Here is a 69,629-nt window from a genome sequence, read left to right as displayed (position 1 = left end):
AACCTGTGACCCATCCCCACTCTGTCAACCAGACCAGAGCACTGAGCGCCAGTCATTTCTTGACCTCCAGGACAGTGACTCCACCACCTCCCGGCCAGGGCTGGCAACAGCGGGTGATGGCAGGAACTGGCCAAAACTTGGCTTAGGTGCATCTCTGCAAGTTGAGTTCTGGGTTTGCACCAGAGCCTGCAAAGGGAACTCAGGGATGGGCAAAACATCACTGGAGTTGTCACAGGGAATGTGCAGACACAAATCTGAAGACTTTGCAGAGAGGCAGCACTTGGTGGAGGAAAGCACAGGCAGGCCAGGCAGAGCCTGCCAGGTAACTCCTGTGCTTTGGGGTGTAGGAGCAGAGGAGTCCTGTAGCTGTCCACCGTGGATGAGGACATGGCTGGAGGAAATGCTGGCTGTGGGAGGAGTGCAGGAGTTGGTGCTGGGTCTGCCAGAATGCATCGGGAAACAGCAACTGCTGGCAGTGCTGCCCAGGCTGTAGAACAGCACTCTGTGAGTATCCTTACCTTGTCACGTATTTACAGGCAGAAACACAAATCATTTATATGTAATGATGCAGTGAAGTAAATCCTATAAAATACTGTTGTTTGAGAATATGGGTGCTGTGACAGAGTTATGTGTAAGTGCACTTGAACAAGCTGGAAGAAGGAAACCACCCCCTGCTGTCCTGCCCTTCGGGGGACAAGGCTCAAGCTTGGGACGTTTTTTCCATCAGAGCGTGGTCAATGGAACAATTGTACAACGTGCTGATCAGGAAAAGGATGTGGGAGCTTAAGTGGAAAACCTGATGCTATCGTGCTAATGGCACAGAGCAGCAGGAAGGATGGCAAACAGGATACTCACCACGCTCAGAGGAAAGAGCTCGGAGCGATGCTGGGGCTGCAGGGTTGGAGTCAGCCAGGGTCTGTTCTGTGAGCTGGGACAGGCTGGACCAGAAAGCAGAACATTCCTGATCTTACACTTCTCTGCTGGGAACAAGGGCTCCTTGCTGATTCTTTTGGGGAAAAGTTAGCAATTGTTAGGAAACATCCCAAAGTTGATGGAAAAACTAACTGGAGATAAAGCCTTTCTTGGAGGCTTGGAAATGAGAGCAGTGGGAAGCTGAAAAAAGGGGTGGGGGTATACTCTTGGCAGGACCTCCTTGTATCCAGAGCATAAATCCGAGAGCAAGAAAACGGCTTTTAGTTTTCTTCCTTTGGAGGAGTGTCTCACAGGGAAGGGATCCCATATGGAATAGGGAGCAGTTAGTGTATGTGGGATGGATACTGACCATGCAGCAGGAAACGGTGTGCGGGTGAGGAGCACTGGTTGTGTTTGCTTCTGAAATTGCCTGTGTTTGTAGTGTTTTGTAAACCCAGGTGTTTAAAAAGCAAATATCTCAGCTGGGCAGAATATGCTGGTCCAAAGGCAGGTGTGTCACCCTAGGTCGGCTCCTGGTCCCCTTCCCACATTGTGAAGGCTGGCAGGTGACGTGGCAACACTGAAGTGAAACTGGGTGGTGGAGTCAAGGTGAACTGAAACAGATTGTTGATGTAACTTGTCCTAAAATCAGCCCAGAGGTGTGACTTGGAATCAACTCCAGACCCCTCCAGTTCACCTTTGGAGCAGGATATTCCAAAGTGTGTTCTTTGGTGTGTTGCTGGTACTGCAGTAACATTTGTGTGCGTGTGTAGGCTCATTTACAAATGCTTTGCATCTGGGTTTGCCCACCCTCCTCATGTGCTGACAGTTTTATACTGATAAGACAGTGGCTATTAATTAGTTTATTTTAAAAGCAGCCATGTGCTTGTCATTCCTCGTTGGGTCAAAACGCTCTGAAGTCACCCATTCCTGATCTCGGTGTTTTAATTAAAAACACAGACCCTTAAAAGAGGGTGGTTCTGTCTCCAGCTATTGCAGTCATGGCAAGCCTTAGTGCAGCAGAGTGTGAATCACTCGCGAGAGCATCCTCCACCCTGGCCTCACATCTATTACCAACTGTAAATGAACGAACAAAGAGCTGGTGTTTGTCACAATATCCAGTGTAAGGGCTTTCCAAAACTGCTGTAGGCTGACTTGGAGAGATTACAAAAGGCTGCAGCCCCTGACCCCAATAAAGGCTCCAAAGGAAACTCCTGAAAAGTTTTTGCTGCCGAAAAAGGAAATTCTTCTGGTAATGTAGCACTTTAATAGCTAAAACTACACCAAAGCTTCAGCTAACTGGGTGAAACAACGTCTTTGTGTCGCATATAAATGCTGTTCTGTAATGTCTTTTTTTGTTCCATTTAAAATAAAGGACTTGAAGCTTACGAGATGAAGGTACCAGCTTAGGCAGCCACCTGCAGAGACCTGTCTGGGCAGAGTGTGAGGGCAGGGGCAGGGAGCAAGAGCCACACAGGCATCAGTCCCTGTGATGGGCTGGGATGCTGAAATCCCAGCTCCTAAAGAGAGGGAGGACAAGAGCATGTAATGACAGGACAAGGGGAGAATGGCTCCACGCTGAAAGTGAGTAAGTTGAGAGATATTAGAGGTAAATTCTTGGCTGTGAGGGTGTTGAAGTCTTGGCACAGGTTGTCCAGAGAAGTTGTGGGTGCCCCATCCCTGGAAGTGTTCAAGGCCAGACTGGATGGGACTGTGAGCAACCTGGTCTAGTGGAAAGTGGATTGGTTGGCAGAAGGGTTGGAATTAGATGATATTTAATGTCCCTTCCAACCCAAACCATTCCATGATCCTGTGATTCTATGAAGACCCTGTCTCAAAAAAACCAGTGGGAAAATCAGCAACTGCTCAGGCACCCACGTTTTCTGTGAGTCTGGCCCTGGAACAGGAGCAAAGAAACCTGTCCAAGGGCCCCGGGGGAGCTCGGGGAGGAGGTGACAATGCGCTCCAATCCACAGGACTGCTCCAGGGAAGAGGCTGCGGAGCTGACACAGTGGCTGTGCTGGAGCTCCGGCCGTTTCCCTCTCTAGCTCTGGGTGCTCTGGCTGGAGCTGCCGGTGCCCCTGTGGGTTGTGCTCCGTTGCACACCAGGTCATTCCCTTTGCCCCCAGCATTGTTTGCCTCTTGTCAGGCTGCGAGTGCTGTAGGCAGAGACAGACCCGCTCTCTGCCTGTGCGCTGGACCGTGCTCCGCTGGTCGTCATTCCCGAGACCGGGAACTGCTGCTGCAGAGATGTGGGATGCTGGTGAGAGGGGAGACTGGGGCAACGCATCCAGCTGGTGCAGTTTGTGTCTAATTAAGTTGGAAACTGTCATCCTGTCTCTCCTCCTGCCTGCAGACAGCCCGAGGCCTCGACCAGGGGCCATGGGCAGCTGACCCTCATCGCCTTGGCTGCCCCGTGGTGCGGGGCAGGAAGCTCCCAACATTTTTCCAACTCTTTTTTGTTTGCAGATATTTGAGGTTTCCCATGAGCTGCAAGCCCCAGCACAGGGAATGGAAGGTGATGAGCACCTGGTGTGGTTCTTCCACATCCCAAAGGCAATGTCCATGGGACAAAGCTCAGGTGCAACTGCTGGCAGTCAGCAACTCCCTTTGTCTGCCCAGTGCCAATATGGACCGGGAGTCCAGGGGAAGGAAAGTGGCACTGTGACAGTTGCGTGTATATGAGAGAAAGATGCAAAATGGCCCAGCACCAGGTAGGGAAATATATGCACAAAAAAACCACTTGGAGGCCAGTTCAGGAAGCCCAAGGTTGGAGCAGACACTTCCTCATCTCCTTTACACACCTTAGGGGGACTTGGGAGGATGTGCTCTCCTGTCCCGAAGATGGAAGAACAAAGGGCAAACAGAGGCAGGTAGAGAGACAACTGAAAGAACCAAATTTCCTGACTTTTAAGAATTTAACCCTTAGTGTTCTTCAATACTGGATTTTGTTTGCAAATCAAAAATGGGGAAAGATTTTGGTAACCTTATAGTATCACCAACAGTTTGTTAAAAGACTAATTGCCAAGTAGCTTATGCATGTGGGACCATTAGTAATTCTGTAGCTATGCAAATTAAAACAGTGATGTATGATTTATAGCTTTAATAATGTTCTGAAGGCTCTTAAATTTTAATCACTTGCAACATCCTTTTTAATATTCAATTACTTTATTAACTAATTAGGTCACTTGCTGAAAAAGCACATAAGGCTGGTGCTATTTTAGTATCAGCTGAACATCACAAAATACCTTTGAAATGGTGTAAATGGTTTATTTATTTTAAATAGATCATTAAGATGCTGTAATTAATAAATCAATTACAGAAAAAAAAGACAAGAAATTGATAGATGCCAAATCACAATAGTAGTGGCTTCTCTGCTTACTTTATAAATGTTCACAGAGATGCTGAACTTGGTGAACATGGCCATTGAAGCACCTTCCTGGATAATTCGTATTCAGCTGAAGGGATAAGGTTCAAGATACGCTCAGTTCATTATAGATGCTTTTTGTATGGATTTAGCTTTCTGATTGATAAAAGCTCCACAAATGACCTTGAAAAGGGAAAGTACTTAAAAGGACAGCCCTCCTTTGCCTCGTGCTCTTTTGTCTGCCTCAGAAAAGATAAAACTCTGGCATCTGAGAGTGCTGCTGATGCTGGGCTGGAAGGGAGAGCTCCAGGGAGGGCAGGTGGGCGGCTCTCACTGACCAACCTGCTCCCCTCACCGTGGGCAGCACTTGCTGCTGCCCAGGGGCTGTGGCAGGGCAGCAGCAAAGCAAGGAGACAAAATTCCAGCCCTGCAGAAGCCAGGAAGATGCTCAGCTGTAGCACAGAGGTTTACACCTCCCCTTTACACCAAGCCTTGAAGTAAAACTTCAAGTCTCAGAAGTTAAATTTGTCACCAGTGTGGCTGCAACTCTGAAAGAGACTTTGAATAATCTTCTGTCTTAAAACTAAGGGCAAGACAACCACTATTCTAGAAATTAAGTCGATCTTATTAGCAGATTTTGGTTTAAATTATATTGATGTGATGATACAAAGTGGAAGTTTTCTTGCTTGAGAAGCTGTTAGAGAAGATCTGCAGTAATTGCAGAGAACTCATCTTCCCATTTTAACTTCTCTTGCTTCCATTCTCTTGTAATGACAAACTGTAAATCCAGGGGCAAAAAGCTTAATGTTACAATTTCTGCTAAATGCAAGACAGCCCTTTACAACTGAGCTGCAAAAAAAACTACTCAAAATCTCAGTTTGTAGAGTTTCCTGGGAACTGAAGCATACGTGGTGTAAGTCTGGCTCTAAAGCAGAGTCGGGGTGAGGTACCAGACTGTTGCTCCAGGTGCCCAAAACCAAAAATAAAAGCTGCCCCCGCCCACATCCCACGGGCTCCTGCAGCCCACCTCCACTGCAGCTGACAGTGCCCTGTTCCAGTACAGGGGCTTGAGCTGAAATAATGGATTTTCTCTTAGGAAAATACCACCTAGGTGACATTCCTCACTGCTGCGAGAGGCCACTGTGTGGGGCAACCATCCCGTGAAAGGAAGGGCACACTGGACTATCCCAGGCTGTGCAGAAGGGATAGGGAACCCTAAAATAAATCCATTTCACATTTTACGGGAGCTGCCACAGGAAACAGCTGCACAACAACTCTAAGGTACCAAACACTTGGGACAACATATGATGCTTCCCACCTTGGAACAAGCACAGATACAACTCTTAAGGGGTCAGAGATATCTGTAGTCACATGAGGTCACTGTCACTGTTTTAGGGGGATTTATTTCACCCTACAACAATCCTGTTGTACAACACGGCTCAGGGGCTGTTCTGAGCCTCCTTACGAAGCCTGAGGTCTCAGTCAAATAGGTGCATTTTTATCACATTCCTGTAACTTCTCCCCAGTCGTTTATTCACTTGAGCAATTCTCATGTCGCTCAAATCGTTTGTGTGGGAAACCCCACATCCTCCTCTGTCAGACCCAAAAAGACACAACTGCTGGAGTGGCAAATAAAAAGTCACCAGTGCCTCAAACCCAACTGGTAGCCGGAGGAACGAGGGGACGAAAGGCAGCAGCAGCAGCCGCCCGCAGAGCTCGGCGGGCGCAGCTCCGTCCCTGCAGCAGCGCTGGAGCCGCCGCTCCGCCTTTTCTGCCGCGGAGCCGCCGGCAGCGAAGAGCCGCCGTTAACCTCCGCGGCTGGATTCAATGTGACAGTGACACTTCACAGCACATTGCATCCAATCTCATTTGAAGCTGACAAAGATTGTTTCTGTTTTATATCTATTGGTTTATTAATGGCCTACAGCCTCTTAAGCAGATGCATATTCATTAGATAGCCAGCTGTTAGGAGGTTCCCAGATGTCGAAAGTAGCTCTGTCTTGGTATACATTCTTTTTTTTCCCTTCTCATGAAACAAAGTAATTGTAGCTCGATTAAAGAACCAGTTAATTACTAAGCCAGTACCTTATGGCATGATTTAAAAAAAAAAAAAACCAAACCTGCAAATTTGTGAGGAGCAAAGACATTTTTAAAGAGATGAGCTGAGCCTTCACTGTGCTGTACACACACAGAATTTATGTAGAGATTGGATTACTCCATGTAAAGAACCCCCAGCTGCAGAATCCAGGGAATACACTGAGTTCTTTAAAGGCACCTTTCTTCATTTTCCCCATTCTGGCAGATTTTCTCTTACCTCTTATCATTCCTTAGGTGAATAGTGGATGCAGAAACACATAAAAAATGAAAATGAGACACATCTCAGTTTTTAAAGGTCATTTCACAGAGTAGAAAAATTCCACAGCATTCCAGCTAGATAAAACTGTGACCAGATCATTGAACAAGCTGTACAGACTGACTTACAAATTCCAGGGGCCATCCTTCTCAGTCTCACATTAACCCAAGCTCACCAAGATGTCTTTGCCACTTATTTCCTCAAAGCTCTAAAAGCAGCTCCCAGAAGCAGGGCTACCACCTCCATCCTCCCACCACCACCTCCAGGAAGCCCTCTGCCCATGGAAATGTTTAAAACATTAAAGTCAGCTCCAAGTCCATGTGATCCAGGCAAAAAAAGTTCCTGGGGATTGTGGTTTCTGGCTAATGGGAAGGAACTGCGCGGCCACTTGGTCCTTCACACCCCACAGCAACAGCCCTGCTCTGTCCCAAGGAGCTGCACTTCCATCACCAGGAGAGGAAGAAGAGGTTGAAACCCTGAAAACAATTGAAATCCTGAAACAATTCTAAATTTAAGTCAGTGACATCTTGGAATAAAACCTGGGAGGAAGAAAGAAAATTAAAATCAAAAATGTCCTCAGCATTAAAAGCCTTCATCAGAAGGCAGCGATGGCACTATAAAATGTCATCTGCTATGAGAGTGTTTACAGTCGAGCACAGAGGAACATGGAGGCAATTTTGTAGAGTGACTCCTGGAGCAGAGGCCTCTGAGAATAAAAGTGTCTTTAGATATTTGTTATCCTGTTATAGCTGGTATCACCTTGAGTATACAATGCCTGCCTGCATTATGTAAACACTTCATTGATAAATCCCTTCCCCACCTCCCCTAAGCTGTGTCAGACTGTTCTTAGCTGACAGATAGAGCTGAAACAGATGCTGCTATAAATACCCTTGTTTAGCTGTTTTGAAAATAATTTCTTTAGAACATGGTGGTTGCTCTAGTTATCACTGAACTTGCACCTGTGCTGGAATTTACTACTCCTTTGTACACATCAAGATGCATTTTTTTTAATGATTCAATAAAACCCCCAAACACAGAGCTGGATTCTGCTGCCCTTTTCTTCCCTTCTGAAGTAGAGACAACCTTTACAAAAGATTTCAGTCATTTTAATTGAACTCTTTTAAAGTTTAGAAGCTACAGACTCCAGAGGTGGTAAAAGTTTGACTCTTAGGACCAGACAAGCAGTTAATTTATAGAATCATGTAATTCTCTGAAATTCTATGTTTCTCTATACACACATACAACACCCAGCCAGCCAAACTCTTCTGGAGAGATCACAGGTACAAGCTGGACTTCAAAAATGAAGAAAGGAGTTGTACTAACACAGCAGCATGATTTTGGTTATATTCAAATTCTATAATGCAGTAGCTGATAAAGGGTACATCTGTTCCCATTCACACAGTAGCTCATTAGTATTTTCACCTGGAAATGTAATTTTTAGTTAAAGATACTATTTTGTTCATACCTGAAATATCAGAGATGGAAACATTTTATGGTATTTATCTTAAACAAGTTCAATATTGCTTTAATCGAATACCCATTTTATATTTGGTCTTTAAATAAAGATGCAAACCACATTCTGCTAAGCACTGCTACCTGTGATCCATGTGCTTGAACTGAGGGAGACAATGGGGAAAAAACTTCCAGGCTCTCATCACTGCAGAAAAGATACACAGGGATGCACCTGGCCCACGTTCTGAAGGAATCTTTCCAGGGTTTCTTTTCTGATGTTTATTTTGGTTCAAAGGATTTTGTTCTCATCCACCTGCAGAGGACCTGGCTGGCTGACAAAGCTGCTTCTCACACTCCACACACCCGGCTTCATAAGGAGGCTATTGATCCATGGGATGAACTGGGATCAGTTCAGCACTACAGCTGCTCCCTGAGCCAGGTGTAATTGGCACAACCACAAAGACCCACCCCAAAGTGACCACGTTTTCCACTGGAGTTACTCCAACCCCTGACAAATCTGCTTCCTTAGAACTACTGTCAATTAGAAGCGAAACCAAGGGTTCCTCTGAAGAGATGTGAACAACCTGAACAGGGACATGATCCTTCAGCTCAAAGCTGACTGTTTCACTGGCACAACCCACCTTGAAGGACAGCATGAGACTCATCCCAAAACCTTCCAAGGAGGATTGAGAAGCACTGCAGCCTCCAGCACGACAGCATAACAACACTGACTACAGGTTTAGCTTTCCTCGGCCCCCATCTCCCACTCCTGGAAGGAGCTTCCTTCCCACCACAATTCCGCATACATTGAACCAGTCTGAGGCTTCCCATCTGTTCCAAAGAGAGGGGTTGAAGATGATTATTCCAAATAAGTGTAAAGGTTTCAGAACAGGAACCAGAGCCATCTCTCCTACTCCACTGTTGAAGCCTGCCTTGATTACTTTGATGTAACAACACTTGAAAGCTCCTATTCTTTGAAACTAATTTAAACACATTGAATTGTTGAAAGATTAAAAACCGCAGTCAGCTAATTACACTCACTCTCATCTCTTATTCAGCAAATGAATCACTTTTCATTACCACTTAGCTGAAGTACATGAATTTCTGCCTAATTAGAAATGTTGTAGATGGAGCATTAGCAAGGCTGGAGCGGGTCAGGATATCTTGCGTGCTTCATTTTTAATTCCTAACAGTAGAGCCAGATAGGAAAGGCTTCAGATAAGAAGTCATTAAACAATTTTAAATTATTTATAAAAATTACTTTGCCCAAATTATAATTATTTTTTTTTCCCAAATGCTCTCATAAACGTCAAATGGAATGAAAGGAAAAGCAGCCCAACATTGATTTTAATGAACATTTTAATGTTATGTATAACAGAACATTATGAATACAATGGAAACAAAGTTTTATCAATTTAATAATAAAAAAGAAATCCAACATAAGGAAAGGGAGGCAATAAATTTCATACCTATAGTATAGTGCTTATTCTTAACAATATTCCCAGCTTGTGAATATAACAATGACTTTGTGTTCCAGATTCTAAAATCTTGATTCATGTGAACTTAAATGCAGAATTACAGAAGGAGAAACAAGACCCCCCCAAAACCTTAATTCGTTCTTTTGCTTTCAGTAAATCAGTAAAATCTTTGACTGCTACAGGTCTCCTTTATTAATATATATATTTTTTTTACTCCTCTATTGGATTCCACAGATGCTAATGCCATATTTACACAAAAGAATCACCAAGTGTCGTATAAAAGTCAGGATCCAATGCCATGGGATTAAGTTAGGTTCTAGATTTCCATCACTGAAGTGTGATTCACCTGCTGCTGATGCCCTAAACCAGTGGCTCCTTAGGGACATTGGTGCTGCAAAGGATGCCAAGTGCCACTGGAAAAGAACTCCAAGAAAGTGCGTTTTCTGGAGTTTTCTGAAAGGAAACCTTCCAGCAGTCTTGGATAAAGCTGCTCCCAAGACTTGCACACGATATTGGTTGTAACATTAGAAGCAGTTTAAGACCCCAAAAATCTGTTGATCACCAAATTGCTGAGAGAGGATTTTTACAATAAAAATTTGGGTAATACAGCAGTGTGGCTGGAACATTAGCAAAAGTATATATACATTCCAGGTCCCTTTGAATTAGCCATAGTCACATATGTAAGCCATTTTTGGACAAAAATATATATTCTTATAAAAAACTGATCATAGTACTTGAGTGACTTCACAATTGTGGACTCAGTGGTAGTAAAAGGAATGATCCAATTATGACAAAGCGATCAGGGAGAGGGGGAAAAGAAAGTCAAAGCTCTTCAAGAAAAAAGAAAAGTATAAAATTAGAGTCAAACATTTTTACCCAGTCCCCAATCCAGTCTTCCATCAAGTCTCAAAGTTAAAATTGGTTCTTCTACGTAGGAAAGGTTTTTTGATGGTCTTAATACAAATTATTTTGCAAAATCATCCAACACATTCCTTAGAAGAATCTCTCACCTCTCCAGAATTTGAACACTAGTTATTTCAACACTTAGAAAATAGCATTTGGTTCTTTATGTAGACACTTTAACTGATAAAGAAAAAAAAAGTATTGATCAGTGTTTCCCATCCCTTCCCCAGCTATATTTGTGCAGCTAAAAATCCTTCATTCAGTCTGCCCATTTATTTTATTTTATTTTAATCTCATTTATTTATTTTACAATCTTTATTTGCTAAAATTGGCAAAATTTGCAAAGGCATCTTGCTTGGGTTGTACAGTCCCAGGAGTCAGAGAGGTCATAGCCATATTGGGTACCCCCATTCCTATTGTGCCCATTCCTGTGGCCGGCACTCCCACGTTCATTCCCATCATTCCCTGGTTCATCATGGGCGTGGGTGCCATGGAGGCCATTCCCATCGTACCTGACATCACACCGGGCATTCCCATCCCCAGGGGCCCTCCCATCAACGTGTTTGTCTGGGGTCGCACAGGCATCATGTTGGGCTGAGGGCTGAGGTTCACAGCTGCAAAGTTCTGGGTTATGACATTCATCGGTTGTTGCATATCTGCAGCAAAGACAAAGTGCACAAAAATCACTGAGTGCAACCTGGACACTGAAGGAGCTCATGTATTTTAAGAAAGTTGTGTGTCACTGCTGTGAACATGAATACAATGGCCAGACCTGCAGCTATTTCCTGATTTGGACATCAGCAGGAATTTCTTCATTGAAAGGGTGATCAGGCATTGGAAGGGGCTGCCCAGGGAGGAGTGCCCATCCCTGGAGGTGTCCAAGAAAGGACTGGATGTGGCCCTCAGTGCTCTGGGCCACTTGACAAGGTGGGGATGGGTCACGGGTTGGACTCATTGATCCCTGAGGTATTTTCCAGCCTTAATGATTCTATGATTCCACTGCACTTGTTTCCCTATTTTCTGCGTGAAGACTCAGAAAACTTCTCTACAGAAGTTTTGAATATCATTTTACAACAATAAATATTCCAGAGAAGTTCTAAGGATTAGGATGCCTAAAGTCAAGATACAGCAATGGTGCAAGCTCAACAGTAGAACCTGCACAGACTCAGCCTCCTGACACACCAATCTCCATTTAGAAAACATCACTTGTGTCACAATGTCACAGTAGTTTATGAAACAAGTGTGACTAAAGGTGGGAAAACAGTAGTGGACAGAAGACTGGATCTCAGGGACAGCCTATGGAACACAGACAGGGCTCAGTGTGTGCAAAACAGTGCAATGATCACTTACTTTGTTGCTGCATCATGGTATTAAGCGATGGCTGTTGGGGTTTGGAAGGCTGCATCCCAGGTACTAAATTGTCCAAACTGATATTTACACTGGGATCTGACCAAGTTGAGGGTAGAGTTTTGCTTGCATTTTTCTGGACCATCTCTGTCCTTGCATTATAAAGTGAGTTAGGCTTAGGCATCATTGGGTTCACGCTTTGCAGAGGCTAAAAAAAGAAAAGTTGGTTGGGATTCACTTGAAACAATTTACCAGTAGGAAACAGGACTAAACAACAAGTATTTAGATAAGACAATAAAGTATTTATTTATTTATTTATTATTTATTTATTATAAACAAGTATTTATATAAGACAATAAAAACCCAGGATGCCATGAACTTTAGCTCTTCCAAAGCAGTGCTGCCAGGTGCTGCTCCACAGTTAGATTAAAAGAGTATTTGTAAGCAGAGATCAAGTCCTGTATCAATGTGGAGTGACAGTGACCAGTAGCAGCCAAGCTTTCAACTCAAGCACGCTGATTCTTTCCTCCTAACACCAAGCTGATCCATTCCAGTTTCCAAACCACCCTCCACTGCAGCAGGCACTTCTGTCTTTTGGGGAACAGGCCAGTTGTGACCTTCATCTCTCCTTGAGGCTGGAAATCTGTAACCTTCTGTGGAGAACGGTCTTAAAATATCAACCTCAACTTCTCCAAAAAAGCAGCTACACCTCCTAGAGCAATGAAGCCCACCTCCGAGAAGACTGGCTTATAAAAGGACTTCTCTGTTTAGGAGGCAATTGAAACATTTTTGACAAAATGCTGATCACATCTGAATGAGCAGATCTAATGCACTCCAGGAGAGGAATGGATTCATTTTCAATGCTGTGATTAAGGAGAAGGTCATTAGCAAATTGGACCAATAGCAGCCTACCTGTGACCTGGACATGGGTAAACTGACGCCCACAGAATTGGAACTCATCATGGAGAAATTCATGCTTTGTGAGGAGGTCATGGTTGTCTGAGAGGGTCCCATCAAATCAAAAAGATCCATAGAATTGGAAGCAGCTGGAGGTTGGCCCGGAGCTGGCTGAGAGCCACTGAAGAGCTCTAGAGCTGGCTGCTGTGCTGTGCTGCTGAAGAGCTCTCCAGACGAAGCACTGGCACAAGGAGAAGCTTGGTTGAAGGCACTCCAGTCACCAAAGTCTCCATTTCCACTTGTTGCTGTACCTGAAGAAAAGGCAACAGTGTGGGAGGGAGGAAGGAAGACAGAGAAGAAAGAAGACTTAGAGAAAGGCACTGAGCAAATGCCATAGTCCATGAACTGAAACAAATGTGAGCTGATCTGTGTCCATCCACATTAACATCTGCAGGTAGAACCTCCATCTGGACATCATTCCCTCTCATGAATATTCCAACAATTTTAACAAGGTACGAAAGGAAATATGAAACACCCGTACACAAAGTAGAAGATGTTTGATAATGTGTCACCTGTGGATGCCAGGCAAGCAGGGACAGGCTTGCTTCAGTTGAAGTACAACTGGAAGATAACTTGGGGTAGACTGGAGACCACAGTCAGAACAACACTGAGAACTTGGATAACACTTATCAACTTTTTATCTTGGCATTCTGGCATTCACAGAGAGAGCAGTTGTCAGGAACAAGCCACCGGATAAAGCAAATTCCACCATGATACAGACAACTACATCCAAATTTGGTTGTATACCATTGTAGGTATTTGTATAAAACCATGCTGAGGGGAATAAACCCCAGAATTTTGAAAGCAGGCTGCCAGAGAATGCTTATTTGAGGTCATAAGGAATAAGCACTTCCCATCCCATCAAGTGCTCATGTAAAACACATTAGGTTTTCTAAATTTGATTCCTGAACTAAATGCCTTGATTTAAAGCAGAAGTTCAATCTTGGATCAATCATTTCTCTCAACAGCAGCTCTGCTGAACTCTTGTAGCTCACCACTTAAACACTGTTCCATTTCAATAGATGAGGTTTTTGGAGACAAGTGTTTAAATAAGAACACAGAACTCGGAGCTCTCTCTGTATCTCACTGTGAAGGTAGAGCCAACAGCACGAGCTGTTTGTAGACACCTGCAAGGGCACCTCTTCAGCATCACAGATGTTGTGACACAAACCAGTGAACTGAGAGCTTGTCAAACCTTGGAGTCAAACAGGAGGAGATGTTACCTCCCTTAAAACACGTGTTTCCCTATTAACAGGGAAAGTGCTGCTTCACAGCACTGATGGGGGAAGAAAAGCTTAAAAACATTTGCAGAAAATGCAGAATATAAAGCAATACCATTTAAACAGCTCACAGGCTACACAGTGAATCACATTCAGAGCTTGGGCCACTGGCCAGCTCAGCTTTTTGATTCTCTCACTGATTCACTTTTGGTACTTCAGCTATGTTACAAACAACAGCACTGCCATATGAAATGAACTTTGAGGGCTGGTGAACATTTAAATCATCTCTTGGATTTCTTTAGCTGCGTAAACAAAGACTCAAATATGTAGAGCTGGGATAGATGAATCCAGTGCCAGTTTCTATTTCCTGCCCTATCCAATGGCTGCTTCCATAATATATTCCACCCACTCATGGCTAACTGCAGCAGTCTTTTACACTTCGTGTAAATATTTATCAACATACACCTTCAACCTTTAGTCATGTCTCTTTACCAACACATTACAATTTAAAATATAGTGGAACAGTAAATTTGTTCACAAAATCCAAGTATTGCCAACAACTTCAGTGCATGAAGTGGGCTAATATTCATTAGCTTAGGGCCTCACTAGAACATTTGCTTTGATCTTACTCACAAAGAGGCACTATATTAGAATGTTTCAATTAGTATTACGTATTAAAAATTAAAACCTACTTTAAATATTCTTGATAGATAAGTAAATGCTGAGTGTGCTCCTTCTATGTTCAAACCTGTGCACTGAGGACCAATAATGGAAGTGGGGGTAAAAGGGAGAAGGTTTTGCCCCTTCAGTAGGACTTCAAAGATGATTAATCAAGAAGGAAAAGATTTCTAGAGGGGCTTACACTGTTCAGGAATGATTAATCATTTCACAGAACTCCTTGTCCCTTGCATAATGGTGATTGGAATAGATTAATCACGTTAATGCAGATAAAGGATTGTATCAATTTAGACTGTATTAACACAGGAGTTATTTGCATAGTAGGCGGCTTTGTGTTTGCAAAACAACTTGGGTTTGACTGCGAAAGCCTGTAAGAAACTAGAGCAGTTCTTTCCTACCCAGTAAACTGAAGGTGTATTAACTAACCCAGGTCCAGTAGAGCCTTCCCAACACAGCAAAATAAGGGAAGAGATGCAAACGTGCTGACTAAAAGCTGGCTCCTAGGTAGATTGGCTGCTCAGCCTCTTTGCTGTTTTCTCATTTTGTACTTGATCTTGCACCCTGGCTGAGAAGCCCCAGTCACAAACAACACTTCTGCTCAAATTAACCTCACAAAGGACAGCCAGCCAGCTCTCCCCACTCCAGGGCTGTCTGCAGCCCTTGCAGGATCCCACAAACATTCCACCAAAGGAAAATGGATCACTTTAGGTGGTTTCCAAGCATATTTTATTCTTTTCCAATCCAATTTTAAGGGAAACCTTTTCAGATGGTGGCCATCTCATGATAAGCTTGTCTGTCTGCAGGTAAAATGTCTGCACATGCACTGAGCCAGGCTGCATCTTCCTTCCTCCCAGAGCACTTGTGGTCCAGTTACACACACAGTTTACCCTGGAAAGGGAAGGGACTTTAAATAATGCCACACGGCATCTCTTGCCCTCCTTCCACCCTGAAACAGCACTGCAATCCCTAAATCAGTCCTACCTTGCGACGATGGGAAACTTGCTGAAGCAGCAGGTGAACTAAAATCAGCAAATCCTCCAAATGGGTCACTTGATCCACCTAGAAACAGAGGGAAGCCAAAAGCTGTTACAGGATTGTGCAAACTTTGCAACCACTGCATGTGGGATTTATGAAGAAAAGCTTTCTGTACTTGACACGATGGATTTATTGATTCTGCTCCCTAAGTTGGCTCTGTTTTCCTGTTCACCCCCACACTATGTTTATACAAGCCTGAGCAACAATAAACTGGATTATTTCCAACTGCCTTGCACATCTTGCAGTTTTGTTTTCCTACGGAGGAACTAGAACATGCAAGTTTTTGTCACCTCTAAAAATAAATTCAGAGATATTAAGAAGATTAACAAGTTTTTAACTAGGGAGTGATGCTACCAGTTTAGCACCTTATAAAATTAAAAATTTGGAAGCATAATATGAAAAAGGCCAAACATTCTTATTGTATAAAAGTTAATTTATTATGCTTCCTATGAAAAATTACATGTCACTTTATATTTAGTTTTTGTGTTACTTAAAGCATGAATGATTCTGCAATGATCTTGAATTGGGATTTCAAGGACAGAGCTTGCATTTGTGTTCATTTTTTTATAAGTTTGCTTCCTTTCTACAGCAAGAACATTAAGTTTTCCAACTAGACATTCATATACAGCACATAAATTATTAACTTCTGAATACAGCATAGTAACAATTTTTCACTAAAAAGATACAGCAAAGGTATAAAAGCAGCAGATTTAAGAACCATATTGTACAGCTGATTTTTGAAATACTCAGAAAAGTTACAAAAATCACCTAGTTATGGTTGGTACTGCTTTTAAGCAGGAATTCCACTGACCTGAGGAAGCCAAGAAGTTGCCCTTATTTGTTTGTCCTCAAAGATTTCACCTCCAAGCAGTCCCACCCTCAGAAGAAGCTGCAGCAGTTCAATTATTTTGCTTTTAGTGTTATGCGTACATTATATAGGTTACATCACAGCTGCTTAGCCTGCAGTGCTTAGGAGGCAGCCAGGTGGGACTGGAACATCTGTGCTGCACTCAAACACCACCAGGGACAGCTTCCAACATCTGGTGCCATTTCGGAATTGTCTTATCGCTGCAAGACATTCTGCTCCATCTGCTACTCTCAACTGGGTTAATTAAACCAGAACCATCTCCTTTTTAATAAATGGCCAGCAGTAATAAAAGGAACCACTCACTTCCTAATACATGTGTACTTGTATTTCTTTTTAATGTTATTTTACTGTAGACATTGCCAGGAAGGCAAATGTCTTCTTGCTGAGCATGTAGTGCAGGATATAAAACATGAGCAAAGAATGCAAGGATGGTCCCTGAATTTCAGACATAGCACTACTGAAACCCTTTTAACACCTTTTCAAGAGGGAGAGGACTTCATAGCAAGTTAAGACACCCGAGAATAAAAAAGGGACGAGGAAATATCAAACTAAAAATCTGATCCTGTTTACTCTGTGTACTGCAATGAACATTTTCAAGTATTTTTTTCCCCACAGATGTGCTTCTAGAGTTCAGAACAGGTTAATGGTTTGAGAGTTTATATGCTGAATGAGCAACACAGATGACACACTCCTGACCACACACTCAAAGGAAAAAATAAAAATCAATGCTCCCTTGCTACACCCATTATCCTTGGGCTGCCTGACAGTGCCTAGGGATTAATTTAATTTTAAAAACAGAACTAGGTTCATACCCAAAATAACCCCGTAACATTTTCAGTCAAGTTAACTTTTCCTCCCCCTCTCTTGCCTGTTTTCAAGTGAAACTGAGTTTCAGAGAGAGGTGACAGAGATTAAGCTGGATGCAGTAACTCTCTAAAGAAAGGTTAAGGAACCTCAGCTCCAGCAACACCAAAAAATACTCCCACAGCAGGTCTAACCAGGGATTTTACATCTTCCCCTTTATGGCAACCAAGCACCCCCTCACATACAAACTGTGTTGCTCCAGTAAAGAGTAACACTGAGCCCAATCAACCCTTTCACATCTCTGCACCTGAAAATACACAGATAAGCAAACCCCGAGGTCCCTGAATTCACATCACTTCCCTGCCAGTTCCTTCACAGGACACATCAAAGGCTGGATTTGACCCTTTCCCTCTGCCTTGCCTGACACTGGGAATGTTCCCACACCCTGTGCTGCAAGGAGCAGTGGTCATAACAAGTGACCTGCACGTGAAGGACAGAGCTAATCTTCTCAACATGAGCAAGCCTCAAAGATTCCCATGCGAGATCTGTCACTACAAATGAACCCTTTCCATCTGCCTGCTCAGGTCAGCAAAGGTTATTTAGCAGGACCAGCTGGTAATGTGCCTCTTCTCAGCACCATTTCTAAATGCTGCTTTGGAAAAAGGAGAAGAAAAGATTAAAAAAAGAAAAGAAAAAAGGCTGACTACAGCAAAGAGCCAAACTGATGAAAGATTTAAGTACACTGTAATACAGCAGCTGCCATAGTTCTGTCTGAAATATGGGCAGGTTCACTTTGAAGTGGAAACAATCTATTCTCAATGAGATCTTATTCTTATAAAAATAAAAACATACGCATTGTATATAAATAAAAAATACTCCAATCTCTTCTGCCATAAGAATTAGATGGAAAAAAAAAAAAAAATCAGTATTGACTTGGGATAGTGGTTCTGATCCAGGATCTTAAACTTTCATGGAACTGTAGTAACTCCAATATACAATGAACAGCTCTGTTATGTGAAGTTAATAAAGTAAGAAATTGAACGAAATTAAGTTGTTCCTTAAATTTATGCATATTTGTGCATAAAAACAGACACATGAAATGACTCATATTTCTCAATCTCTAGGAATTAACACATTTCATAACAGACATGAAAGACTGTCTACTTTCCCAAAAATAAAAGTGAGCAAAGTTTTAAAGATCCACTCAAAATAATAAAGAAAATACTAAGACAGATGTCTGATACTAAATTACCACAACAGTCTCCCTCCCCTGCAGTAGAGTTCTGATATATTTTATAGTGTATTAAACACAGAAGCAGGGCAGTGATGAAAGGAAGGCGTCACACAGAGGGGTCACAGTACTGGTTTTGCTCACACATGACAATCAAATCCCTGGTGTGACCCTACAACACCCCCAGGAGTGGTGTAACTCCAGTTATAACGGGGTGAGTAAGGACAGTCCTTACAGACACCTGCCTGCAGTGGCCTCCAGCCACTCAGAACTGCCATTTCTTGGTGCAGCCTCTGTCATTTTGCCTTGTCTTTAAAGCAAGGGCCCAGCAGACCCTCGGCTCAGTGAGGCACACACCCTGCTCTGCAGTGCCAGCAGGATCCTGTCCAGCATGGGACATTCCTCATTTGCAATGGGAAGGTCTCTGAAAGGTTTCTCTCCGTGAAATGCTGTTTTATTTGCTACTCAAAGTGGTCTCAGATTACAGCTCACTCCCTCCCAACTGTGCCATCAGACCACAAGTGCACAGAAGTTCTTTTTCTATTCCATGCCACCACAAACCCATTGATACCAGGGACCTGTAAGCACAAAAACAAATCTAAATTTCAAGTCTTATGTTTTGAAAAGCAAAGCACCAATCCTCAGAACTCCTCTACCAAGCCCATAACAATGCACTGAAATTTAACACCTAAAAATATACTGCATTTTGAGAGCATAAGGGTAAGTCCATGTGAAGATTAATAGATTAGCTACACATTTATGGAGAGTGAAGGATGTGTTTTAAAATGAGTAATTTCACTTTTAGGTAGCAATTTCTTTTTGGTCCTAGGGTTTGGGTCAACCAAGTGCCAAGAGAAAATAAGACAAAAAACCAAGTTTGCCATATACCTCAGATGAAGATTATCCATCTCCACCTGCCCAGCCTTTGAATTGCACAATGAGAAATGCTTGAATATGAATGGTTGCACTTGCTTTCAGAGTTAATTATAAATAACTGCATTACATACACAGTTTCTGACAGACTGATCTGGCAGTCCATCTTTGTGCTCGTAACGTTTATTAGTTCCATGCAATAGCACACACAGTACCTTGCTATAAAATGTTCTTTCTAGGCAGTTCTACATTTTTTTCAAGTATACCTTTCTCAATTTATCTACTTTATTTTTATTCTGGCAACAAACAAGGCTCTCCTCAGAACTGGAACAGACCCCAAACCTACCTGTGGAAGCTGGCTGGCTGGCTCCATCAAACAACAGGTCCACCAGGTCATTAGAGGACTTGCTGCCAGAGGGGACGGCAGCCTGGAGAAGAAATTACACCAGATATCAACTCACGATGTCATTAATCAAATGACATTAAGAAGTTTTCTGGGATTTTGAAGGATTTTGTTTGCCTTTGCTTTGAAGAGATAACAGATTTGTCTTTAAAGCCAACAATCATATAGCTAAATGTAAAATCAAGTACTGAAAAGCTAAAGGCTTTTTTTGTTTTTTACAACTGAAGAATTTGGTAAGTTTTCAGTAAATGTGCAGCTTCATAGAATCTTTAACACTTCAGGCCAAAATTCTCTTTGCTGTCCTGAAGAGACTATATTTAAAAAATTCTACACCTTAAAGCAATCACAATTAATTACAATTATACTGTTCCACAGACTGTGATAAGTCCAACTAAACATTTTTGATAAAACAGCTCCTTTCAAGGCTGCATAACAAAAATTCTACCCTAAAGCAGAAATTGTCTTAGAGGATAGAAGAAAACAGCTTCCAAAATGTTGTGCTTTCCTGCTGTCTCACCTTTGTCGTAGGCTGTGCAGGATGAGCAGCAGAGTTCTGTTCTGGGCTCGCTTTATCTCCTGTGTAATGAGCTGCTGCTCCCAAGTCAATGGTTTTTGAAGGATTTGCTGAGCGTTTCTGTCTGATGGTGGTAATTTCTGTAGCTTGTGCAATATGAATGTGTTTTGTTGTCACAGTCTCCTCTTCATCTTTAAATTCAGCTTTGGGAGATTTGCCTCTTCTTGATTTTTCGTCATCACTGTCACTAGAAAAACAAAAGTGATAGCACAACATTTGTGATGGACTTCTCAGTTCCTTGAGTGGACGTTTGGCTTAAGCCACAAGAGTTTTGCTCACTGCAGTTTCTTGTAGCAGCAGTTCGTAATAAAAATGCTGCTTTTCCTACATTTGAGAGAGGAACCGTTTCACCCTTACATAACACATCACACAGCATTGCACCTGTTGTACAGAAGCAGTGGAGGAAAGCAGGTTATTCTGTTAAACACGAACTGCAAGTCCACGACAGAGGATAATAGGAAATCAGTGTTTAAATCCAGTACATTGAATTACCTTCTGACAGGAACTCCCCCACACATTATGTAACACTTCAGCAACAGAAAGTTAAGTTGGCAGGTGTGTTCAGTACTTACACCAAGAGACAGAAAGCAATGAACCAAATTCTGTACTGTCTTTCGGGTTGAACAACTCCATTTGTGTTTCAGCTCATTTCCTTTTCCAGAAAAACAGGCTTTCATATTCTTTAAGATGTTTGTGGGAAAGGAATGCTTACAGAACTATGCAATGCAGTGTTACCATTATCAAAGCACACACAGTTGTTCTCAAAATGTAAAAGAATAAAAATGTCACCCTTTTAGGCAAAAACTTTTCAGATGTTGCTGCATACTATTTGATTCATTTGTTACATTTTCTACTTTTGTATTTTAAGTCTTTCACAAAGAAAGTAACTGGCCTCCCCCCCCATCATGTTGCCTGTTACCACCAGGATTTGTACATAACAGTGAGAATTGCTGTAGAGAAAGCTTAAATACATTGGGATGTATTTTGAAATTGTAATTCCCTTAGCAACAGAGTTGCAAGTGGAAGGGGTTTCATATTTTAATAATGCATTAGAATACTAAAACTGAAAAATTTAAGAAAGGCTGTCCCTTTGTCAGAGGGAATGTGACAGTAACTGCAATATACTCTGGGGGGGAGCCTTTGTTCTCTGCAAACAATGGTGGGCTTTTTGGGAACACGTTGCAGGTGTCATTTCCTCTGTGCATGTTACCTGCTCACCACTGGGGATGGCTCAGTAAATGCTCACTCCCTTTTGCAATTCTTTTACTGTTAAAAAGATAAATTTCACAGCTGCTGGCCAACCAGCAGCTCCTGGCATTGGCTTGAGCCAGTCTTTCACAGATAAGGGAGCTCAAATGGCATCATTTAACTTTATTTTCCAAAGCACTTCAAGCCTGCCATGTGAGCACAGCCCTGCTGCCCCACCTGGGTGCACTAACACCCCAGAGGGCACTACAACCACACTTCATTACTGACATCAGGATTTTAACAGGGGCCCCCAGAGCAGAGGGAACCACACATTATCATCGGTGCATCCATCCCAAAAGCCTTGGAGGAGGCTGAAGGATGCTGCTGAAAGCATCCAAGACCAGGACAACACAGCTAAGGCTCAGTCTCTTAATGTATGGTATATAATACCTGCAGTACATTTCTTGTCCACACTACAGAGTCCAAGAATGTTCTGTGGCCGAGGAAACAGCTGACAAGCAAAGTCTGATCAATGGAGGGATTGATACAGAACTGCCATAGATCAACCTCACTAATGCAAGAATGAAAAAAGTCAGTCTTTGGTGATATGCAGTAATATAAATGACTACAAGCTCTGAGGAAAGAAATCAAACATATGTGCCAGAAAGGAGAATAAATATTAAAGACTCAATTTTCTATGACAACCTGTACTGCTTCCAAACTCTCTCAGGAGATCCACTTTTTATTTTTCTTTAATGGTCACATTAAGAAAAAAAAAATTTACAGACTATTGTTCACTTTAAGTATGTTTACTGTGCTCAGTAAAATTGCAGTGCTTCATCTGAGAATTGCAGAGAACTCCAAAAAAATTACAGCAATGCACTATTAAAAAACTTCTGCAAAGAAAGTATACGAGTACAACTTTGAGAAATCAAAGTATGGACACATGTTCTTTTCCTTTGCCTTAAGTTTTTTGTAGTAAGACTTTTTTTAACAACCTTTAAGAAAACAAAAATAATTTACTGAGACTAAGTATATCTGAATTACATCCCACTATAAAAGTCATTCTTTAGATACAAGTTGGCTTTAAACATGGCTGGTGCCTCCTTTTAAAGGAGTACTGGAAGTTTTGCTTCCTCTCTATTCTGTTACCTGCATCAGGCTTTCTGATTACTGGAGAAACAAAGATTAACAGTTTTAAGAATTCTTAGGAAAAAAATGCAGTGTATCAGAACCACCTCTGTGTGTCTGCAGGTAATTCAGAAAGCAGAATTTCAGTGTGCAGTGCTGGACTCAGGGCAGCAAATGGTTTATTCACCTAAGAACTAGCAAGCACTAAGAAAGAAAACCAGAGGCTTTCCCACCCCTTGGGGTATTGCCTATGGTCTTCACTAGTTTCACAGGGATATATTACTGGAAAAAAGAATTCATTTTCCCCACAACACTGCTAAAATTTTTCACCTAAATTAAAAAAAAAAAAGCAGCAGACTTTGCTTCTCCAGAGCTCACTGTGTAAAGCAGTTGCACTGAAATCTACTGTACACTCAGCATTTTGTATCACTTAGATCTCTGGTAAAGTTCTTAGTTACTTTAAGAATTTTTTTCCATTTATGCAAACTACTGGCTTTGCAAGTAAAGTCAGAAATCCACAAGTTTGGCCACATTTCATTGGCCACAGGTGAGATGTGTAAGACACATTTATTCTTTGTGCTTCAAGGCCTTTATTGGTTTTACAGTACTCAAGTAATAATGGTTTATAAAGTTATTAAGGTAGAAACAATAGAACATAACAGCATGTTTGCCAGCTGAGTGAGTATCACCATTTAGTCACTTTTCCAAGTGAAATGGCAACTTAATTGTTATTATACAGCAGCAGGCTACAAATAAGCCAGTATATTTTTGGCACTTGTTTCTAGAAAAAAATTGCTGAAGTGTGAAAACACAAATGCAGAGATTTCATGAGGCATTTACAAAAGAATGTTATTTTGAGCCTAAGTTATATGATAATTAAAATTTCATGCCACCTTCAGTTTTAATATTTAAATACTGTGTTTTGCTAATAGAGCATGCACTAAGGCATGTATTTACAGTATCTTTAAGGATAAATACAGACATTCTACGACCTTCAGTTCAATCTTCTTAGATCCTCTGATGGCTTCTGTAGAAAGAAACCCCTTCATTCAAACCCTTGGATATAATCCCTTCCATGGTATCTGATCCCCATGCCAAGAAAAGAGAAAAGGAAATTCCAGGTTGGGATTTGAAGCAATGCTAGAGAAGCTGAAATGCTGCAGCCTGGATTCCTTCTTACAGCAGAATAACCTGCAACCACCAGACTGGCTTTGCTCATGTTATGTCCCAAAAATTCCTCCTCTTACTTCGAGACCCAAGTTCATCAGTTTTATAAATGTTGAGACAAATACCCCACCTGACATACACAAAAAAAAAAAAAAAGGAGGAAAGTCAAACAGAAGAGACAAGGGTTACAAGAGCAAAGCAAAAATGAAAAATGTAATATTAGCCGGAGAAAAAGAGCAGTGTAACTTGGGGTAGAGATGTACAGTGGAGAAATCATCAAAATAAGCTGCTTCTGATAAAGATGAGACTTCAGAAAGGACTGTCTACACCACTGAAAAATACAAGACTTTATCCAGTACGAGACAGGAGCCATTCAGAAATAAAAAAAAGGAAGTAAGATTAAAAAAAAAAATGTTTACTGTACATCCCCTATGTGAAACGTGGCTGGTGAGCTCTGCAGACATCATGGGACAAGTTGCTTTTGAAAGGTAAGTACAGAAAAGCCCACAGAAATGTACCATTGTTATATGTGAAATTGTTTACTTTTCTTCTGATCCTTCTCTTTGTAGTCCATTGATATTAAGTTCTAAGAGGGAACCCTGATGTGTGCAAAGAATACCAGTTTTATGATTTATTAATGCCCCAGCAAGAAGACCACATGGGCTTTCCCCCAGAAATGCTACCATTATTATCATTTTTTGGTTCAGTACAAAATTGCTTTACAACACACAGATGTGTGCATGTGTATTTTTATATTCATACACATGTGTGACTATCTAAAGATATTCTTGTAACAAACATTAATCAAATCTCAGTGCAAATTTGAATTTTAAGTTGTTTCCCAAAAGGGAATCATTTCAATATACTTGAGCACTTTCTCTACAGCAATTTCAGATTCTGTTAAGTACTAACTTGATCTCCAGACAATTAAATTCAATGCACCTGTTGAAGTGTGACAGATGTAAAGTTCTCTCTGTAGCCAAAGCAGGGTAGATTTTCTCCCTTACTGACACAATTTAATGACCAGATGTAAAATACAAGAATTTTCTTGAAAAGCCTCAACTGAAATTGACTTTTTTGTTTTAAAAGAAATTACCTGCAGGTTGTTCTTCCTGAGATCAGCTCAGACAAGCAGCACTGTATCAAGGCAGGTCTAAGCAATTTCAATTTTCTTCCTTGGCACTCCAGCATTCAGAATGTGTGTAGCATTAAGTGGCAGCCTCCAGTACACTGGCACATGACCACTGAATTGCTGAGGCAAGGAAAAGCTTAGGAAATTTCAGCCAAATTCCCCGCTTTGCCAGCAGCTGGGGCAATAATGGAAGGCAGCCAAGAGCTGTTAACTACTGCCAGAGCCACACTGCTGTCCAAGGCCAGGGAGACCTGCAGAAGCCCAGGAAGCAGGTACTGAACCCAAACATGACTCCCTACAGACACAAAGAATGGCAGAGCATTGTAACTCATGTCCAGCAATGCCCAACTGCTTTCTAGAGCAATCTCACAGATAAATTTGGGTTAAAACAACTCCAGTACCTGCACCTTTCTGGAGAGTCCTCTCGATCTTTCCTTCGGAACTTGCTGATGGTGTCATCGATCGTGCTGCCGATCTTGTCACTGAGCTCCCCTAACTTATCACTGAATGGGAATGCTGACTTTTTATCCCATTCTTCATCCCACTTGGACTTGGGCTCAGGATCATATCTTTCACCTGGTAAGACAAAGATAAGAACTATTAGATACCCAAAAAAAAGCCTATGGTCTGTCCAGAATCCCTCTCAAGCCCCCCCGCCCTACATGCACAAGCTGTACAAGTTTACAAAGCAAACTGAAAGCTCCCTCAGTGCTGAATCAACACTATTACAGCAAACACAGCATGGAATGCCCATCATTAAGTGGCAGCAATGAAGATGCAAAGACTTTTGTTTATGCCAATGACACAATCTCAATGCCCAGCACATCAGGATGCTGTTGGACTCTGCTGGAGAAGCACCAGAGGCACAGCCAGCCCTGGCTGCAGAAGCAGCTGATCAGGAAGGGGACATGGCACTTCTGGAACAGCCCCATAGTGCACAATAGCCCATTCCTGGCTGAGCCATGTGATCACAGGTAAATCACTGGGGGTTTTATGTACTGACATTAATACACAAAAACACAGTGCCAAAATATTGAAAGAATGTGCATAATAATTTTTCATTTTCCTTAGCAATTAAAAAAACTTTTTTTAAAAGACAAAAAAAGAAAACGTGGTAAAGCAACTCATCTTTTCAGGTCCAATGAATACCCTGAACATCTTTACTGAACACTATTATCAAGAAATCAAAACCTTTTTCTTCTGGTTTAGTATTCCAGACCTCCATACTGGTATCTTAGATTATAAACAGCTGCCAGTTTTACCTGAAATACACATTTGTTGTACAATCCCATCAAGGAAGTCTAAAACACTAAAGTCTTGTTTATTTATACACACACAGCCAACTTGAGTTTAATTCAAATGAAAAAACCCAATAATTTAACAAAGACTTGACTATCAGAAGCACAGCACACTTTAGTATTGTGATCTTATATCAGATCTTCTGTTCAGAATACAGGTATATAAAGAAACCAAACCAGCTCAGTTTCTAGGCAACATTTTTAGGCAAACATTTTATATTCTGGGTTATCACACACATGAAAGAAGCCATTTTTTGTACATCTTTTAAAAATGTGAAACACTAGTGATTTTTTTTTTTACTTAGGCTGAGAAAAATTGAGTAGCAGAAAGGAAGAACAGTGAAATATCACTTCTTCAAGTTACATACAAATGATATTGCAGCTCATGTAATGTTCAAGGTGTATTCAATTAAGCCATTTTAATAAAAAAAGAAAATGATGGATTCCAGCACTACAAGGTGCAAAATTTGAATGATACCTGTCTGATAACATCAGATCATATAGGGTGTATTTTTTAAGCAAAGACATAGGTGCAAGTCTCCAATGATATTTGTTTAGATCCATAAAACTTTTCCAGCAGAGAACCTGCTACAAATCCATGAGATGCTCAGTGAGATCTTTATCATTGGACAAGGAGACACTGCTCAGAAATGTACTGCTGTTAAATTTTGCAGGAGAATAAAATGGCCTTATTTCAGTTTATGTCAGGCTCTCAAGCATTTTAATGCAGGTTCCTTTAGAGGGGTTTTCCTGTGCAATTTTAAAATTAAAATAGACACCAACTAAGAGCTCAGTATTTTCAGGACAAAACAAATTAAGAAAAAATCTGAATACAAGTGTTTTGTATTTCAATAGCTAGAATCTTTTTTATTAGAAATCTCACCTGGGAAAGGGTTTGTTTAGTGCTGCTAGAAAGAGGGTTTTTTTTAACTTTACTCAACAAATGAAGGAATAATTCAAAACCCTTTAGCACAAAAATTAAATACAAGACAAAAACTAATCCTTTAAATTAAAAAACCTGAATGATACCTAAAGAGCACATAGAGAAAGGCTTCTACCCAGACTACAAGGATAGATCACGACTCTGCACAGAGAAGTCAAAAGATAAGCTCAGTGAAAGAACAGAGGGACGTTACTCAAAGTACAAATACAGTGACTCATAAGTATTTCCTAAAAAGAAAATCAGCAGAATTCCAAGCAGATAGCTATTCCAAGCCTAAAGAAACATAAAAAAGCCAAGAAATATCCAGCCTTGGAAGTTTTCAACTGCTCTACATATGAGAAAAAGGGAGAATGGAGAAACAACCTGTCAAAAACAGGAGGGAACAGATCTAAGTTGAAGGCTCACAGAGAAGAAGAGTAAAAAAACCAGACAGCATCAGACACAAAGAGGTGAAGTTTAAGCCCTACACAGCTACTGAGCTCTTACAGCAAACCCTGCTCTCAAAGAACTCACCAATTCTAGCAAACCAGAGCCTTGTGCCATTGGGACTTTGGTACTCATTGCTTACTAAAAGCACCCAAGGATTACTCAGACTGGCAGCTGTATTATGGATGGCATGCTGGGATACAGCAGATGGAAAAGCCAGTGCAAGCTCAGATCCCTGCTGGACACTATGGCAGGGACTGGGAGCAAGGAGAAAGCAGAGTACTTGGTGCCTAAATACAAAGTCAGATCTGACAGACCCCAGGAGACACACCGAAAATCCACAGATACCCTTCAAGGGTCCAAACAGTATTATTTGGGAAAGCAAAAGTGGATTGTCAATCCTTGCCCAAGGAAGCCCAGTACTCACTGTATCTGAACCCTCCGACACTGTCCGAGGACACCCCAATGTATTTGTCTTTGTTCTTCTTTGCTTTCTTCCTCTCTTCCCGAAGCCGATCATCGTCTTGAGCAAACTCAACCATCTCTTTTACCTTCTGGCGGATGTTTATCCCCTGGTCTTTGCCATTCTCATCTGTGCAGGTAATGCAGGATAGAAATGATGGATGGAAGATGGGAGGAAAAAAGCAAAATACTAAGTAAAAGGCAGCAATACTGAACATCAAACTGATAAAAAAATTTGAACTATAAACACAGCAGTCAAAAGATTTCATGACTACTGAGGTCCACTGAATTTGTTTAAAAGGGACCAATTACTTTAACACAAAATTTAGATAAATGAGTTTGCACTGAATGGTGTACTTAAATATAGGAGAGATTAACAAAGGCTGAGACAGAACTCATATTCTCCACTTGAACAATTTTAACCCCTCAAAACATGACCCTCCCTCAGTATTTTTAGCACAGTTTTTGCAAGTTTCATTGCAAGAACTCAGTCTCATGGCAAAACTGATTTTTTGAAAAATTGCTTTCGGTTGGGAAGTACTATAAGCTAAATGTGCTTCATTCCAGCCTTTTTCACATTCAAAACACACACTGGCCTTGCTGCCTTTGCACTGTAAATATTATTTGGTGGGAGAAAAAAACCCCAGCTTCAAACAGATGTGTGTGTTTTGGAGCTCTAACCTTTTCTTCCCATATGATTAAAGCTATTCCTTTACGGACACCACAGGGGACCAGTCTCTAGTGCATATTTTAATATAAACCCCAACACTCATGTTGTGTTGGTTCTGTTGTTATTAGCCAGTCTTTTCTGCAAGTTCTTGTCTTCACTAATTAATACTCTAGGGCCCCACGTCTTGGATTCTGCACTCTTCACACAACTGGCAACAGTCACATTTTAATTAGACTGGGGAAGCTTCTAAGCTGGTTCAGGTGACTGACAACTCCAACTACTGTTTTAATTTGCTTATAAGATTTTTCTATTGCTCACCTACAAAGTGGTAATTTTCCAGGGATCGCAAATCATAAATGTGTTCTCTGGCACTTGTAACAACACGCTCTGATCCATTCCTTATGAGGTAAGCTAGGAGCAGCAAAGACTATAAAAATACAAAGCACCTTATGATTGCATGAACAAAAGCTCTACCTTTTTTTTTTTTTGTAAAAACTCCAAACCTACCCCCCCTCCCCAAATTAGTAAATAATAAGACTTTTCCTTTTTAAATAAATGCTTATTATATGGCTCCCATGGAAAAAAACATATTTTCCTCACATGGCTTTTTTGCTCTTCCAACTATCAAAACTGCATTTTTAAAACTTTAACTTGTTACTACTAAATCACAAGTAGTTACCTTTATCAGCTACTGCTTGTTTTAAGATAAAGCAGTAGCAATTTAAGAGAAAAAGTTAACCTGTGAAATGAAGCATTTTCTTTCGCCTCTTTTGTTCACAATTTTCCAGTGGCTTTCACTGAAAGGTAACTCCTACAGGAATTTAAGAAGCCTTCTGCAGGATTCAATGGATATACAAAACTGCATTTCAGGACAATTTTAGACAAGTGACAAAATAAATGAAGTTTAAATAATACTTTAATTTCAGTTCCTTATGTTGAGGATTTATACCTAGAAAAAAAAAAAAAAACGCACTTTCTCTGAAGTAGTGCCTTTATCAGCTAAAACTATCATTTTATTTCAACCAATCCAAACCTGATAAACAATTCCAAGAAGTCTTTATAACATTAAGTAGCTATGTGTGATAGCATTAAATATTAATTTCTATTGTACTTCAGGGAAAACAATTACTATGACTACAAAACATCAAGCACCTGTGAAAAGCACAAACTATGCTTTAGAATTAATTGTGTCTTGCTACAATCCTGGCATCAAGAAAAACAAAATATAACCTAGTCTAACACATCAATTCGAAAAAAGGAGGTTATATTTGCATAATTCAGTGAACATTGAACACCACTTTAAGTGCAGCACAACACAATCTCAAGCAAAAAGTTTCTGTACCAAAGACAAGAAAAACGCAAATGACTCTGATCTTGTCCAAAACACAATTAGGACATAAAACTGTCATGTAAGATTTGCAAGGAAATTTGGCCCACTCAAAGTTAAACTACAATTTTTAAAGCATTACAAATTGGCAGAAAATTAAGATTAGTTTGCATTTTATTTCAGGTATTTCTGAATTCCTTCAAAAATGTTTTCCTGATAGCACCGTAACTTAACATCTCCTTCTCATGGAGCTCTGTAACAACTGCTTTGGGTAGATTTGAACTGTGAGTGCTACTCTAATACCTGAATAGCAGCAAAATGTAATTGCTCTGTTGTGTTCATTAAGTAGCATCTTAAACACGCTTCTGAAACCAGAAATTCTGTGGGTTTCTTCATATACAGCACTTGAACTTTGACTTCACCAGCAGAATTAAAAAACACAGGGAAGAAATTCTAAGTTGCTAGTGAAGACAGTGCTGTAGAATTATCTAAACAAGAACTCCACCAGGACACTGCACAAGCACCAAGCCTTGATCCTTACACACCTTATAAACTCTCCTCCAGTTCTTTTTGTTGTCTTTCAGCATCCGAGTCCACAGCATATTCATGAGTTCTGGAAACTGCTCGTACATAAACGTAGCCCTAAAGAACGGAACAAAAGTGGCACAGAAATGTTGTTTTCCGGGGTTGGCCACAAGAGCTTGTTCAGACTCGGGGCTGGCAGTAGATGGCAGGAGTGATCCAAGCCCAGGAACATCGGATGACATTAAAGGGAAAAAGCTGTCCCTGTTTTAACTCCTAGATCAGTCATTTACATCCCAGGACTACAAAGAAAAGAGTAATTCTAAAAATCTGAGGCAGTAAAAGAACATTCACTAATTTGTAACGAAAATAACGTTGAATATGAATAATAATACCCTAACAACTGCTGCCACTAATCAAACATGCAACTTCCAAACTGATTTTAACACAAAAAAAAAAAAGCTCAAGGAAGAATTTGGCATGTTTTGCTGTTTTTGGAAAAGTTACAAGAAAGCGCTTTGAAAATAAATATTAAAAAAAAGTCAGCTATATTGCAAGAATTCTGAGGATACATAAATGAAAAATCAAGAATTAAAAAATACCCGGGCTTCATGTTTTGTTTGACAGTTTTCAATACATTCTATGATTATGCATTAAAAAACTTAAGACGTTAGTTACAGCAACTTTTTGACATTACCAGTCTGAATACCACAGAGTTGATTTAGCATGAAATTTCACATTCTTATATAAAATGTACCTTTCTTTTCTTCATCACTGAGTCAAATTATCACTTACTTGGCAATCTCTCCCATGAGTTGCCCTGAAGGTCCCCATGGATCATCGTTGGTTGCTTCTCGAACCTTAGACTCTATTTCTGAATAATTCATAACCACATTGGTGCTGCAAAGGAAAAAAAATTCACACACATGAAGATTAGCATCAAAACTGAGAAACACATGAAAACTTAATAATGACACTAGTGCGTATCTCACTTAATGAGATACCTCTACAGAGTGGGAAAGAAAACAGCTTTAGTGCACAAGTTACCCTGAGGACACTATACACCACATTTAAGTTATCTTTAAGAAGGTTTTACTATTCTATTAGTCTTCAAGAATACAGATGAGAAACTGGGGATTACATTACAGCTGAATTCAGTCCAGTAAAAATGGCTTTGGGTCAAATTAAAATCCAAACCAAACCACCAGAGTCAAAGCTGATAGCTTCTGCAGCTACGTATGGTTTGCTTACAGGTTTGTAATAGTAAATTTATTTGCAAGAGGTTTTATAACTCAATCAGAAGCAATTTTTTTTTGAGTGATGCTACAAGAGAAATTCAAGAATATCAGTACCAAACAGGTGCTAGTGAAAAACTAACAAATAAAAAAAATCACATGGTAGACTAGAGTAAGTGAGATGAGATTCACTAGAAAGTCTGTTTCCTAGCTTGCACTTAATTAATTAAGGGAAAACAGCAAAAGAGAAGCTGCAGAGCACTCAGTTACAATTACAGCAATGCAAATGCTGCGAGGAGCTCAGGCTGTCTCTGAGAAGTCACAGAAAAACCTTATTTGGAAAAATTTTTTCCATGCTGTTAACATTAAAATAATAAATATGTGATTTCTTTTTTAATTAATCCTTCAAACTAGCAAAAAGTGAGCCCAGCAACCTCTTTGTGCCCCTAAAAGCATCCAGATGTGTTTGATAACAGAATCATTTCCCTCATCTTCTAAGGTGAGCGAGAGCCCTAAAACCTCACTCATAGAAATTCTGAAAATAACTCTCAGCTTCTGGAGCACCAGAACTCACAACAGCAGTGAAATCAGCAGTGAAAGGAGACCTGGTGGTCTCTGCTTTCCCTTCATAGCTGCAGTGTACTGAAACAACACATTTACACCTATCATGTCAGAAGTTTGAAAGTTTACTTAAAAGTACATCACACAACTGATTCAGAAGCTAAGAAAAACCCCTCTGAGTATTTTCAATACAAACCAACCCACAAAGACAAATTAATTAAACTGTAGGAAAGATCTAATGATTTATAATGCAATGTGGAGAAAGCATTTGCTGCTTAAAAACCTCTTCTGAACCTGAAAGATCTAAAAGAACAACAACAAAAAAAGTATCAAGATACTCAATAGTCATTCCAACAGTTATCCCTCTGTCCATGCAGGAATTTGCACAAAGCAGCATTCAAGCAACTCCTGCTCAATTTTATTTGGCATAAGGATAGCAAAGATCTTGGAACTGGGAGTTATAAACAGCAGAAACAAGAATGAGATCCCCTTAAGTCTGAAAGGGGATACAGAAGGTAATTGTTAAAACAGAATAAAATTTCTGGACCTAATCTTGGATTCTCAGCATGAGAATTCCTGCTGTCAGATCCTGATGTATGATTTTATTCAACTTTGTGTCTAAAGAGAGCATAAGCTACATGACTGAATAAATAATCAGCAAGCTCACAGAACCTATCTATATTACAGCAAGCATGTAAGAACACAGCAGTAGCTCAGAACAACAGCAATTAAGATTTTACAAATTCATTTATGCTGAATGCACCTCAAGCTTCTGTTTCTGGTATTTTCTTTACTGTACATACAAATGTAAACCAATCCCATCTTTATTTCCCACATGCATGGAAAAAACACAACCCCAAAGCTCCAGGCTTCAGAATCTGCAGCTTCCAGCACACTGGTTCCCTTGTCCGAAGCAAGGAAAGGCAGGGAACTGAATGGAAAGGTTCTGCTTGTTTTTATAACCCCTCCTTAAGCATTTGTTTGAGAGACTTGATGGAGACTTGGGAGGGGGAAGCATAAAATGAAGTATTTCCTTAATTTCTTAGAGCAAAGAATTTAAGAATGGAAAATGCTTGAAGAGATGCAAACTTAGTGTACAAAAACAAATGGCAGCATTGGCTATGTAAGAGCTCAGAGCACGTGGCTAAAGCAGCAGCACGGCTGGAAGGGGGAAACGGAAGGAAAACAAGGGAAATTAAGTAATGCCAAGAGAAAAAAGGTGCAGTTAAGCCTCTAAGTACAGAAACATGCTCGACTTCTAAACCCCTCCTGCAGAAAAGTTATTGTTCTCAGCAACTAAGAGAAAGCTCTTTTTTTATAAATGCCAAGCTGAGATCTAATGGAATGAAACGTTCCAAACCAAAGCATCTTAGAGCCACATTTAATTCAGCAACAAATGTAAACTTCAAGGAGAAAAAAACCCCTTCACTGTTGTATAGTTTGGCATCATTCCAGGTCACTTAAAAATAACCATTTCTAAAAAGGTGGAAATACAGTTTTATTCTTCCTTTCCCATGTTTTCTATGGCCCTCATTCCGTGCCCTACCCATGATTCCTGTGACCTTTGCAGAAAAAAATAATTTATGTCCAGATGTGAAGGGAAAAAGTGACTAGCTTGATTGCCAAGACTTCCTGTGATTGATATAAATTTAATATCCGAGGACACTTTCCGACACCAGGGGGGGCTCTCTGATTAGTTTATCCTGGGCAGCTTCCAGGGAATCGTGCTGGATCGCATGGACAGGCTGCTCTGCAAACAAACGGCCGTGCAACACTCGGGGCTGACAGAAAGGAACTTCTCAAGCAGTGCTTAAAACCCCCTCCTATCTGCCAGACTGCATCTGGATTCACCCCAAATCGTTCATAGAAACCCTGCATCACTGGAATCTCGTGACAAGAACATTTACAGAAACTTTTGACATGGACAAAGACATTAAACAGGAAAGTACATTTGGAAAGTTACACTCAAAATAAGTGCACAGCAATAAAGGGGTTGACATGAACACCACAAACTGTTGCATTCTTCTGTGTCTTACATTTAAGTCTACTAAATGAGATTAATGACAACAGATTTTTACTCTTTATTATACCCCTAAAAAGTTATTTCAGTATAATTTTCTTTTTAAAAAAATAAAATTGTTTTCAAAAGCCAAGAGAGGGCACTGTCACATCTCTATGGAACGAGCAACACTGTGACAGTCAGCAACATGCTTTTAATTTTCTTGCAACTTTAAATGTCTACATCTGCAATTTAGAGCAACACTGAACAGGTAGCTCAAGTCTGAGACTAAATCCCTCCATGTGAATAAATGGACATGGCTAATGAAAGTCAGTGGGTAACAGCTGTAAATACCTGACCATCTCCAACTGCATCAGAAAATAAGACATTTCCCTGTAAAGAAATGTTTTACATGCATTTTATAAACTAGCATTTGACATACATTGAAAATTAATAGTTGTACCACTTATCCCTGAAATCCTACTTTGTCCACAATTTTGTCTGCATTTTTCAAAGAATTCAATCAATCGTAAACTGCTTCAAATTTTAAGTTACATTTTGAGATTGCTACTTTTGAGATTAAAGTGTCATAACCTACAGTGTGCTAAACCCAAGGAAATAAGCGAGAAGGGAAGAGCAGAGGAAGCACATACCTCAGCTGTATAATTTGAGGTACAAATGCTGTTTAGCTGGTATTAGGGAGAACAAGCAGGCAGCAAGAGGGGACAGGAAGCTCTGTACCTCCCCATGTAAAACTCAGCTCAGAGAACCTATGAAGGCGCAGCCAAACATTCACCAAGTATCTGCCACTTCAACCTTTATAGCTGCAATAGTCTGAAAGCACTTGAACTTTCAGGCATGAAGAGGATAAAAATCCTACAGGTCTGAGATTGTCCTCAGCACTATTCTTTGAAACAGGGAAATGAAAGGCAGCTTGTGGATGACCTGCATGAAAATAAAACCTTACAGACTGCAGGAACACTTCACAGATGACACAAAAAACAGGCAGACTTTAAGAGCAGCCCCGTCTTCCTGCTCCCTATCAGCAGATACTGAACATAACCCACAATGTGGACATAAATACACATGACCACTAGTAAGTGATAAATATATCTGCAGAAAACTTCTGGGTTTGATTTCAACAGACTCCAATAGATGTATCTGCCTACTCTGCTCAGGCTTCTGATTTTACACACCACCACATGAATCAAGCTGTAATGCTCAGAAGGACAATATTGACGGCCATGAGGTATATTCTGCTCCCCATAACATATTAGTGCTTCATCACTGTTGGGGTTTCCTCCCCCGCCCCTCAAAATATCCACAAAACAATTACTGATAAAGAATTTATTTTCTATTCCAGACTAAGAAATTATTTTAAAACCACTTTTATGCTGGCTAAGTAAAATCACTGTACTTCCACCCAAGATGCTAATAAAAAATTAAATAAACACTACATCCTGAATTGAAATGTTTGTTTCAGAGTGAAGATTTTTCATTGTTCAGGACCATGAGGTGTTCTCCACAGATTCATATGCTGTAACTGAAGTCAGCTCAATTATCTGTTAGGAGATTACAATCACTTATACACAACTATAACTGTACTGCTTGTAGTAATAGCTTCCAATTGGTAACATTACAATCAGTTTTGTTGTGCCTGAACTAATTATCCACATCAATCACTGCTGGTTCCACACTGAAAAAAAATCCCAGCCTAATTCTCTCTACACCATATACCTTGAACCAGAAACTCTTTGGAAACATGGATGTGGGGACACAAGGCTCTGCATAAAGTCAGCAAGAGAAACACAAGAGTATTTTCTCAGCTAATGTCTACTCTAAAATTAACCCTCAACATTTCATAGCAATCATTTAAATACACTGCCAGCAAACTTGCTAAAGGAAAAGATGCAACAATTTTTGTTCATGTGATTTATCACTTTGGTGAGAACCCTGGATGCAGCATAAAGCACTAGGAAGAGTAAATACTTCAGTGCCCATGGTTTTGCAAAAAGAACATCACACAGATATTTCCACTTCATGCTCCCCATCTCCTCTATTTTCCACATATTTTCCATGGTCAGTGGTGTTCTGTTCCCTCACCACCCTGATAATACATTCAAAGTGCATGAAATCACAACTCAAAGGAAGCTTGCAGTTCATGGCCAGATTTTGGGAGCAATGTTCTTTTGAAGGAACTATTCCTAAAATAATCGTTTATCAGGAAATGAATAGTGTTACACCTCAAATTTTCAGATCTTCAAACATCACAAACTCAGCATTTTGTATGAATGCTCAAATACCAGCAGTTTCTTAAACATGCAGAAATCTTTCAATAACGTGCACAGCAAACCTGCCTAGAAAAAAATAAGTACCACGAGAAAAGAAGGTATTTCTACACTAAAGGTAACAAAAGAATAATAAATATCCATCCATTCAGAATGCAACTTACTTGAAAACATATTAAGGAATCAGAAAGCCTAACAGATCTTTGTCAGTGTTTCTGCACAAATGTAAAAGCCTTGAATATGCCCTGGGGCGAGAGTCAGAGCACTCCATTAAAAGCACCATCAGGATTAGAGCTGCTATTGATGTGGGTGGTGTCACCGAGGACACAAGCACAACTCTGGACATCAGATCCACAGAAGATTTGTGAAATGCCAGGTCTAATCTTATGACAACTAAAATAACCAGAAGCCACAGAGAGGGGACATTACAACAATTTCTTTATAGTGATGATAAAGGTATTGGATTGGACAGGGCGAGCCTAATTAGAAACACTTCTCAAGCCTCTGGGAAGCCGCCCACTGTGCTGAGGGACTCGGCCGTAGGAACAAGAAACCTGGCTACACAGTTAAATTTTTTTCAATGTATATTTCAAACCAATTACATTATCATGTATACATGGAACTCCTATGTGCATAATATTATGCCTTTAACTATTACTCCAAGGACACCACTGGATTATGCACCTTCTGTTTTCCTTTTTTTTTTTAATTTTACAACTGGGAACACTAAAATACTAAAAGCTGACATGAGAAACTTTGTACATTTTACCACCATTAACAGTTTCCAATGAAACACCATTCTGCAAATATCTGCTTAAGGACTAAGCACAGAAGAAAAAAAATTCAAGCTTTACGCACATGTATGTACCATACATCCAGTATGAACATTAATGCTATTCAAACAAACAGCAACACTTAAGAATTTTTTTTTTTTTTAAATAAAGAAATTAGTCTGGTAGAGCAGGCAGGGTCTGGATAAACAGAGGACAAGAGAAGCTCTGTTACTACACAGCACTATGAAGTGTGGTGCCAAAGTCTTACAAGAAGCAAATACTTTAACCTTTTGTTATTTAATGTGCCAGAACAGACAAAACATGATTTTATCTTCTGAATGTTTAACATTATCCTTTCAAAAGGCAGTCTCACATACTAATACTTTAATCTCATTCTTTTAGTAATTCTGTTAGTAGTTTCCTTATTTTTAGAAAGTTTTCTCTGTGTTTCCTGTGACTTTCACAGTGAACAAAGGCAAAGCACGCTTTAAACTTGGTCATGACAGAACAGATGCTACCGACTCTGAATCAAATCTCATCACCTCACTTGGTGACATAGCAAAGGAGACCATTACAGTTAACAGTGCTTGCATTCCACATGGACAAACCCCAGTAAAGAAACAATCCCACAGCTCTGTGCTGGTGCTTCTCGGATCTAAAACTGAATGGATTGCATTATGCAACCAGAAAGGATCATAAATGGCATAAAATAGTTAAGAAAACATTGAAGTACAGCACAAGGAAAGTTGGCTTGAACTGAATAAGGAAGAACACAGGCACATGGTTCATTTATTCACCTTTCCTATCTCCATCTAAACATCCCCACTACTTCTATGGAAAGGCACACAGGTGATAACTAGAGTGCTTTCTCTCAGAGATGGTGTCACCAGCACGGCGGCAGCTCCAAGTACAGCTCTGAACGAAGACAGCAGTAACTCACACCTGGAGGCTGAGCCACTTCCCTACCCCTGCAGTTCGAGTGCCGCCTTTGTCTTCAAGCAGCTGATTTTGCCAACAGCTCAGCTGCTGTTCCCCCTCAGCTGAGAAGCCGAAGTCACCGACTAAGACAAGATAGGGACCCACGAGCTACTGCTCACATGATCCACGGTGCATGTTTTAGGAATATTATCCAAACACAACAGTAGCAATTTGTTTTCAGATTTCCCAAAAATCAGTAGAGGGGCTGAGAACTTAAGGCAAAATGAGACTAATGTATAATGTAGAGCTGCTTCTAGACATTTGAGATTGTAGCTGCATTTGTTTTTTGGAAGAGTGAAGGACTGAATGCACTATATATAATGAGCCAAGTGAACACTCAACATCTGGAGAAGAGACAAGGCAGGCCCTGGCAATATTTTCACAATACAGTTATCTAGGAGACCCCCACCCACAGACACACACGCATTTAAGATGAAGCCCTCAGAGAGAGCAGTGAAAGACGAGAGTGAACACCATCTCATCCTCACCATTCAACTCCTATGAGTCATGCATCTGAACTATTTTTAGTATCTAGATTAAAAGGTTCCTGTAAAGTAGGGGTGGAAATAGAGGAAAAGCTTTCTGAGAATGCAAAGAAGTTGCTTTAATATTAAATGATCCTTTTTTAAACTGTGTGCAGAAGTTAGTTTCAACTACTGAGAACATACTGTAAATAAAAAAGCTACACAACTTGCGTGAGTACAGAATACATTATTTCCCCCACTCCCAGGTGTGGGAATCTTGGCATCTATTAAACTGTTAATTAGTTTCCAGAAACACTTTTGCCAATTAAAAAAATCATTTAATACTTATCCATCTGGGCATCAAATACTTTCAACAGAGCATTTGAATTGCTGAGCTAAAAAAGAATCGATCCAGATCCACACAGCGCTGCCTCCCAAACCACCAGAGGCTGGGACACAGAGCAAGCAGCACTCCAGAACCAGGGGCAGCATCTATTAACTCCGCTTGTTTCTGTGAGCATCCCTTCCTTCAGGCTCTGAGGGATTTCGGATGATCACTAGTCAAACCTGTGTTCCAAGAAACCAAAAGGATTTAATACAAAGTCAAAGAGAAAAATGCATTTCAGGATGAGATTTCTCTACGCTATGACACTCTGTCAGCTCAATGTGCAGACTGGTTCACAGACACAGGACATTATTTATCCACCTGTTATCCCAAACAATACAATGGATATTAGGCATCTATGCACCTAATGCTATTAACAAGTATTCAGAGAAGAAGACATTAATCGCCTTCCAAATAAAGATGGTGCTGCTCTTCCCTTCAGTGAACTCATATATTTACTCTCAGCCAGCCTCTTTCTTCTTGCTGGGTGAAGACAAACTAACTAAAAAACATGTAACAAACTTAATGCATTTTCATTTTGCTCCTGTCAGTAATGTCACTTTTGTTATAAAACATGCAGCTTAGATTTAGAGCCTTACAGATAAAACATATGGATACCAAATACGAAGCCAGCAGTCCGCATTCAACAAAGAAACAGATGGGGACCCATCTGCCAAAATGCCTGGTGAAATACCTCAGGTTACAGAGAGGTAACAGCACAACATTAGTGATACTTGACCATTCGAAGTTGTTTATTTTTCAGCCACTCCTCAGAACCATTACAAATATGACACCAGTCAATTTAGTCCATGAATGCCAGGTATTATTCCAGATCTTCTATGCAAGGAGCAGTCATACTCCTTCTGACCAATGATACAATCTTCATTATGTATGGTAGGATTTGAAATACATTTTCAGCTTTTCAAGTTCAGTTTCATAATTTATGCGGCAGATGTGCAAGGCAAACTGAATAGAAAGAGATAAGCCAAGAAAAACATCCTGATGGCCACAAATGAATTACAACTTGTGGGAGGAAGGAACTATAAAGCTATTTCCTGTGCCTTACAACTTCTAATCACAAAAGACTACCAAGTAAACAAAATAGCCCAAAATCCACCATACACGCTGTCAAAAAGAACAGTGACTTTAAAAATTAAACTGCAGCCTGTTGGAGAACTCAGATCTCTCACTTACAGAAACCAATGCTGCACCTTACTGAAGTCCTCCCTTTCAGTTTCCCCTTCTCAGAAGTCCCCCAGCTGCAGAATGCTATATCCTCAATGGTTTTGCAATCGCTTGCTACAGCTGAATTATTTTTTGCAGATGTTACAAACATGAAGCATGGGAATATGGCAGTTTTAAAGCTTATTTGTGCAAGGAACAAACACTTCCTCCCCCACTTGATGTAAGACTGATTTCACCTCTCCTACTGCAGATTCCCTGCAGTATGTCAGTGTTAATACTCTCATACTCTTATATAAAACAATCCCTTGTGGTTCACCAACAGATACATGGCTGCTTTATGTATCTTAATATGTGGTAGTAAATAACTTCTCAAACTCATCAAGAATTCTGTTGATACTATTGATTGTGGATTTGTACCACCTCTATACAAAGTGTATCTTCATTTAAAGTCCAGACCCACTTCTCTATTTCCCCATTTTTTATGGGAAATTTTCATTCCAAACACCCACCCTCACATTCTTCAGTTACCATCCCCTAAACTTCATCAATTGCAGACTATCTTCCCTTCAAATGCACATTTCTGCAGTTCCATTTTTAAAGGCTTAATAGTGTTGTCATTTTATTATACTTAATTCAAACAGCTTTCTTTAAAAGGTAACTTACGAAAGTAAATGCTACACTCCAGCAAGTAGAACAAATCAAAATATTTCCTTTTAACTTACATAGTAAGAATTAGTATTTCCACTGGTTTTCAATATTAGTTTCTAGGTCACATTTTTAGTTGAAATTAGAGGACAATTACTCTTAAAGCATCCTTGTGACACATCTGATTAAACTTAAGCATGAAAACCAATTTCACGAACAAGTGGAAAAAAGCTGCCATTGAGGCCACACTTGACACTGTAGTGGGACAGTTACACACTAAATAGCAGCTCTGGTTTTGATTCAGACATAAAAATGATGCTGCTACTGTCCTGTGCAGGTTTTCATTCTCCTTGCCTCATGCAAGCTTCCATCTGGCACATCAGATTGGAGTCACTGCTTTGCAGCTCCTATTTCTGTGGATGCCATCTCTTTCAAAGTTCAACATGCTATGGTCACACAACAGCAGCTGTATAGTCAAAAATGAAGTGGACATACGAAATTTGTGTAATCTTTTGTAACTGCAGAACTAAAGAGACTTCCAGATGCACGCTGTAATCACATGACTCAATTTACTATTGCTCAATCTTCACACTTATTTTGCTACTCTGCTTCTTACACTTCAGTTCTTTTCTCTTCTGTAACAAACAAGCTGCAACAATTTTTGCCTTTTTTTTTTCTTTAGACTTAACTACATCTCGTTATAGAATTCAGATTGCACTTCAACCTTCAGGAGTCAGTAAGAGCTGCTGCAAATTTTCCATCATGTGCTTTATCTTTAATTTTTCCCTATTTGTGGTCCAGTCAGGTAACACAACTCCTACTGGAAACAAAGGTTTGACCAAGTAGGACAAAGTGTAAGTGAAATCTAATCAAACCCACACTTCTGTAGAATGCTTTCTATATAAATAAAATACCAGCACAAAAATGTCAATCCCAATACAACCTGGTAGACAATTGCAACAAGAAAGTAAAATTTAAATACATTATTTTGGGGGAGAGAGAGGCACTTCTTGCCATAGCTTACACCCTCCAATGAACTGTGTTCCTTTGGACTTCATAGCATTCCTGTAACTGCAAGAGTAGCTTTCCCTGAAGATAAAAAAAAAAAAAAAGCAGGTTTCAGATGTTCATAAGGTGGCATAAATCCTCTTCCAAGTAAGTATCAAGTGCTACTTCCTTCCTTGTACGCACACAGAATTAAGAGACCACATTCAAGTCCAGCTCAAGTATTTAAAGAAATCTTTGATAGATAAAGAGACTTGCAAGTACTCCCAGCCACTGAGTTTTCAGGATTAGGGCACAGTAGTTTAATGCTGAGAGAGAAATATTTACAAGAAGGATAAGGTTTTATCCTTCTTTCAAAACAACAAACAAAAGGGGTAGAAATTTTCAGAGGACAAGGAAGTTGTAGCTACGCTCAGCATGAGGCAACAGTGAGCTTTGAAGCTGTGCAACTTCAACCCACTAGTGTACCTCAGACTTCCTATTTCTGACCACAAAAAATTTTGAGTGTGACCTTGAATGGAGGCAGAAGATAGTGAGAAAAACAAAAAGAAACCAAAAAACTAACCTCACAGTAAAAATAATACTAACAGTAGGTATGACACTTCACACTCTCCCAAATGTTCTGTATTGACCTCTGTATTTAAGAAGTATCTCCTAATACCTCAGGTTTTCAGAATTTCAGAAGAGGTGGGATTAGTGCTTTAGGATGATCCCCAAAAGGTACCAGTGCTTTGATAGGCCCCACTCACCTCTAAAAGCTCCCTCAATTGTGTGCTATTTGTAACTGGTCACTCACTACTCATGTGAAATATGTTCACCAAAAAACTTCATACCAGAGCTTTCTGTCACCATGAAGAGCTTGTAACAGTTCTAAGCTTACAGTAATGCACCAACTGGCCAAGGAAACCTCCGATGCCATACATGCTTGAAATGTATTAGCTGAATAGTTACAGGTAAGAAATTTTACTTAGAAAAGCAGGAACGTTGCCTGGGAGTCAGTACACTTGTGAACAGGACAGATCTATTCAGTGCAAGTAATCATACTGATTTAATTCTAAATAATCCAAACTTTTCCTACTCAAAGAACTATTTCAATTATTTTTCAGTTGACAGTGTCTTTGGTGAGGACAGAAGAATGCACATGCAGTTACATGGAGTTTAATATTGCCAAAAACCACATATCCCAACATTAATGGGCCATGTTTAATGACCTTTGTAGTTTCAGCTATCCCTTCATTGCAAGCTGAGTACTATTAAAACATTGCCCTAATACCAAATTTATTACAAATTAAGCATTACTCTAAACACATGCTTGCTGTTCCACCAGGGATGGCTGATTAAAGTTTAAACAATGCAAACACTGAACCTTTTAACACAAAGACTGATCATTCTCTGCTGCCGTATCATCACTTTGGCACCATGACACCCCATGCACCCCCATACTTTGCAATATCAATCACCTTCTGTGATCATTTTTGAGGAATAAACCTGAGTACAGGTAGCTCCTCTAAGCCAACAGTAAACAGCTGTTACAAGCTCTTCTCTGATCAGATTCAGGGGCAAAGTACAGGTAAGATGAACAGATATGTCTGGAGTCCCACTCTGGACGTGCCACCCTTGTTGCCTCTAGAACTCCAATTCCCACCAGCTCCCCTCCCTGACCCTTCAGGCTCAAGGCAGCCAGGGTCAAACAACAGCATGCCAACTGCACATAAATCACACACACTGAACACACCCAACCTTCTGTAACACAAGCTGCTCTCCATCCCTAACACCCAGACTGCCTGTGAAGGGCTTGCAGCTTCCTCCAGCCTTTAACTACGGAGCTGTGACTCTGTAGAGCTCCCCATTCCATCTGTGTGGTAGCAAAGTATTATCATCACATTACCTAGGAAAGCCTGGGACATGTATCTCATCAACAAAGTATGGTCCAAGTAGCAGGTAAAGCAACTAAACCAGAAAACCTTCAACTGCACTTTTAATATGGCCTTGTGCCCTGGAAAATGTCCTAAAGCTGAGGCAGAAGCTGAACTGCACTTCTGAGGAGGAGAAAGGAAGAGGAAACAAGAGTTTATACAAAACAATCCAATTGCAGGTTCATAAGCAGTTGTTTTCCTTTATTTATGCAAATGTCTTACAGTGGAATTGCTAGGCAGGAAGTATTCAGGAGGAGTGAGAAATACTTGAGATCAACTACCTTTATCCTGGCTATTATAAAGTGAAGTGCATTATCATCTACAAAGCTTATTTCTAAGCTTACAGGAATTAATTCTACAGTTGCTATTGTCTGCAAAAAAACCCAAAATGCACCACCTCAACAACAGATTTCAGATCTTTTATTTCTGGAAAATAATCAAAATAAAATCAGAAAATGAATACTGATGTCACTACAGAGAAGCTGATCAGCCTCTCCTCTCAAAATCAGTTACTTTCAGTCTGCTTGTTTGCTATTTGAAGCTCAAAGCATGAATTATTCCATTATTCCAAGAAGAGCTACAATACCTGCTACACTCAATAGCTCTAATGCACCTGCAGAATTTCTTTTCATATCCAGTACTGAAATCCAATCCAGAAGACCATTACCAGACAATTTAAGGAAGATGCTGTCTTTATGTAAGATTACATGGAATATGTCTGGATGCAAGAAACTTAATTCTTGACTCCACTGCACACAGAGAACACACAACCAAGCTCCTTTAAACTTCTGTTTCAGTGTCTCCAAAACTATCCTCTGCCTCTTCCCAACAAGGATGCCATTCAAAACACCAAACCTTTCCTTGCATCTTACCTTGCTAACAAGAAAGAACAAGAAATTCAACATCTTGTAATTAATTTGCAATTAAGACTTTGGAGTCTCGCAGCAAGTACTTTGTACACCTTTAGCATAAGCAGGACTGTGCAAGAGGAAACCTATTCAGCTTCATAATCTGACAATGTCAAAAGATGCCCATTATATTGTGTAAAGAGTAAAGGCAAGTATGCAGTGATAATTCTGCAGAATAAGGTGGGAGCATCCAAGATTTTACAGGTAGAGACAAAATACAGTCCTCTTCCTGAACTTGCTCTGTCTTCAGGCCTTTAGTCCTGAATTGCCAGTTCCTAGGAATGGCACAATTACTCAGTTTTTATCCAGTAAATTAATAAAATAAAAAAATTGAACACTTTCCTACTTCAGATCCTTCATCCATTAATAAGCCTGAATTACCACATTTCTTCTCTGCTACAAGTTTATCCAAGAATAAAAAAGTAGTCACCATAATCCTAAATAGACTAAACCTGCTCAAATACCAATTGTCTTTAGTCATGCCATTTTCCATGAAGGCAGGTGACAACCTAGCAGTCCTTTTGCTGCTGTATTAAGCAGCTGGACAAAGAAACTTTAGTTAATAGTTAATGACAAAGTGTCCTTCCAGAGCTATTCACAGCTGAGTATCCAAAAACGGGCACAAGCAGTAAGAACACACCTTTCAGAATAAGTATTGCAACAGCAATGTTATATTAACATTATTTCATTAAAATTTTCAGGATGGTATCTCAAATTAACTAGAAAGTGTAGCTCGGCAAACAAAAACCCCACAAGATCACAAGCATGCATTTTGACTGAAAGCAAGTGTTCTTTTGTGAAATGAGTCTGGTCAATTACAGACAAATTAACTTTCAAAATTCCAAGCCATGTTTATTTGTGGTGGATAATGATGTTTCCTCTCCTTTGTTAGGTATCCCTTTGTTAAACTGGTTCCTCCAGGAGATCAAGTAACTCGTGTCCTAAAAAGGTAACAGGAGCCATTCCCTTTGCCTCAGAGACCCAGTTTCTGGTTCCCGTCCACACAGGGATGATAATTTCAAATGACACTGTGTTTGCAACAAACAAATTTCACAATGGCTCAACACAGGCACTATTTATTTATTTACTCACTAATGGTAAGATTACTGGATTTTTCTGAGCTGATGTCTGTAGTTACAAGAGTTACAGTTACTGTGGAATTAACAAAAAAACAACACTGGCAGTTTAAAGGCTGAGACTGCACTTGCCAATTAGGAGTCTATTAGCACTACGTTTTCAAGCTGTCTCAAGAAATTCATCTGTTTGCTGCAAGGAGAGCCAGAACACTGATAGAAGTTAACTCATTTAGATAATAAATACCTCTGAACAGAGAGTTTCCCCCCCACTTCACATGATCATACAGAGAAACAGTTTAAATAATTAGGTAATTGTCAAAACAAAGAATAATTAAAAGTGACAGCAATCTTTAATATATCAGCTCTATTTGTAGATGTAAGTTACCAAGACTAATTTATTTTTCAGAAGATGCATTCACCTCCTGCAACTCCAATAAAATTATCTAACGTTATCAAAACCCTTTTTCCTCTCTCACAACCAAAATGATCTTAGAGAACCCTTCAACTGAGTAGTCTTGTAGGATACCAAACACACACCTCCAAAAAATCACACAGGGAGGTATTTGTTTACTAAGTATAAAGTAATGTCTTGAGAGGAAACCCTGAGCACAGTCTGTTACCTACACTAGGATGATTCTAAACAGCTTGACAGGATGGGGAGAGTAACCACCAAGAAAAACATCTATTGCTCTGACTCAGAACAGAGTAGAGAAAAAACTCCTCCCTAACTCCCAATAGGTCTCATTACTATTACAACAGATTAAAAAAAATGCAGGCCAGTCTCATTAAATAAGTTGAATATACGCTAATATTTCTAATTGTATCCCAAATGAACCAGTTAATATCTATTAAGAATGCAGTCAATATTTAACAGGTCAGGAGAGGAAGCACTATTTGAATGAGGGTGGGAAAAGTACAACAGCTTTGAGGTAGTTTCCTTATAACCCATAACTAGACAGTGACAATAATGGTGTTGTCACGGTATTTTCATTCTTTGTGGCAAACCAAATACCTCTAGAAAGATTTAATCTATTTAAAGTAACAGTCCACATAGAATACCCACTTCACCACTCTGATATAACCCAAATATACATCAGTATTTCTAATACAATAAGCTGCAGAAATTGAATTGAAAGTTTCTCATGTGAAGACCAATTCCAGCCTGAATCACTCAAAGTAGCACCATACAAGACATAAAACTGTATTTCAATTTACATCCTTTCTCGGAAGTTCGTGACCCAAGAGTGGAACCAAAATATGATCCTCTCCATCAAAACAGTGATACAAACAGAAACGCTGGCTTGGGAGCTTCAAGTTGTGATATATGAGATGGAAGAACAACCTTAAACAAATTTAAACTTGCAGCTAACAAACCACTAACAGTGCAGTTTTAAATAACAAAAATATGTAAAAATGCCTTATGAAGGAAAAAGGCTCCCACAGCCGACCTTCCTTCCTGTCCTCTCCCCATCACCACAAGTGTTTGTGGTGCCATGAGCAGCTGTTTGTACAACACGCGGCCAAATCAGTTATGAACCCTAAAACCTTGAGGGCTTTTTTGGCTTTATCAGCAAGAGAGCATCAGCAAATACTGAACCACACACCAGGAGCACAATGAAGGCAAAGACAGGGAATGGCCAGGTATAAAAATGAGACATTTTCTGTTGGTAGAAGAATAATCTTAGAGCTCTTCAACCTGCTTGTGAAATCACATGCTAAGGGTGTACCGTGAGCACTCAACTTGTACTTTGCCCCCAGCCACTTATTCTTGCCCAAACACCATTCCTTCCTTTATGCCAATACAAATACTTGTGCGACCATGGAGTTAATTATACCAGGGAACCAATCCAGTGGAGAACTAAATTGGCAAAAACAACTGGTTAGTCAGAGATTCTCTCATCAAGCAGAAGGTCTGCAAGTGCCAGCAAAAGGGAGAGAAGTGTGCAGGCTGTGGCAGACGGGAGGCTGTGAAACCTCTTTTACCATCAGCCTACGCTTACAATGACTGTGAAACTACAAACTCAGATTTCACAGCTTAGGTTATGTTTTCTTATTGGTGAAAGTGCTGATTGTGTTTGAGATTTCAGGGCAACTACAAAGGGAGTTGTGTCCAATAGCCTCCACTTACATAACTTTAAGGGTCCCTCTCCTCTCCCCTCCCATCTCAACACTGCTTCCTCAAATGTGCAACACTGTTGAATGGCAAATGAGCTTAGGCAACTAACTCAAAACCCGATAATCTATAAAGTCCTTTTGGGAGAGAAAAAGCTTCCAGTTGGGTCTGTTCCTCTATCCAGTTCCTTGCACAGCAACCCAAACACCATCATTACACAGCACACAATGCAAGAATAAGTAATGAATACTCTTCCTAACTTACTGAAAAAATACTCAAGAGTACTCAGAGCACCACAGCCTACAAAGCTTTCTGGAAAAAAGGCACCAACTTGTAACAACTTCACATGACCTTACCTTAGCATACCTTAAAAAAATAGTGAGTACACCCCAGTTAGAATCAGATCTTGTTTTGCAGAGAGGCAGAATAGAAGGACCATTTTGTCCTGGAGAGTTTATGCTCTTCTACACAACTGCTCTTTCTAAGGAGGCTACCAAGCATCCTTTAAGCTTTAGCTGTGTAACAGCTCTTCCTTCCAAATGGAAGGGGTAAATAAAGCTCCTGCTCCAAACTGAAACACAACAGAGGCTGTCAATCCTTGTTTCTGACTGAGTCCATATTTGACCCTTGTCACTAAGATCCAAAAAACTACAAGGAGCTGGAAAAAACCAAGTGCAAATCTGACTACTTCACACTTGCTACATTTGCTACTAATTCAGCTTTTCATTCGCTTGTCCTACATTAGTTTTGCCTTATGAATACAAAAAATTCAGATAAGCATTTAAACAAAGTCTGTGAAACAGCCAACTTTCAACAAAATGGTATGCTACTGTACATCTTTGTATCAGTAAAAGAACTATAAAAGGGAACAGCTCTTCTCAAGGAGTTTCAATTTCCTGGCCCTCTTCTTTAAATACTGTCTCAATTTAAGTCCAGAGCACACAGTGATAATTTGGAAGCTGAAGCTCCTCATCAAGCACATGCCTGTAAAGTATTTGAAACATACTTGAAGCAACAGGTCAACAAGTCAGTCACACTCTGCATGTTGGAGATGAGTTCAAATTGGAAGTCTTGTATTAGGACTTTGGACAAGCTGGACCCAAACTTCAGAATAAATCAATGAGAGAAATTCCAAATACTCCAAAATGAAGCACACAACTCTCAATCATGACATTTTTGTGTTCTTAACCTACCATGCTTTGAAGCAATGCTTCACTCATTCTCCAATGGCTTGTCTCTGTTTTCAGAGAAAATTATCATTTTAATATAAATACAGAAATTAGTTTAACACTTGATACAGAAGAATCAGATAGCATTTCAAGATTGTATTTCAGGCCAACTGCAACAGCTTAGCACACTGAAATAGCAAAGTCTGAGGAGAGAAAGCAGTAGTGTGTCCAACCTTTGCCCAATGCTTTGGAAGTAATTATACCTTGTATATGAAATAATTATGCAAATCAGCTAATATTTTGTAATACACTAACTGGCAACACAACCAAGAGGAATAAGCATAGAACTGAGTTAAGCACCTTTATCCTTTTGACCACAGCTGCACGCAGTGATGTACGTAAGGCTCTTATCTTTGACCAGCTTCATGCACTCCCCAAGCAGAAGCCCAGTCCTGTTTGGCAAGGACATGCAAAGCTCTGCTTTAGCAACATTTCACACATACATCAGTTAGACTCCCTGAAAATACATAAAGCCAACACCTTAGCTAGCCTTACACAACATAATACAAACTATTGTCAGCTACCACAGGGTGTAAAATGGCAATAACACATTTGAAAGAGCACTAACAAAAGCACCACTTGGTGTGTGCTGACGAAACCCGTGTGCTTGGCCACAACTACCTTATCCCAACTCTTAATAAATCCATCAGCTTGTCATATTTGCCTATTTGATGGATTACTCCACCAGCTGAATATTCAAACAAGAGAACACGGTATCTATGTACGTGTACAGAGCATAATACTTTCACAGATGCTTATCTCCCATACTCAATTACACGGCCCAAAGACTAGAAGCCTTTTTATTCCTTATTAATACCAGCAACTTTCTGGAAGTTTTGTAAGGGAAGGAGAAAAGTCCTAAGAAGTAACTTGCTGTTACAAGTGCTTGGCAGACACAGGCACGCCTGGCTGCAGCACCAAATGCTATGCTCAAATCCAGTCTTCCTTTGTATTGCCAAGACTTTCTTCTCTCAGCTCTCTAGAAACCAGGCAGAGGACAAGCCCTTACAGGGCTGAAGATAATCATCATCATCTTGCTTGTAATAATAATACAAAATGCTGTTCTTAAAGCAGTTATCAGCAGGACACCTCTTTAGCAGCAATAGGAGGATAACTCATGCAGTGAGGGTTAACTGTCCCTTACATAAAACTATGGAAGTGTTCACTGCCCTGAAGATCTCGCTTATGCTAACCAAAATAAATCTTAAATATAGAGAAAACTAAATGATCCTGGAACTGAAGCAAAGGAGTTTACAGGAGATTCAGATAGCAATGGACAAATGTTAGACAGTCATTTACCCTTTTGCTGGATATATGATGGATCATTTACGACAATACTTGCTATTACTGAACCAGCAAACAGCATTTCATTAAAGAGCTCAGTAGTCTGGGTGGATAAATCCATGAACCACAAGAAAATCACCCATAAATAAGAGCAATTACAGGCACATTAGAAAGAGAAGGCAGTTAGGCTGGAGGATTGAAAACCCCCAGCTAAGGATACATGGGATCCTGCCTACATGCTGGGCAAACATGAGCATTCTACAGGCAACGAGCAACCAGAAGTCAACTGTAAGGTCTGTAATTGTAGGGTAAATGACTGGTGTGCATTTATCACATTAGTATCTTGCAGACAGAGAATGAGGTAGCAGACAACAATATGAGACTGGAAGTCAACAAATTCAGAATTTTAACTGTCACCAGCATAATGTGACTTGGTTTACTTGACAGAATTATCTTACTGGCTTCTCTAATCTGTGACCTGGGAGTGAAGCGCAAGGTCTCATTACATGCTTTAGGCTACAACAGCGAGAAATTGCAATGACAATCAAAGCAGTAATTCACTCTATTTTACCAATAATTTACCCTCCTCTTTACAGATTGTACATTTAGAAGCACTAAAGAAAACATGCTGTTTTTCAACCAGAAGAACTTCTCCCCTGCCTAGTTCTATTGGAGCTCATGACAACAGCACCTTTAATCCTTCCTTTTCCACAAACACTAAAAATCCTTTCTCTTTGCATAGATGTAGCATCAGGATAGGTAAGAGAGGACCCAAGTGCCTACCTCTAAAATAAATTTTAAAGTGTTATAATGCTTCCCTATTACAATCAATTCTAAACAAGACTATTTGCCCTCCATTTAAAAAGAAATTAAACTATTACATACTGGGGCAATTCATCAAACTTGTGAAGTGTATGGAAACAGCTCTGTAACGCTTCACCTCCCACTCTACAACATAAGGGAGTGCAAGCACATTCCTGCTGGGCCAGCAGAAAGGCGTGGCTAAGAGCAGTACTAGCAAAGCAGTTAGGGCACAGCTAGATGAACAAAACTGAACCGGAAGGAGGGTGGACCAAACAGGGGCATGGCAACTGTCATATTCCTATTACTGGCAAGAAACTCACAGGCACTTCTCTCCTTTAATTTTTAAGTAAAAGTCAGTGACAACTACCTCACTCCCCTTAACTAATGCAAATGAACATCTGGGTAATACTACTCCTAACTACATTCAGACCTGTCACCTTCATCCCTTTTTTCATGAGACTGTTTCTTATCCTTTGATATATAGAAAGGTGCTTAAAAGGAGCTCTCTCACATTAAGGTCATGCGTGCAGAAGATCACAAAAGCTAAGAATGTCAATGGAATTTTAAAGAAAGTGGCTGTAAAGTCTCACCACACTGTTACACAGGCAGCAATCTGATCTCAATGGGTCCAAAGGTCTTCCAGCCTGCTTACTGCATGCCCTACGTGTCTGTGACAGAAACTAGACAGCAAAAATGTTAACATGACATGTTATATTAAGAGAGAAATTATTGCAATGAGGAGTCCAATGAGCTACCTATATACACACAAACACTGTGTTCTGCTTTAAGCTGAACCCCCTCATGCAGGTTAAAGTAAAATATGAATCAACAGTTTCTGCTTCAAGAAGAGGAAATTCAACAGAACTAAAGAGAGATGATGGCCTGGGTTTTGAACTTGGCCGCTAGGCCAAGCTGATACCTTCAAGCTTCTGATAAGTTAAAACCTGTTTTAACAGGGTTTCTTAATATTCCTTGGGGTTTTTTTTTTTTTTCTTAAAGCCATGGGGTTTCCTTTGTAGAGTTCTCCTAGAAATCTCACAGGGAACACAAAGCACAACATGTACTTGTCCAATAAAACTTAAAAGTGAAGTTACCAAGTTGCATAACACTGTATTTCCACAGCCAGGACTCCTGAACTCACTCTCAGTGACCACAATACCTTTTGCCAGTTCTGTTATCATACACTGAGGAAAAACTTGGTTAAGGCCCTTGGTGATTTGATTATCAAAGTACTGATACACCTATACAAATAAAAATATGACTTTTCTTGTACAAGCTGCTTCTACACAGTACCAAACAGCCTCTAGATCCTTAGTCTCCTGCAGCTCACAAGCAGTAAATGCAACACTTGGCCTCAAGTTTCATCACAACTACAGGATTGTTTCAGAGCAGGCATGGGGTAACCTGAACCCTCTGCCATGAGGGCCACAATATCTGGGACTGCTCCCACCAGAGCATCCAGAGACAAAGCTGCAAATCCCATGCTGCCGCAGAGCAGTGGGAAAGCAGGAGACCAGAATCCTTCCCACCTGTCAAATGTTCCTGCAGCTCACACTCCCACCAGCCAGCTCGAGTATGTGACATGTGCCCCTGTGCTCCCTCACAGGAACTGGCCACCTCCTGCCTGGAATGCTGAGGCAACAGAGTTACACGGCAGCCCTCACCTAAGCCTATGACAAAAGAGAATCGAACAAGAAATCTCCGACACTGCCTCAGGAGTGACTCAGAACTGCCACCTGACTCACCAACTTTGCACCAAGCACCACTCTGGCCCTGAGCCAGCAGAAACCTCTGCCATTTAAACAGTTCACCGTCCTGGAGCCAATGAGCTCAGCACAGAGGGCTGCATTTATTTTCCAGTTGTTTAGTTTACTTTCCAATTCAGTTTTGAATTACTGGGGGAAAAGAACCCATATAAGTGAACACTGAAAAAGGTGAAAAGCTGCCTTCTTAAGTTAATTTAATCACATAATATTATGAAACAGAATTTACTCCAGAAGAAATAAGAATATGTAGACCTGCATCTTTTAAACTACAAACTAACTAGAAATTCAATATAATTTCACACATTTGAAGACCTCTTGAACACATTGCAGTACCCATTAAGAAATTGCAAGGCAGAAGAATTTTGACAGTTATTTTGAAATTGCAAGAATAAACCTTATGACAAGCAGATCTTACTAGGTACAGACAGGTTTTATTAATTATTCGATTTAAACTGCAACCTTATTCCCAATGCCCAGACAGAAACAAGGTATTCCTGTTCAGTCAAAACTAATCAAGGTACTCAATATTTAAGTGAGGGGAGTTGCACTGGCATTGAAAAGCAATGAAGTTAACAAAAGGCAGAACAAGACATGTAACAAAAACTATTCCATCACATCCTAGAACAGTAAATCTAATACTCTACCACACAGTCTTCCTCCTAAACTTCAAATACAATAGGACTACCACTCAATATCTAAAATAACTGTCTCATGCACCACAGGCTGCAGATCCATAGTCTGGAGTTACCAGAAAATGCTACCATAAAAATAAGAGGTGGATGCGGTGTGAAGAGAATTACAAACTACAATTTACCTGATGAACTTCATTGCTCAATTTCAAGCACACTGAAGAAATATAGAGACCAAATACTTCAAAAATACTAAATACAAATTTGAATTTCTTATATGCATTTTGCAGTTACTAACTTATTTTTTGGTTCTAAGACTTTGATGAATGTTAACAGGTTACCATTTTTACCTGGGTTTTTGCATTTAAAGTAGCCCATGGCTATTTACTGTTGCTTACTGAAGCTTTACACACCAAAATATGTGAGAATTGTGTAAGAAAAGCACTCCATGTTGAAATAGCTGACCTAACCACACTCTCAGCCATTGAAACATAAATAAGGATAAAAAAATAAACCCCAGATGAGTAAACTGAAACTCTAAGATAAGTATCAGCTGAATATGGAGTCAAGATGCAGAGCTCAAAACCACTATCAAAGCTATCAAAGTTTGAACTAGGAAAATTTTAAGCATTTTGCATATTTTCAAAATCCTCATAGAATCATATCCTTTTTTATGGAAAGAAATGCAGTTTCTTGTGAAACTTCAGTATGCTGCTGCTGCAGCATCAGCTGTTATTTATGAGGCAGATTATATCATTTAGCTTCCTCTGCAGAGAATTTTTTAAGTCATGGCCTTAAGACAGAAGACATTATGACAAATCTGCACCACAGACAATGGGACTATTGATCCTGATGCCTCTAAATACTCTTTACTCTGCAGGCTCCACTTTCCTCCTGCCCCTCCCTCCCCTTTTTTTTTTTTTTTTAATAAACAATCTGCTTTATTTGGATAATGTTATTCCCAGAAAACTGAAGATTATTCAAAAACCATTTTTTATTTTGAGATGTTCACTTCTTACACCTGTTCTGGAAATAGAATGTCTTTTCCAATTCAGATTTTGATGTACTGTTTGACTTAATACCTTATATCCTCAGAAGTAAACATTTTAAAAACAGTGACAGTATTATAGTGCTACAGTGATCATTAATCCTACACAAAAAAAACCCCACAGAAGTAAAACTTAGAAAAACTTGATTTCCCTGAAAGGTCCTGGAACTCAAGTCAGGCCTATTTGGGTTGTACTCCTAAATACCTCATTTGTCACATTATTAAAACTACTTTAAGCCAGGGTTGACTTTGTATACAAGAAGCTGTAAAAAGTAAACAACTGCCTCAGGACAAGACTTATTCACAGTGGTTTTTGAATGTCATCCAAGTCTTGGCCTAGAAAAGTCTGAGTCTAGCACACAGCACCATGAGCAAAACAGTTGATTATCATGAATAAGCTGACATTTCTCTTCAGTTTGCCATCTTTAAGCCTATACATCACACAGGCCACTTTAAAAACTGTTTGTAGAAACAAAAATTTAAAAAGTTTAAAACAGAACCTCAGTTTTGAAAGTCTTTTGACTTGAAAGGCCAGGTACAACTGTTTGTCACTCGTAACATCTGGTATATACCAATCTAGAGACCTCCATCCAGTTTTTCCTCTTAGCATTCCACAATTCATAGAACCACAGAATGGTTTGGATTGGAAACTAACTTTAGGGATCATCTAGACCAACCCACTGCCATGAGCAGGGACATCTTCAACCTGATCACAGAACTGCCTGGGTTGGAAAGGAGCTCTGGAGATCATCCAGTCCAACCCCCTGCTAAAGCTGGTACACCTGGAGCAGGTTGCACAGGATCACACCCAGCCAGGTTTTGAATATCTCCAGAGAATGAGACCCCCACAACCTCTCTGGACAGCCTGTTCCAGTTTGTGTCCACTGCCCCTTGTCCCGTCACTGGGCACCACTGAAATGAGTGATGGAGAAGTGCTCCAAGTTTTTCCCTAAAGATTTATTATTTGAGGAGGCAAAACAACCTTTGCTAAGTTCTCCATGATATCAAATTTTTCTCATGCCAAAACTGAAGGAGTGGCTGACACACGTAATAATAATGTCATGCTTTCCATCGCCAACACAGCGATCTCAATAACCAAGTCCACAGACAAGTCTTCAGTGGGAGGAGGCTTTATTCAAGGAAACAAACTTGTAAATATCGGAGCTATTTAAATGTGTAAGGGGTGCAAAAGAGCATTTCAGTTCTCTACCATGCTCCACCTCTGAAGGGCCCGGGGTGGCGAGTCAATGGCAACTGCAGGCAAAGCTATCCTTAGGAAGGAGGGAAACACTTTAGAGAGCATGTGGTGACTTTGGCAGCTCTCTGAAAACGTGCAGGTGGCTCTTTACTCCCCTCCTGCTTTGAGAGACTTGTCTGTTCCCCCCTCAGGGGCCTAAGGGCCATGCTGGGAGCCAATCCAGCAGAGACAGATTCCAAGGGCTCATACACCAAAACGGGCAAGCACAGCCCGGGACGTTGGCAAAGGAGGGGACACCCGAAGCAGAAGAGCTGATCACCAAAAGCTGCAAGGGCCCAGATGCGCCCGAGAGGAACGGGAAAACAGCCAGCCATAATGGAAAGGCCACAGACTACCTGAAAAGCAACCCCTGCCTGCCTGCAGCCCCGGAGGGGCCACAAAGCCACGCCGGGAGGACGCTCAGGGGCCACCCCGGGCAGTCACCGGGGGACAGGGACGGAAGCAGGGAGGGACAACGGGGCCGGGGTCAGCCGGGCACAGAGGGGGTGTGAGGCCGCCACCTCAGCAGGGGAGGGGCCGCGGCCATGTTGGGGGGGGCGGGGGGAGCGCGGGCCCGGCTGAGGGGCCACGGCTGAGCCGCCCCCGGCCCCCTGCGCGCGCCCCGCCGTACTCACGCCTTGTCCACCAGCTCCCGCACTTTCCACATGTTCAGCATGGCGCCGACCACCCGGAGACCCGCCCGGCCCCGCTCCCTCCGCCGCCGGCCCCAGGAGGCCCCGCTCGCCGCGCTCCGGCCGCCGCCGCCTCCGCCGAGCCAGGGACGCGGCGCCGCTCCCGGAAATGAAGGGTCGGGCAACCGTGCGGGCTGCTGGGAGATGGAGTTCCGGGGAAGCGGGGCGGGCACGGGGCCTGCGGGGCGCCGCGGGAGCTGCCGGGAGTGGTAGTTCGCGGCGCCTACTGGGAGCGGGCCTGAGGGGCGGGAGGTGGGACCGGACGGGATGAAGTTGAAGGGGGAGGGATGAGGCTCTCCCGGCTGTGTCCTGAGGGCTTCACGGCGATCGCACACGGCGGGGGCACCGAGGGCTTGTGCCCGTTTTGGGGGGCAGGTACAGCCCGGCTCAAACCCGCCCTCACACCCTCCCTCACGCCTGTGCAGCATCCAGCCTTGGCCCACAGCCCGGCGAGGCACAGGAGGGACAAAGGCTGTGAAATAGCTGGTTGAAGTCAAAACAGTGGCGTAGAACTCATGTCGGACCAGAATGTGGTTTTATACTCCGCTTTTAGTGCGAGGAACTCGTTTAAGAGCAGCATTCTCTCCTATGGCCGTCCATCTGCTGATCGTGGGGTACGGTGTGGAGTGAATTGCCGCTGGAATTTCCAGAGCCCCAAGACCCAGATTTCGGAAAGAAGTGGCTCTCTGAAAAGCAGATGGAAGGGTGCAGTATGTGGACTGCCCCACCGTCCACCGAGGCACTGCACAGGCAGGAACCTTGTCTGCACTTCTTGAGAAAGACCAAGTTGATTGACAAAACCCAGGGAACAATCACCTACATTAAAGCCACCTTAGGAGAATATTGACTGGTTTTTAACACTCTTACCAACAGACAAGACCATCTTCAAATATCGTCCAAGCAAGTGTTGAGCAGGAATCACAGTTACAATGAAAACAGTGAAGTCATCAAAGTGATTTTATAATCAGGATTGTCAGACAGTTTCATTACATACATTTATTTTCTTACAAATTGTATTTAATGTGAGTTTTAAATGACTCGGTTTCATTCTTGATGTATGTTTCTTGTTTGTGTCGTAAATAAATATGTTTTGCCAAAAGACAATATACGTCTGCAAACTTCTACCCAAAGACAAATGCAAAATATTTTCATTTTAGTTATTCCATCAGAGCCAGCAAAAAAAAGGCATGAGAAAGACCAGTTGCAATGGCATTTGCTGCTCAAATAAGTCACTTCTTTTAAAAGTTAGTGGTTCTCTGAACTTGTCAGGAAAGCTAAACAGCTGAACACCTGGCCACTTTCTGACATCCCATTGTATCATTTCACACAGATACTTTCATGGCTTCTGTCCCCTAAACAGCTCCATGAGATCTATTTGAATACAAGAACTTCCTGAACAGACCATCAAATGCAGCATCCTCTTCCTAACAACAGTGTTAGATGTTCATGAATGTAAGAGCTGGTGGAAGCAGGTGGATCAGTCCTCAGATACATCTTTCAATTTTTCAGTGTTCTGTGGCTTAGGGACTCAGTTCTGGAGTACTCATGCTAAAACTTTCCCTTTAGGAGCACTGGATGGACCTTTGTTTTATGAATGTAGCTGATTGCTTTTTGAGCCTTTTTAGATGAACTTACACTACACGTCCTGGCAATGAATTCAGTGTTCTAACTGTCACATGACAAAATGGTCCCTTTTGTATGTTTTAAATTGTCTGCTTCATAGCATTACCAGTTCAAGTAGTATGAGAATTAGTACATAACAATTCCCTAGTGCTCCTTTCCTTGTCAGTTGCAAATTTAGAAATCTGTAGATTTCTTACTGCACTGTTTATTACTGCCTAAGACTTGCTATATTCTTAATTTCTGCAGAGGACGCTGACCAGCCTAGTGATGGTTTATGGCTTTTTTTCTCAGTTCCCTTCATAAGAGTTCTTAACAGAGTTTTTGTTTTTGGATGCTACTGAACCTGAGATTATATTTTAATCTGCAGCACAATATCTATGGTGACTCTTTGGTGTGTAACTGAACTCAGCACCAGTTTGGTGCCCCCCACAAATGTGAGGCACGTGGCCATTGTGGACTGGGAGGAGGGAGATCCTTAATTTCATATTGTAACACCTGGCAAAGCAAGCTGAGAGAGGACTCTCGCTATTTAATATCAGCCTTTTGGTTTTTTCTGTGAATACATTGACATTTGTCTTCAGGAGCAGATGATGTTTGTAACCTCTGTTTAAGAAAGTAATAACATAAAGTATAATAATTGGAGCTTGCAGAAACACATTTTCTGATTGGCTGGAAATATTGTTATTTGTAAGTGTGGCTTCAGTCCATATTGGATCAGGATCAAATTTCTAAATGCATTTCTGATGAGCTGCAAATTCCCCAGATTCTGCTGTGGTGCAATGAAATTGATGTTCTTGTTAGAGCTGGTTTCCTTGAGCAGCTGCAGAGTTCTGAGTGCTGGGACAGAGCTGCCAACTCATGGGGGGCTACCAGAGGCAGATTCCAGGGTCCAGACTCAACCACTCCTCAAGGTGCACATATCCCCAAAATCAAATGCACCCATTCCTCACTATTTTCCCATCAGGGATAACATCTGAAATGAAACAGTTAAGGGTCAATAAGCCATCAGGATTTGGCTGATTTGTTTGTTTTATAGAAATTGTTGTTTCCACATGAAAAAAATGACGACCCATTGTAATTGCACACTTCGGAAAAAAAGAGAATTGTAAAGAGTATTTTAGGTGCAGGCATAGGAGAACAACAATATATGTAGAAGAAAGAAAGGCTGAAGCAGGGATTTAAAAGATGAAGGTGAGTATCTTCTAAGCACTGCTTGCTGTGTCTGGATGCAGTAATGGGGCAAGGAGAGATGACTGGCATTTATTGTCAATTTTAAGGTATAGTAAAAAGCAGGTCTTTATGTGACATTGAATGCAACATGACTGACAGTAATTTTGCCATCCCCATTCTGTCAGCTGCTGATAAAGTGCATGAGCATATGTATAATTTCTGAATGATGTGAAGACACTTTCTGGTTCATAAGTAATTCCTTTAAAAAAAAAGATCTGATCGGTGAAGGGAGAGGGTAATGCAGTTTCAAAGCAATGCAATATTCAGCATAACAGGTAGTAGTTGTAACATATATCATGTAGAGGAACTGTATTTTATTATAATTTGAGCCATCAATTACAGGAGAAGCAGTTAGAGAAATTGAACTAATTTGAGCACTGCAATAGAGTTTGCACCTGGCTATTCCAGAAGTTAATATGGGCCATTTGGTGCACAAAAAGTCTTGCACATTCCAACTGCCTGGAGAGCAATATTGTTGTTAATATCAACCATATTAATGCACAGTAGAGACATGTCCAAGTCAGTGATTAATTCACAATTAAAATGCAAGGGGGAAAAGAGGAATGTCAAGGAAAACCACATCGTGGGAGGGTAGGGAAGCGATGGCACAGACTGAGAAAAACTTTTCATTTAAAGCAGTATTTGTTTCCATGATTTCATAAAGCTCCACTTTTTACCCACTTACACAGCTGAAATCTGAATTTCATAAAGTTTGTTTGTTCTGAGGATTAGTCAGTAGGGCAGAAGCAACAGTGGGCTAATGTTCCCTGTCTGTAGGCTGGTTACCATCCAGGCTTTTCTGAAAAATTGCAGCTTTTCTGAGTCCAAAGGTGTTTTTCTGTAACACATCCTGTACACACAAACGTATCATATTCCAAGCAGAGGGTCCCTAGGTGGGCTGTTTCAGAACCCGTCTTCCTGCTCTGCCACAGAATGGTTTTGCTTCTGGCAAAATCCTCCAGTCCCTTCTACGGATGCAGAACTGCTTGTGAAGCTTCCACCACCCCGCACCTGAGCCCATATCCCACACTCATTTCAGGAGAGAATCTTGAGGGGCAGGCAGTAACAGGGAATATTGGCCGGGAATATCCCCTGTGGAAGATGTGGGGGAAGTGAAAAGAAGACTGTGAGTGTTGTTCCCAAGTTATCCCTCCTCACACTGCCCTGCCGAGATGATACACCCATTTCCTAACAGCCTTTGCATGGCCAGGACCTGTCTGACTCACTACAAAGGAACGTAGGTAGCAAACTTCAAAGTTTTTTAAGAAGTGAAGGTGATTCTATTTTAAGCTTTAGAGCCAGGACTACAACTGCCCGTGTTATGCATGTGGAAGACTGGGAGTGCCAGGCAGAGGTGGTGATTTATCTCAGGAGCTGGGAGGACAACCCTGCCCTTTGGACAGCTTCTTCTGCCAGCAGAACATGGGCAGAAGTCCCTGCAGGGAGGCTGTGCTGAATGTTAACATCAGGCTGCATCCAGCCCAGTCCTGCTTTTTTTTCTAGCCTGAAGAAGTGAAGGTTGATTCCATACTGTGGATTTTCACTCTGTCTCCTCACAATCTTTTGAAACGGCTGAACTAGTTCACTTAGATGATGCAGAGATGGTTTGCTCTCAAAGTGAATTACAAATTTATGCAGGATTCTTACGAGCTGCCTCAAAATAAATGACTGAATAGGAGAGACCTTATTGTTACTGCTCCTGAAAAGATGTGCTTAGCCTTTAATGAAAAGCATTTAAGGTCAAAGTTCTTAGGGTTCTCCATTATCCAGTAAGCAGTAAATTCTGGCTTTTCCTGTGCCTGGGGCATTCACAGCATTGCTTTTTTGTTGTGGATTCCCTCATGTCTAGAAAGGGGTGAATTCCCGCTGCCAAAATATTACCATTTAATTATCAAACCAATCAACTGTGAGACAAATGTCCCCAGGGAAGCAATCTTCATTAGTTCCAATTTTTACAGAGCTACTTGGGGTTTTTTTGGTTTCTCATTTTCTCCCACATTAGTAACTGGCAGTGTGTGCATATCTCCAAATTAGGATGGAAATGTGGGGTTTGGGGATTGCCAATTAATGGATAATATTAGATGTTCTGAGCTTTCCTTCAGGCTGATGATGTGATCTGATCTGACACTGTTCTTGGGGAGGCTTTGGAGATACAGTTTTTAAAATGTTACCACTGTTAGAAGTTTAAAATACAGGGAAAACCCGTGTGAATTACGTCCTGATGTCACAGCTATCTCTGTCATGCCCTTAGACACCTCCTTTAAGTGGATATGGTACTTTCCATGGGAAATTTAGGAGGTTGTGTGAGAGAACTGATCCTCAGTAGAATTGTCTCATATGAACTACACATGATCTTTTTTCTTCTCTGAGAAACTCATGTCCAGATTCCTCAGTCTTTTGTTACAGCTCCAGTATATTCCAAGACTCTAGAGCCTGGATTGTTGCTGGTTGCTGTTACGCAGCTGTTCCAGTAAGTCCTTTTGTCCACTGACAACAATTCACCTCTCTGGCATGTAAACTATACGTGAGGAGGAGAAAAGGACAGGTCACTGTCTGCTTTTTGTAACAGTCAGCTGCTGACAGATTTGTCTTGGTTAGCAGTCTGGGTTTCAAGTTCCAAAATCCCTGTGACAGTGGCCAGAGTTAGAAAACTGGTAGCAGAACAGGGCTGAACCAGAAGCACATGCCAGACTAGTGAGGTCAGAATTCTTGGGGATGGTTGCAGCCTGTAAGTGTTCCCATTTATTACACTGTCAGTTTGATCGTAGTCCAAGTCACTCAGCTTTGTGCCAGATCCCCAAGCCAGAAAGGTCTTGTTTGCCTGATTTCCTAAGGATACAAATCATATGAGATCTCCCTATCTCTGTATTTGTGTCTTTCAGTCCCCTTGCAATTACTGTTGGGCCAATTTCAATCAGATGAGATACAGGGGTGACCAGCTTAAGGATTTGAAGTTGTGTTTTGTGAAAATGCACAGCTGTGTGGAGAGAGATGCCACTGGAATACTCTGTAAGGATGTAGTAGGAGTGGAAAGGATGTAGTAGGAGTTCCAGTGGATAACTAAGGATCTCCTTGGGGAGCGTTCTTACCAGTGTTCCTGAGGGAGTTTGTCTCACATACAGGAGAGTCCAGCCTCAAGACACAAACAGGGAAACAGGTCTCCTTTACTGCTTTCCGAAGACCTCATTTCACTTTGGCTATTCTCATATAGATTAACTGGTGCCATAAATGCCTTACATAACCCATCAGATAAAGCCCTACTATGGCTTTTCATCAGCTGTGAACATGAGACAACAGAGTTGTAGTCTTCCTTCATGATGCATCTAAATAGCTCCAAAACAGCTGAAAGAAATGGCAAACCAAAGTCATCTTCAAGCTGTGGTCCAGAGCAGCTGCTCTTTGGTAAGCCAGTGAAACATGGTCAAAGAAATCACTGCTGCTTTTTCTCCTAAAGGTCATAGTACACGTTTTCATGGATGCAAGCAAACAGACAAACCCAGGGAGATCTGAAAGCAGTGCTTGAACAGACCATTCCATTAGTCTTATTTTCATTTTGGCTGGAAATTAAAACTGCCATGGTAACACTTCATAGGATGGTCTTCAAATTCCCTTTTTCAGAATATTTAGCTGAACTTGGATCGAAACACAGTAGATGGAGACATTTTCACAGACTGGCAGACTGGGACTCTCCAGGCTGGAATTATCCAGCCAGTTTTAGTCAGAGGAACTGGCTTTCTATCTCAAAGTGGGAGACAATGCCTTAAAGTGCTGCCTTTTTTTTTTTTTTTCACCCACCGCAGTTTTTAATTAGGTCATGTTTCAAAGAAAAGAATGGAAAAAAGTGCTGCTGATTTTTCTACATTCAAATAATAATCAAGAAAGTGCTGTTTAATGAGTTTCTTTTCTCTGTATCAGTTCATATAGTAATTTATATGCATCAACAGGGAAACAATGCAAATGCAAGTCTTGTCATGAAGGGTTCCCACCTGTGTAACTTCTGTTAGGGGGAAGAAATGGTGTTTCAGCAACTTTGACTTCCATGCTTGGCTCATTCCTTCTTCTCTATTTCCATTGCTTGCATGGAATGTGGTTGTTTTTGTTCATATCTTTAACAAAAATAAGGCTTTAAAAGCTGCTGTTGGCTATTAGTATTTTACAAAAGCAGACTGCAAACACCATCACCAGCATAAAAGCTACTGAGGTTTTCATGAAATAAAAGGAAAGTTGAAAGAGCAAACTCAATTTCAAAAGGTGAAACTGATGAGTTTATTGTCAAGCTGGGAGAAATTTCAGCTGGAAAAAAATATCATAAATTACCAGCATGTATTTCTTGTCTAAAAGAACCAGATCTGTTCCACTGGGATTCAAGTGGACATTTTTTGGAGCACTGAGTAACCTTGTCCAGTCTTTTACTACAGCTGCTTTCTTAGGATTATTTGGCCACCATCACGTGAAAGACAGTGGATTGAACATATTGATCATCTCCCCGTGCAAACTTCTTCTGTGAAGTTCTTTACAATTCTTTCAGCTTCATTCAGATGTGCTGTGTCTGGACCTTCAATTTGTGGATCTCATCAAAGCAAGAGAGAGCCACCATCTACTCCTTCTCTGATGCTGAGGATCTCTTTGGGAGCAAAGTGATGCTCATTTCCAGCTGCCTGTCCCCTCCTCCTGGAATAATTGCCAGACAGCTCTAAAATTTTGTCTTGCACGCTGTACCACCCAGTAAAACAAACATGTTGCACAAGCCATAATACAGTGGCTGGGTAATTTTGTGATAGTTCTACTGCTTTCTTGATTTACGATATTTTTAATTCCTCTGCTTCCCATTGGTGTGACTTATTTACTGTCTCTCCCCATGTCATGAACTTAATGCGTACCTTTGGATGGAGGCTGAGGGCTGAGTTGAGAGAGGAGATATTGGCAGCCCTTAAGCTTTGAGGTGCTAGTTCATTAGAGTTCATCAGTTTGGGGACTCCTTGCTGTTTTGGCAGACAGGAACAGAAAAAAGACACCATAAATGTTGCTGGACTGAATAAAAGGTTCTGTTACCGGGAAAAGGGAAAAAAACCAACCGACCACAGAAACAAAGAGGTAAGAGCTCTAGAGAGGCAGGAGTTGTCAAAAAGCCTTCCCCATCAAACAGACTTCAGAGAACCATAGCAGACGGATTTTCAGTACCAGTCAAATGTAAGAGTGTAGGAAGTTGACATGCTGTCCCTTGGAGAGCCGAGGTATTGACAAAAGACATGCAAACTTGAAAAATGTACATTTGTGGAAAAATCCATCCTGACAAGTGACTGCACTTAAGTCGCCAAATGGACTTCACCCCTGGGATGAAACTCAATTATTGTTGCACATCCAATGAATTCATCCATGGAGAAAGCACATGGCCAATAAAAGGGAACTGTTCAGTAATCAGATCTTTCAAAAACTATTTAGCTCTTTGCCACTGAGTCCCTGCTCTAAGTGACGTGTGCTTCCCTGCAAACCTGCTTGGCTCCTCGACTGGCTGGTTAGGAGTGCTGAGCCACTGGGAGCTCTTCTGCAGCACAAACACATCCTGCACAAGCCACTCAAAACCATTTCTCAAATCCTTCTGAGTTGTCTGACACCAGATCTTTTTCAATTGCAGCTTGTATTTAGTGCATATGAAGGACGCCTTTGTGTTTGGAGATATTTTTACAATACTGTGAGTAGAAGCTATTTATTGCCTAAAGGATTGTGTTAAATGGTTTAGCCCAGTCAAGGATCCATTAAGTAAGGAGCTTGCAAGCTGCAAGTCATTAAGACAGTCTTCCATTTTGAGTGAGGAAGTGTCTCATGTGCATCTGCTGCTCAGAGTTTATCTTTCCATACCAATATTTACTAGGTGCCATCTCTCTTCTTTTGGGATTACATTATACTTTGCACAATCTGTGTACTTTTTATTTGCCATCTTCTTGATTTCAGCAGGTCCACAGTTATTATTGTGAGTAAATCCCTCTTAGTAAAAAGCCTATTTTGGGTAATTTTTATTTTCTGATTCAGAAATGAAAGCCAGCCCCACGACTGGCTTCGAAGCCATTTGTTTTAGGATGCACCTGCACACATATTTGTCTCCTAACAAAAACATCTTTGTGAAACTGAAACACTGCAACTGTTGTTTGGGAAAACAGGCAACAGTGGCTGACAACAGAGGCTTTTAAGAACATGTATTATGTGCAAGTGTTTCATAAGTTTACTTAGTTGCCATGGCCAGATTCGAAACCTTTCCCACTTTTACCAGCCATCTAGTTCACTGCTGTGTCTGTCTGTTCTCATAGATCTGTCATGGTGCTTCTTAGAAGTTGTCATTCTCTAGAATAAATTGAATATCCAGTTTTTCATGACAATTCAGAATGCAGTTTCCCTCAGATATGTGATATTCCAGTACCAACACTGTGTACCCATATATATGTGATATGAACACAGGTATCTGCCCTTCCACCCATCAATAAGAGGAAAAATGTCCTGTTGACTAAGCTGCACAGTATTTTTGTCTTTATTTCTTTTTTACTCTGATTGTTTCAACCATTTCATAATCTGTCTGCCTTTCTCTTTACAAGCTGGCAATTTGGTCTTGGAACATTCTCTGGGCTGCCAAGCAACAAGCTTCTCCCTATTCAGATTTTCAGGGAAAATGTAGCACATCTGTTTACACTGTCACCCTGATGTAAGTTTGAGCCCACTCTCAAGAGTTATCAGGCATTATTATGTCAAGCAACAGCGATGAAGGAGCATCAGCCATCAAGTCTTGCATCATCCCAGCCTCAGAGAAAACTGTTTAGCACAATTTTATTCCTATGCTGTGAATGGATATGCACAGGGTACTGGATTTAACTCTTGTTCCAGCCAAAGACTGTTTGTTTCTAGCAATGACATTAGCAGTTTTATCTCAACAAGTAAAAAATCCACATTCTTTGAAGAATCTCCTTGGGGAACTGAAAAAAACTGCCTTCCAACCCAGTAACACATTTTCATAAAAACACCCTATATTTGCTTCATATTTATGACAAATCTTCATCTCACTCAAAGTCTATTCAGCAAAGTTTTTTCTCTATCTATTCTTTTCAGCATTTGTCTTCACTGATACAGTGACTCAGCACAACATGAGCATGGTGTGCGAGTCTACCATTAGGCAAATATTTCTCATTGTTTGCAGAATCCCTAGAATTCAGCAGAGGAATAGGCTGGTATTTGAGCCAAGAAACATCTGAATGTCATGTAAAGTTCAGTTAATTATTTTCTAAATAGTCACCAGCACTGCTCTAGCTTAGAGTAGAGCTCAACTGGTATTGTTGTGATGACACTGGAGCCTTTCAGAGGGGGGGAATATTTGCTTTCGTTTTGGCCTGCGTGGTTCCACATTGTGACAGAGCCATTTCAGTAAAGGATGCATTCACAAAGACTTAGAAAAACCATGGCTGTGGGCTTTTAAAAATTGCACCATTGTGCTTCCAGGGAATTGGCTTGGTCTGATTAGCACTCTGCACATATTCCGTGTGCCCCTCAGCCAGGAGAACACAAACCAGCTGTGGCCACAGCAAAATTCGAGTGAACTCTGCTGTCATTGTAATCTGTATCTGTGTTTATGGCACCAGAAAATAAAGAGGAAGCATTTTTGAGTGTTTAGGTTCAACTCTACAAGGTTTGAGCTTTCTGGCTCTGCTCTGGACTCCCTGACCTGTTCTGGTAGTGCTGAAGGGATTGGGAGCTGATGATAAAAGAGTTGCTCTTGCAGCAATGAGTCAACACTAGTGAGCAACCTCTGAACACATCTCAGCAGGAGTCCTCTAACATCAGAGGTTCCAAAGGTAGCAAAAAATCACCTGATTTGACTTCTACAAGATAAGTTAGAAGATCTGACTTTGTTCTATTACCAAAACCCTGCAAAACAACATGAGGAGCATGGGAACACACCCTTGCTCAGGTTTACAAAGTATTTAAACATACAAAGATGCAGACAGACACCTAATAGGATTTATAAAAGTGCCTAAGGGAGTTGGGGACCTAATTCCCATTGGCTGTCAATGGGAATTAGATGTGTAATCTGCTTAGGCAATTTGAAAATCCCACTGGCTGCATCTTTTCATGGCTAAGTACCATTACAAGCCTTAGCCTTAATGAATAGAATTATTATTATTATACTTGGTTTCATTTCCTTAAACTCTGATCTTGGTATGAAGGCTCAGTGAAAAACTGCGTGAATCCAAGCATAGATGTGTGCCATGGATACGAAGTGTCAGGAAGGAATAACTGAGCTGCTGAAACCATCTTCATATCACCACTGCATCTGGAACCAGCCCAGAGAGCTCCCAAGGGGTTGTGTATTGGTCAGCTTGGCTTTAATGCGTGTCATGTAAAAAATGCAAGTGGCTTGGTGAAGGAAAATTCTGCTCATTCACAGCAAAGTAATAAGGAAAACAAAATCATAAGTGCCCAGAGGCTGTGACTAGCCAGTTGAAAGGGTTTCATTTTTACTGCAAGGAACAGCATTGAAATCTTCTCACCACTTCATGGATTGAATTAAGTCCCATCTGGTGCTGGAGAGAATTTACAGCTTTGGGCAGTACAAGGACTCTTTGGTTACCCTCTTTTGCTCAGGCAACCCAGACACAGGCTGCAGTGCAGAGTTTAACCAAACAACACTCTATTCCTTTCCCTTTTTCTTGTCAGGCTCAAACTCAAACAATAACCAGAATTTCCCTATCCATACAACTTTGCAAAAGCTGTGAAAAGCTTGATTTCCCTGGATTTCTACGTGATGTACTTTTCATTAAACCCAACTTGAACTTCTTGTAATTGTTTATCTGCTTAACTTTACATGCTCGGAGTGGTGTTGTGCAAGTCAGTCAGCATACAAAAGAGTCAGAATGACATACTGGGATTGGAAAAAGTTGGGATGGGTTTCTACACTGTCTGAAGCTGCAAAAAATTACTAATTATTTACAGGGCTTCAATAAATGTGTATGAACAAAACAAGGTGGTTGAAATGCTCTTTGAGCTTGGTGGAATTCGAAAATACTCTTTGTGTTCAATAAGAATAATTTGACACTGAAAACTTTAACAACCAAAACTCTTTTAAAAATGTCACATGTATTGCTGGGTGAGACTTGCTGGGCATCACAGATGCCACCAAGCTGGGCAGGGGTGTTGATGTGCTGGAGGCCAGGAAGGCTCTGCAGAGGGATCTGGACAGGCTGGATCGATGGGCTGAGGCCAACGGTGTGAGGTTCAACAAGGCCAAATGCTGGGTCCTGCACTTTGGCCACAACAACCCCTGAAGTGCTCCAGGCTTGGGGCAGAGAGGCTGGAAAGTGTCCAAGAGGAAGAGCCGGGGGTACTGGTGAACAGCAGCTGAACATGAGCCAGGTGTGCCCAGGTGGCACCTGATGGCACCTGGCCTGTATCAAAAATAATGTGGCCAGCAGTATGAGGGAAGGGATTGTCCCTCTGTACAGGGCACACCTCGAGTCTTGTGCTCAGTTCTGGGCCCCTCAGTTCAGGAAGGACGTTGAGGTGCTGGAGCATGTCCAGAGAAGGACAGTGGAGCTGGGGAAGGATCTGGAGAATAAGACTGATGAGAAGAGGCTGAGGGAGCTGCTGGGGCTCAGCTTGGAGAAAAGGAGGCTAAGGGGAGACCTTATCTCTTTCTACAACTCCCTGACAGGAGGGTGTAGCAGGGTGGGGGTTGGCCACGTCTAGAAAACTAGTGACAAGACAAGGGGAAATCACCTCAAGCTGTGCCAGGGGAGGTTCAAGCTGGACACCAAGAGGAATTTCATCATGGGAAAGGTTGTCAAGCATTGGAACA

At 40.9% G+C, this 69,629-nt stretch overlaps 1 protein-coding gene across 1 annotated transcript; it reads right to left on the bottom strand.

Moving 5' to 3' along the window:
* Positions 1-9,425: 9,425 nt before the first annotated feature.
* LOC121658131 (clathrin interactor 1-like) lies at positions 9,426-56,985 on the bottom strand. The gene is made up of 12 exons (XM_042014642.1): positions 56,885-56,985; positions 31,517-31,621; positions 30,745-30,841; positions 29,191-29,299; positions 28,168-28,332; positions 25,475-25,649; positions 20,399-20,642; positions 19,825-19,906; positions 15,649-15,726; positions 12,725-13,020; positions 11,816-12,020; positions 9,426-11,121 (listed from the first exon to the last, which is right to left on the bottom strand). The coding sequence occupies exons 1-12, from the start codon at positions 56,923-56,925 to the stop codon at positions 10,781-10,783; spliced, it is 1,938 nt and encodes a 645-aa protein (XP_041870576.1). The 5' UTR covers positions 56,926-56,985; the 3' UTR covers positions 9,426-10,780.
* Positions 56,986-69,629: the final 12,644 nt, after the last annotated feature.

This window comes from Corvus kubaryi, unplaced genomic scaffold, assembly GCF_017639235.1.
Source record: "Corvus kubaryi isolate FWS band 111438036 unplaced genomic scaffold, C.kubaryi_AGA036_p1.0 split2-37374, whole genome shotgun sequence".
Taxonomy (NCBI): Eukaryota; Metazoa; Chordata; class Aves; order Passeriformes; family Corvidae; genus Corvus; species Corvus kubaryi.
The sequence above is the reverse complement of the archived record's forward strand: the minus strand, read 5'-3'. Positions and strand labels throughout refer to the sequence as shown.

Coding starts and splice junctions, on each gene's coding strand:
- LOC121658131 (XM_042014642.1), bottom strand. CDS start 56,925: ATGCTGAACATGTGGAAAGTGCGGGAGCTGGTGGACAAGGC. Junction 30,842..31,516: donor CTCATGGGAGAGATTGCCAA/GTAAGTGATAAT, acceptor TCCGTTCTTTAG/GGCTACGTTTATGTACGAGC. Junction 11,122..11,815: donor TACCATGATGCAGCAACAAA/GTAAGTGATCAT, acceptor TCTTTGCTGCAG/ATATGCAACAACCGATGAAT.